Source organism: Camelus dromedarius, chromosome 34 (genome assembly GCF_036321535.1).
Source record: "Camelus dromedarius isolate mCamDro1 chromosome 34, mCamDro1.pat, whole genome shotgun sequence".
NCBI classification, from domain to species: Eukaryota; Metazoa; Chordata; class Mammalia; order Artiodactyla; family Camelidae; genus Camelus; species Camelus dromedarius.
Genome location: NC_087469.1, coordinates 7,680,509 through 7,752,411, shown reverse-complemented (window position 1 = coordinate 7,752,411; position 71,903 = coordinate 7,680,509). Strand labels below are relative to the sequence as shown.

The window sequence follows — 71,903 nt, the reverse complement described above, 5'->3', positions numbered from 1 at the left end:
CCGACCTTGGCCCCACAGTGTTTCATCGTTTACAAAGCACGCTGTGCTCCTCAGCTCGCTTGATCCCCTCCTAAACCTCGTGCAGTGAGAATTATTGCTATCACATCTCATACATTTCCATGCTGACATTTTTTTCTCACTCTAACATCTCTGACATCGGGCTGGGTCTTACAATTGATGGCATGTCATAGTTTAATTGGTAGCATTTATTTGTTTTCTTAGTGGTAAAATAAACCAATGATGGGTCTTACAATCCATGGTATCTTAGAGGTAAGAAAATACAGAATAATCCCTGTTTTGCAGATAATGAGGCTGAAGGTCAGAGAGATTTGGTGGCTTTTCAAGGTACATGGTTCTGCTGTTGTTGTCTATGCAGGCTGGAGGAGCCCTGGAAAAGTCAGGGCCATGCCCAAAGCCATGGGACCCTGGTCAGAGAGAGCATCGTCCCTGCTCTCAGGGGATTTGATTTCCAAACACATCCACAGCTTGCCGCAGTCATGTTTCTGCAGGGAAAGGAAGCTCTGCCCTGTCCCAGGATGAGCTTCAAAGGAAGCCTGTCCCCTCCTCGTGCCACGCAGCCTGGGGAGCAGCGGGAGTGTGGCTCAGACCAGAGTTAAGCGTGTCTGGGATCAAAAGAGCCCCCGTCTCTCCAGAGCACCCAGGGGGCTTGATTGAGCTCCCTCTCCAGTCGGCTGAGTGATCAGTTGACAAAATACATCTGGGCAAGAAGGAGGCCTCTGTGATCAGCTGTCATCTCCCCTAAACATCCCTGATGCATTTTCTCTCTTCATTACCCACGAGGTGTCAGCCCTTCCATGGTGATCTACAGTCTGACACACCCACTTCCCTGTGGCTGGAAGGCAGTCACGCTGCTGGGGGAGGTGGGAGAAGCAGGGCCAACATCCGATCTGGAGACCCAGAGGAAGGGAAGAGGAGGGAAAGGAGAAGGAAGTCTGACTGCTGTGGTCAACAGGGCTTTCTCCAAGCCATTCTCTTGCTTCTTAACTGATGAGCACAGGGAGCAATGCTATGTTTGTACGTACAAGTCCTGTTCCCTCAGCTTTCTTGTCCAGTCCTTGAGATCAGAGACCCTCATACCTGCAAATCCCCTGCTTCACACACAGTGGGTACAGTGGTACACGTGGCAATGTAAATGTGGAATCCTGCTGGTGCCTCGCCGAAACACTTCCTGTTACAATAATTCATTCCACGTTCTACCTTCAGTTGCCACCTTCTTCCTTTTTCCTTCTTGGGGATCCCTCTCCCCTTTCTACAGTCATTCACGATTAAATGTTAGTGGGTTAGATGAGAATCTTCCAGGGCAGGAGCTGGGTGTGTTCATGTCTGTATCTCTGTTTCTAGCATGGTACCTGTCAGAGTAGATAACCAGCTGACTAGAATTGTGAAACTGAGCTCAATAAACATGTCTCAAGTCCCTAATGTGTACAAAGCATGTGCTAAGTACCTTAGGTTCCAGAAAGAAAATAAAACCAAACAGAGTCTCTAAGCTTCAGGAAACCGGGCCAGGCGAAGGCAGTAATAGCTCCCAGTTAACTGCAAAAAAATGCTGCATGGGTTGAAGTTTCCTTCTAGATAAGGGGTTATCAACTGGCAAGTCAGAGATGGTAGTCTCGGAGGAACATGGGACTTCTTAACGGTTATTAGGACAGGAACAGAATTCCCCATGAGCATATAATTGCCATTTTTGGAACCCACAAATCCTTTGCTTCTATCCCAGTAAAGCTCAAGGTTTTCAATATTGTGACTGGCAGGTCACAGTTAGGGAAAGGCCAAGAGCCATGAAGCTTGGAGGATGCCAGCGCCTGCCCTGCTGGCCCCAACTCCTCGCCTTCCCTCAGGTGAAGAGTGAGGGGTCTGAGGGGATAAGATAGGCCTGCCCATGGCTGCTGGAGTGGCAGCAGGCAGTCTTGTCAGCCGCTACCCTGCTGGAGTAATCCTCGAACCCGCGCGCCTCTCCGTTTGATCTGCCGGAGCCTGCAGGAGACCGTCAAATGCTTTTGGCTAATCTCATATGCACGCATAATTAGATGGCAACAATTACCATCTGGGTTCCTAGCACTTGTTCCAACATCCAGGCCCTGGGCAAGGAGCTGGTGGGAGTGAGGAAGGGAGGCCTCCCCCAGCCCTACCGGGCCTCTGTCAGCCTCCCAGAGAGCAGATTGGAAGCCTGGAGCCAGGGAGCGCAGCCCCATGGAAGGCCAGCGATGCTCAATGAAGAGTGACAACAGGCAGGTGGCAGAGGGGATGGCGCCGCGGTAGTGTCTCCGCCAGCTCATGGGTTGGCACGGCCTCGCGGGCTGGGTGGGTTGCCATGGACGGGGGGAGGGATGAAGGCTCGTGGGCAGCCCTCATCTCGGAGAGGGAGCCAAGTGTAGGTTTGAGGGTTCTCAGAGCAGTGGCAGCACTGATGAGATGCCATCTGCCCCGCCCCTGGCACCGGGTTCTTCCACCTCCTGACTGTTGGAGCTCCCTGTGGTGCCAATGACACAGGCATATGCTTGGCCAGGTCTGGTTGACATTTTCCTGAGGCTGGTGCTCAGACTTCCTGGCGGGGAAGGGGAGGTGGAGATGAAGGGAGCCAAGGCCGCCTGAGGGGAGGGTCTTCGGTGCAGAAGAGGCTGAATAGCGTGGACAAGCATGGACCCAAGCCCTCAGAGGCTTTGTTATTTTGTATACTGTGACCCTGCCGGGAGGGTCCGGCGGTGGCAGGTTGGCGCAGTCCCACACAGCACTTGTTACCTGCTGTGCCCACGTTTAATCAACCAGTCGATTCAAGTGGACGTCCAGTAGCTTCTGCCCATCGGCAGTGAGGCGGCGTGCGGTGGGGAGATCGTTCATGGGCTTTGGAGCGGGCGGGGGTGGGTTTGCATCCCAGGCTGCGCTTTCCAGCTGAACGACCTCAGTTAAGTTACTTAGCCACTCTGTGGCTCTTTCTGCAAAATGAAGTTGTGAGGACTGAAGGAGATACTCGGAAAATGTTAGCTCCATGTTTCCCTTTTCTTCAATGTAGGATTGAGCCTGTTATGGAGTTTTCACTTTTTATTCTTCCCTGATTGGCAAAGGAGTAAAGTGCAAAAAAAAAAACAAAAAAACAAAAAAACAAACAAAAACCGGTGGGGAAAAAAGTCATAGCCCCTTCGGTACCTCAGGGCTCAGCTGCTTGGCATCAGGAGACTGTGTGTGGTCCATTTTGGCCAAAAAAGCCTCCGAGCATTTCCAATGCCCTGTTCTCCACTACTTGCTCCAGGGAGAACCCGGGCTCCCCATGTGCCATCCCATAGCTCCACCGCTGCTTCTCTCTCATGCCGCTCAGCCCTTGGTCATTGTTTGTGTCCTGTTTGTGTCCTATTTTTGTTTGAACCCTCAGTCTCGCAGAATTCCAAGCAAATGGTGAGATTTTGAGAAATGTTTGTTAAGTGGCCGATGACTGTGGTCTAACTTAGCTGACCTCACTGCAGACCCAAGCTGCGCTGTCAGGAGCAGACTGAAGGAAAATAGAAAGAGACCAAGATGAAGATGGGAGGGAACCAGGACACTTGTGGAGTCTAACACATTGTGGTGGAAAGAGTGCAGATTTTGGCCTCAGCTGCCCCAAAGGCTGGCTCTGATAAAACAGTTGTATGATCTTGGAGAAGGTATTTACCCACTCTGAACCTCAGTTTCCTCATCACTACAATGGGTAGAATACCAACATCACAGGGTTATTATAGGCTTAAAAAAACAAATCATGCAAAATTTGCCACATATTAGATACTCAGTAAAATGGCAGTCACAGTGATTACATTTTAAGGTATGAGCTGGGACCTCTTGACCCTGAGAGATCTATTAAAGTTGACCGGAACCTCAATCTGTGGCCTGTGACATGAGCCTGTGCTTTCTTAAGCTCCTTCACTTATTGTTTCATGCCTCAGCTGCTCCACTCCCTGGCCTGTCTGTATCCTCTCCTTTGCTGAATTTCTATAGAATTTTATTTATGTTTCCACATACCATCTAATCACTTCCAGTATTTGCTGAATTTTTATAGACTTTGTTGAAGGTTAGAGGAGGCAGGGATTGAAGAGATGGTTCAGTTCGCTTGGTGAGACCCAACCCTTGGCCACCTTGCCAGCTCTTTCTCCTTTTCTTTTTTTTTTCCTCTTCCTTATTCAGAGTATCCAGCAAATTCTTGCCTCATGTAGAACAGTTCCCATCCATTTCCAGATCTGCTGGGGGACTCATCGTCCTTTGAGAATTCTGGAGAATGAAGCACTCTCGATCTAGTGCCCTGATGGCTGTTATCTCACTCCGCAGTGTGGCTGGCTCCTGGTGAGGACCACTGGACACTCCATGCATAAGTTCTAAGAAGACCTGGGAATGACTTTAGGCTTTATTCAAGTTGGTGGCATAGGGTAGGGTCAGCAGTAGACTGAGGTCAAGGGTTGTCAGTGCTGGAAGCCACATAGGTGTTACAGATGGTCCAATGTAGGGACCCAGCCCACAAACAGGAGTTCTAGGGAACTGCACCCAGAACTCCGCATAGGGCCCGAGCTAGCGGGTGCATTAGGACTCCAGCCAAGCAGGGCGTGGCTTTACTCCCATAGAGAACTGGAGTGATGAGCAGGAAACCTAGACTGAAGACCAAGCCTTCAAGTCTCAGCCCTTTGCTTTTGAATCGTGTGTTTCTTGCTCCCGTGAGAGACTATGGGGTGCATCTCTCAGTGCTAATGATCCGGAGGCCTGCATGGTCAGCGGGCAGACGTGCTCCCCCCTGCAGATATTTGCTGGATATTATCTGCCTTGATTATCCAGGTGAGGGGTGGGTTCTGGGCCAGAATCTAGAACTCAGAAAGCAGGTCTTAGGTCAGACGGAGGGTGGATCCCGTCTCACTTACTTGGACATGGACCTCCAGGATCCTGGATGAGAGGGGGAAAGGTGACCTCTGGCAAGGGGCCAAGCCAGGGTCCAACCTGGTGGGGAGCAGCCACATGAAGGCTCCATGTGGAACAGGAACCAATTGTAGGTCCTGAACCAGATGATCTGGTTTTGTCCCTTTTGTTCCTCCTGAGCCTTTGATAACGTTTTCTGTAACATTCCAGCTCGATCTCACTATAGTGTAGAGAGGAGAGAAAATGTTCGTTCCTACACTTGGGATTGTGAGGTAAAGGAGGCAGCACACTGAGCTCCAGGCTGCCTCTTCTCCGGAGGCCTGGGTGGTCCAGGGCACTGTGACATCCAGCTTCCCTTTCACACCAGCAGTTTTCCCCATCACAAACCACAGAGGACCAGAGTTTTACTTTGCTAAGAAAGATGACTATTTCTTGATCATTGGCAGTGGTGAGGCCGTGACTCAGGGTGTACAGGCTTCTTGAGCACAATGTTTATTGAATCTGCAGAAGCTCAATCCACCCCTTTGTGTACTGAGGTCCCGAAAGCTCTCTGCACCCCGATGAGGCTCATCTTCAGAACCTGGGATGAGGGCTGGGTCTACCATGGAAGGACCCTGGGCTGCTGCCAGGCAGGGATGTAGTTGGCAGGGGGCGTGGAATCAACCTCCCATCCGCTCCCTGGCTCCCCAAGTTCGGCATGGACTGGCAGCCTGCCCTTCTCTGAGTTCTAGTCTGTGCTCTCTGCCTGCACTGAGGGGTCTCAGAAAAGTCCTCTTATCTCCCTGCCAGCAACGTGCCCCAGAGGTCTGTACCAGCCCAGCCGGGCTGGCCTTGAGTGTCAAGGCCCAGGAGATGACCTCTCAGCACGGAGCTCTTCTCGGGAGAATCCATCACAAGCCAGCATCCAATTAGGGAGAACAGGCTGGATGAGACAATGGTCCACACCCCTTGTTAAGTAACATCCCTAATTGATGACAGGGATGGTGTAGCGGCTTGGAAGCCAGCTCAGATTGTGTTTTTAAAATTCTCCTTTCTCCCGGGCTGCCTGCCAGAACTCCATGGCATGGCTCTTCAGGAGAACAAAGGAGGCTTTGAAAATCTTTCTCCCCCCTCCTTCAAATGCTTATCTGAAAGGACATCTTTTTCCCCTTAGTTGCCGCAATCATAAAAGCACAGGTGATAAACTGCTTCTTTATAATCACCAATTGTGTAGGTTTCCTCCCCCGAAAAAGCAGGAATTGCAGCAGCAGCAAGAGGAAGAGGACCATCTTGGCGCCCACACTGATGCCTATCAAGCCTCCAGAAAGGAGAGGGAGGGGGAAATGAACTTTGTACAGTGACAACTTTTATCTCCAGGTCTTGGGCTGTTGAAATGCCAAGCGAGGGCTGAGATAGGGTTTCCTGACAGCGGCTGTGCAGCTGCCCGGCTCCGGGGGTTGGAGAGCTGGCGGCGGGTGGGAGGAGGGCCTGGAAGTGAACAGAACACATCTTGAATTCTTGAAGCTAGAGTTGAGCCTTGGTAGGACTGTGTTCCCAGGGAGGAAAGCTGCAGGGACGGGACATCGGATCCCGTGTTTGCAATGACCTTGAGAAATGATCTCTAAAAGGACAGTTCCTAAGCCATTTGAGAGGAGAATCTGGTTTTTAAGCTTCCCAGAAACGTGATTGTAGAAGTGAGGGGCCGTTAGGCCTGAGGTTTGGGATGGATTCTAGACACCTGGGTCCCCAGGTCAGCCCCTGCCCTGGCTCCTCCGCTTAGTTCACGGCTCATCTGACTTTCAGTCCCTGCCCTGTGATGTGCGGGCCACCCTGGGCAGTGTGGAGGGGAGCCCCCTGCTTGGATCATTTACAGCTAAGACAGTGCCACAAGCTCAGCTTAATTCAGTAACATTTCAGATTTTTCAGATGACATCTGAGCTGGCCATTTTCTTTTTAAAAAATTCACAAAGCACCTACTAAGTGGTGGATACTGATCTAACATGCATTATGCACATTGTATCCTCATAATAATCCTGTGAAACAGAGGAGGAAATTGAAGTGCAGAGAAGTTAATTGATTTACCTAAGATCACACAGTAATTGGCAGAATCTGAATTCAAGCCCAGGAACCATGGGTCAAAAGCTTGTATCCATTGAACAACTACTTTATGCTGGCTTTCACACAGCTATGTTGGGCATTGAAGGATGAATAGGAGTTTGCGAGGTAGACAATGAGAAGGAGAGAATATTTGGTGGGAGTCAAGGCAGAAAGATGTAAACAAGGTTGGAAATAAAAGAAAAGGGGACTGATGTCTGTTGAGTACCTATCTTGTGCTGGGCACTGTGGAGAGCATTTCACACATTTTTTAACCTAAATATATTTTCAGATTAACCTTGTTGAGTAGATTTCACTCTCCTTTAACAGGTGAGGAAATTGAGGCTCAGAGAGGTTATATTAATTGCTCAAAGACACATGGCTCCTGAGTGGTCACCTTCCACATTGAATCGACCTGAGCCAATCAAGGCTCCTTTAGAGAAGACCTGGACCTTGTTATTTCCTGAATGTTCCCACATCACTTGTGCTTCCTTGTTTAGAACATGACTTGCCTTTGTAATTAATGTTCAGTATTTACAGTGGTCTGTAAACTCCTTGAGGACAGGGTTACTGTCTGTGTTAATGGCCAGTGTTTCTCCAATACCCAGCATTACGCTGAGTACACTGTAGGCTTGTAAATATCTACCAAATTAATGAATGGAAAATGCCGATTGTGTTGTAAACAGACGCCCAATTCCTTATTTTCCCCCTCACCTAACACATGCTTTGCTCAGCAGTGTCCCGGGTCTCGTCTCACTGGCTGATCTTCCCATCTTCCTGGGTGAGGCCACCAGATGAGGACACAGTGGTCACATCCAGATGGTCAGAGGTGCTCTGACTGAGAGAATAGCTATGATCAGGGTGACTCATGTCTCCATTTGCTAGGGACAGTCCAGGTTGGCACCTGCTGTCCCATTGAATAATTGACTAATTAATACTGTTCCCTTTCACTCTTAAAAGGGCCCCGATTGGCATGATAAATTCTACAGTGATCCTAGGCCAGTGACTGCCCACCAAGAAGCTTCTGTTCTTTCCAGCACTGACAGAAGTCTGCCGGGGAAGGGCAGAACCAGAGTGGAGCTTAGGGGTAGGAGCACATGGAAAATTCCAGCACTGTCCCTTTCCTCTTCCCCAAAGTCCCCACCTTCTCCTCCAAGGCTGGTCCTCCTTGGGGTGGGGATAATAACTGCCCTCTGCTGGAGGGCAGGTGTCTTAGAAGATCTGATCCCTGGCCAGCTGTGACTTTGTGATCTGGGGCTCAAGTTCTCTATCTGAATCTGAAGAGGCTTGTCACCTGTGCTCTGTGCAACCTCTGTCCCGAGAGGAGGTACTGACGGAGGATGTGAATCAGATGCCTGGACAGTGAGAAGGTGGGAGCCTGCAGGGAGCTCAGGACTGAGGCTCATGGTTGGCAGGGCCCCACAGATTTGGGAGAATGTGCCCAGGTACCCCACCTCCACACCCACAGATCTCGAATTCAGGGCCACTGGGTGGCCAGGCTGAGTAGAGGAGTGGCTCTGAGGGGTGACTACAGGGGCTGGGGAGCGGGTGAGAAGTCACTGGCTGTAAAGTCTCCAACCAGCATCAATTTATTAGCCAATGAATGCACATCTATTTATTAAGCTTTTACTAAGTGCACAGGGGGCCGAGCTCTGGACTGAAGGTCCCCGTCAGAGAGTGGTGTGTCGGGGCCTCACTCTTCATTTGCCTCCAGCCCCATCTCCCGCCTGTGCTCATGTGGGGGACCTGCGTCCTGAGGTTGGAGCTAACTGCAGGGAGGGCTTTGAAGCCCACCAAAGGTTGAGGGACATGAGTTGGGAGCTAACTCCTCCTCTGGGCACCTGGCTCTCCCTGGGCCAGGTACCTCTCCCCAGGAACAAGATACAGACTGTGGACAACTCTCTCACACCCCTCTGCCATGCTCCTCTCCTCCTCCCCATGGCCTGTCTTCTGAGGGGGCTCGGCTAGCTCCCCCTTGCCCTCTGGGCGTCCTTTCTGACATCTCAATCCCCTAAAAGCTCTGGGAAAGGCTGATTCAATTTGCCTGAGTGACACTCTTGTCTGCCATTTGACTGCTTCCTTCCTTCTGGCATTTCCAGACCTCAGGGGTGGACCACTGGGGTGCAGGAATGTCCGTGCAGGGTCTGGTTTGGGAAAGGATGAGGAAAGCAGGAGGTGTTGGTGATGGGGGTCCACAGAGCTTGGAGAAACCTTGAGAACTGCGTGGAGTCCTTGGGGAAGTGTTGGCTCACTTTCTCTGAAGCCGGCTCTGGAGTTGGGAGGAGATTCTGGCTGAAGTCCCAGGGACAAGACACAGGTGCTGTTTCTCTCAGATGCTGTCTGGCCCTCGTTCCTATGAGTGGTTTCCCACCTCGCAGGCTTCAGAAGGGAACTTCTGCTCCCGGGGCGAGATGGTGAGCTGAAGCAGGGAGCAGAGGGTCTCAGGGCCCTGAGTTCAGGCTCGGCTCTGGTCTCGGTCAGGCCCCCTCACGCGTGAAACGGGGAAAGTGAGGATACCAGGGTCCCTCCCTTCTCTGGGCTTCTGCGGTGCTGTGAATTCCAGGTCTGGGGTGTGCCTTCCTCATTTAGCTTGTGGAAACCAGAGAAAAGCAGGCTCACAGGCAGATGCTGTGTGGGGAGCACCCGGCACATGGGCAGGTGGTGCTGGGGTGGCCCTAGTGGGGCAGGGACCTGGCTTTGGGGAGCTCAGGCAGCTCCTAAATGGGATGGAATCCCCAAGAGAAGGGAGGTCACTCTGGACGTCTCTGGCGGGCTGAGAGATTAACTGCTATTCTCTTAGCCAAACTGTGATGCCTCTTTTCAAAAGTACAAGGGGCTCATTTGCATGCCATTTGCATCTCATTTAAACACCAACTCATTTATTGCTCAGAAACTACTGAGATTTCTTCCAAGCCCCTGCTTCTTGCTCTCCCCAGGTTGTTTCTCTTCCTCTGCTTCCTGCATCCTGCCACTGGTCCAGCCGGACAGGCTGGCCGGCTTGCGCGCAGCCTCATTGGGCCCAGCCTGGCCCAAGGAGCCCGCCCATTGGCTGTGGGAGGGAGGGGAGCCAACGGGGAAAGGGCAGTAGACAGGTCTCCAGCCGCAGCTGGGAAGGGTTGGCCGCCCCCTTCCCCTCCTGGCCCTGACCCTTCCCAAGCCTCTGGCTGTCCAGAGCGTCTCTCAAACGTCTCTCAGGCTGCTGGCGGTAAGAGAGAGTGGGAGTGGGGAGCAGTCCTAACATTAATTGAAAATGGGTTTGCTATTCCCCAGGGAGGAAAAAGAAAACAGCTAAAGAATTGATAGTTTTGTTTTGTTTTGCCACCTTCGGGCTCCTGGGAGGTCTGCTGGGGAAGTCCTGTGTGGGAGCTGGGTGGAGGGCTTCTCTCCCAGAGGACCCAAAGGCTGTAGGTTCAGCGTTGTATTAATGCAGGAGGGAAGCTCCCCTGCCTCTCCCTGCCTCGTTCCTCATCTGTGGCTGGGCTCGAACCCAGCTCCATGGCAGATAAGCATGCAAGGCAGGGCCTTAGAAACGGCTAGAGGAGGGGCTGAGTGGCTGGCCCAATGCCTTGCCTTGTCAGAAGCCAAACTAGAACCAGAACCTGCCTCTCCTGACTCCAACCACAAGGCTTTCAGAAAACCTCTGCGTCTCCATGAACTTAGAGACCTGATTCCAAGCCTGAGTTCTTGCATGATCACCTCGCCTCTCCTAAGTTGGGTGGGAGCTCATTATGGGGAGATGACATCAGTGACCCAGGCTGCCCTTCCCCCAGACAGAGAGGGAGCCCGCTGTCCCTTTACTCCCTTGCTGCTCTCCTGACGTCACCTAACTCCTGTCACTGTGTCCTGTCTCTCCTCCAGAGCCCAGTGTAGCTCTCATCTCTTCCCTGCAGCCTCCACCCGGGCCTGGGTCCTCTCTGACATTTTGGCCCTTTAAGGTACACTTTCTAAAATACTGTATATTGTTCATCAGGGGCTGCAAGATCAGTGAGCTTTATTATCCTCTCGCCCTGAGTGTAAGCTCATGGAGAGCAACGTTCTACAGCCTCCTCTCTTTCAGTCTGTCTGTCTGTCTGCCTGCCCCGCCCACACACACACATGTGCACACGGCTCAGGCCAGGTCCTTTACAGCCCCTGTCTGACTGGCCAAGGTGCCTTAGTTTCTACCCGTGTGAGATGCAGGGATGCGAGAACCTAAGGCTTGTGATCTGTCCGTTTCCTCAGGGAGCCGAGCCTCCACCTTGTGAATAGTTTGGTTTCCTGCCTGTTCCTGGAGCTGGGGTTGGGGGAGGGGAGGCTAAGGCCTAAGGGAGCCTGGCGGGGGGGGGGGGTGCACCCCAGACTTGCTGGGGGGCGGAGCAGCCGCCCGGTTTCCCTGGCGCGGTGGGGCGCGAGTGAGCGCTGGACCTGTGTGAGCCCTGCGAGCAGCTGTCGGGCAGAGCTCATTATGGGGGGTAATGTGAGCGGAGTGACATGGAAGATCTGTTCTCTCCCCTGTTACACTTGTCGCTCGCTCTCTTCCTCTGGCAGGTGAGCTAAGGGGTTTGATGGCCTGCCTGTCAGATCTCTCCATAACAACCAGGCAAACGAGACAATCGCTGCTCAGAGCACCTTGGCAGGAAGCCGCTTCTCAGCAGCCCGGGGATGGAGAGGGGACCAGTCCCCCGTCCCTCCCCACCGAAGCTGCACGACAGCAGGGACACTTTCCTTTATTCCAAGAAAAAGGAGGGTGTCATGACACTCGGCAGTCTTGTTGCCCGGACCCAACAGCCATTGGAAATGACTGAAAATGCTCTAGAGAGTCTGGTGGCAGGGGCCCTGGCCTCTTCCTCAAGAGGGTTCAGGTCCCACCCAGGGGCCTCACAGAGAGAGATCTGTGAGGTGTCTGGCTCCTCTGTGGCCTCGAGGCTTTCAGAAGCACAGGAAGTTAGATCCAGAAGGGCCCAGGTTCCTGAACTGGCCACCAGAATTGCCCGAAGGCGCCCTGGTACTAAGAGCCTGGGCCCCACCCCAGAGCTGGCAGTCACCTCTCCCAGAGCGCGACCCGGAAATCTGTATTTCACCAGTTCCACAGGTGATTTTGCGACAGAGCAAAGCCCCTGACTCGTGTCCCGACTTGGACTGCTGATGTAGCTTTGTCCCCGCCTCCATGTCACAGATGGGGAGAGGAAGGTGGGTGTGACAGTGCAGGTCATGTCCATGTGCCGGGGGCCTGCAGAGCTGGTTCTGGGAAGGTGACTGAGTGGTGTGCAGTGTGACACTGACCACACAGAGGGCACCCAGCCTGGGGGCCCGGGGGGAGTCAGGGCACCACCCAGAGGCCCACCTGAAGGGCTGGTCGGGGGTGGGGGCTGGGACGTGCGAGATGTGCTGGTCACACAGGGTGCAGGTGGGGCAGAAGCATACAATGGGGACAAAAGGCCCAAGAACAGTATCAACCTGCCAAAGACGGGGGGGGGGGTCTTGGCTCCACTAAGGGTTAATGCGAGGCTTACCTGGTGGGTTGGGGAAACAGGAGGGATTCTCCTGAGACAGAGCTGGGGCCTTGGCCGCAGAGGAGTCAAGAGGTTTTGAATGGGAGTTGGCGCAGGAGAGGCGGAGGGTGGCTGAATAAGCAAAGGCCTTCCCCCTCCAGGCGGGAAGGGGAGCTGACAGCCGTGGCTCAGCCTGAGCCGGGGGCTGTGGTGTTGAAAACCAAAGGAAAGGAACGAAGCCAGGAGGCAACTGAGCATCTGTCTTCAGAGTATGCAGTTCTGGGTGACATGTGCACAAATCAGCCCTGCTCCCCAAATCTCAGGAAGAACTTAGCCTGGTGCTTCCCGACCTGCTAATAGTGAGAGTGGTGATAGTGAGGGTGGCGATAAGACCTGATTGATTCGTGCTTTCCATGTGCCAGACCGTCAACTGCGTGCTTTCTCTGTATCATCTCATTTAATCCTCACACGAATCCTAGAGATGGCTTTTATCATGACTCCCATTTTGTAGATGAAGAAACTGAGGCTTAGAGAGTTAAGAGACTAGTACAACTTACTGTTATCTGTGGTTGAGCCAAGATTTGAATCTGAATGTCTGGCCTCTGAGCCTCTGTTCTTAACAGTCACGTAATCTCCTCCTCCCTCTGCACCGTGCACCCTGTATTTTAAAAGATTTTTGTCTACCAAACAAACTACATTTATCAAGTAATAATTTGTTTTCCCATTTTTTATTAATCAAAGCCATGTATGACTGCCAATCAGGGGTTCAGATCAGCGTGAGATTAGCAGTGTTATCACACTGAGTTGATATAATTCCAGCCAAAAGCAAAGAAATGATGTCTCAGTTAGCAGTCTGTGCAGCCTTATCTTTGGTAAGTGTGTCGTTTCTGCTAGACATACAGAAATATTAAAAATAGCTCCTGAGTCCCCATTACTACCTGTGGGAACCTGTGGGGGTCTGAAGACTGCAGATTGGGGCCAGTGGTCTAGATCTTCCAGACCCTTCTTATCTGCTCTGCTCAGGCCTCTGTGTCTCTGTGACCTGTTCAGGTAGCTTTCCTCCACAGAGTGGGCCGGAGACCCCCCTCTGTCCCCAAGAACCACCGCTGCCAGGGACAGAGTGAGCAGTGTGATGCCCCCTCCTGTCCTCCAGTGCACACAGACACACACACATGCACACACATGAACTCATGGACACAGTTGTGCACGCATCACGACCACTGAACCACCACCACCACCATCAGGAATGTGGTCTTGTAAATGGCCTCTTTCCCCAAATCTTTCCCTGATCCCTACTCGCTCCCTCAGACAGACACACGCACGTGCCAACACCACCCATCTTCCTTTCCAACAGAGGGAAGTTCAGTCTTAGTCTAAAATGTACAACGTTCTAATCTCGCATCACCAGAAATGTACAAAAGCATTAACACATGTAAGTGCGGAGGCTAATTCCTGACTATATGGAGTCTGAATTCTGTTTTTCACACCATAAATCTGGCACAGCGAACCCCTAAGCATCATTCATTTCCTGAAAGTATATTTAATACTTAGCATTTGTCAGGCGTTGTTAGAGCCTAAGGATTTATTGCAAACCAGGACCAGGCCAGCCAGGCAAAAAGGATGCCTCCCGACAGCTCAGATGCCAGGCTGAGTCACAGGAACCCCGGGCTGAGGGCCGGAGAGCCTGGGACCACCCAGGAATGAAGGAGGGACCACCGCGTTTCCTGGTGAGAGTCAGCAGTGTCAGAGGCAAGGGGCCTTTTAGGAAGGCCTTTCAGGTTGATGCCCGGATTTCCTACCCTTTGCTGCCCTCTGAGCCTCCCCAGTGAGCCAGAGTTCCAGTGGTCTCCTTGGCGATAGTTCTCACCTGGGATGATTACTGGTAACAAAGTGTCTCTGCATCGGGCCACGGCTGCCTGGGGCCATTGGTGGAAGGGCCATGCCAGGGATGCCAACAGGACAGTAGGGGCCAGAAGCTGTGAGCCAGCAGCCGGGTTTGGATGGAAGTCCTCCCCCTGCTCGTCACTGTGGGTGTGGGCCCGACCTGTCAGCATGAGGGACATGGGAATCACAAGTTCCCCTTCTGTGTCATCACAGGGACATACAGGCTGCAGGTATCACCTGCTTTAGAGCTAATAAAGTGTTTCATAGACAGGATCAAATGCAAATCTCTAGCAAGCCTGCAAAGCAGGCTGTACAGGCATCAATGTCCCCATTTCCCAGATGTGGCTCAGAGAGGGCAAGCAAATCACTTATGGCACACAGCTAGTGAATGCAGAGAGGAAACTGGGACCCCACTCTGTTCTCTTTCCTGTACACCCAGTGATGTCAGTTCATGACGGAGCAGTTCCTGATGGCTGAGGGGACACACATTAGCCAGGATATCAGCCAGAGTCTGGGGGCTCGTATTAGTTTCCAAAGGCTGCAGTAACAATTTACCACAGCCTTTGGACGGCTTCAAACAACAGAAGTGTATTCACTCAGTTCTGGGGGCCGGATGTTGAAATGCAGGTATTAGCATCATTGCTTCCTTCCAGAGGCTCTGAGGGAGGATCTGTTTCATGCCCGTCTCCTAGCACCTGGTGGTCACCCACAATTCTTCTTCCTGGGCTGGTGGCAGTCTCACTCCAACCTCTGTCTCTCGGCACAACATAGAGTCCTCCCTGCGTGTGCTTGTGTCCACACCTCCCTCTTCGTATAAGGACACCAGTCACTGGACTAGTGACTCCTCTAACCCAGTATGACTTCATCTTAATCTGCAAAGACCCTACTTTTAAATAAGGTCATATTCACAGAGTGGACATGAATTCTGGGGGGACGCTATTCAACCCAGTACAGGGCACTCCCTGGGGCTGATCTTGTGAGAAGGGAAATGTGGTCGTTAGGGGCAGGATGATGGTATGCCCAGGACTGGACCGAGGGCGTCCAGACTTGATTTGGCCAACTGGGGCCTCCTGCTGCTCCTCTGTCTGGACGAGAGAAGAAAATTGTCCCCGCTCCAAGCCGCCCCCCCAACGCCTGTCCATCCCCAGCTCTGTCCTCCTGCCCCATTGCTGTCTCGAGAGTCCTGACATCCATCCACAAACACAGACATGCTAGGATGGTCGACAGCGTGATTGCTACGGAACAACTACGATTCACTGAGCACTTCCTGTGTGCCAGGGGCCGTACATGGAGCTTTATGTGCATCATTTCATCTAGCCCTCTCCGTCACTGTGTGAGTATAACACATTTGACACTTGCAGAACCAGAAGCGTCGGAAGGCCGAGTCATGTGTCTGAGGTCACAGACATAATAATGGGTGGTGTGAAAAGGATTCTAGCCCAGCTCAAGCTGGAACTGGGGGCCCAGGTCACTGGGTACTCCTGACTCCTTTCCTCCATCCGTGGCTATTCCCTGGGGAGTGGACGGTGACCTGGGAGGACTGTGCGGACCCCAGAATGGAAGTGCTGGGGAGCGGGAAAGTTCTAAGGGCCATAAGAGGGGAATGGGGTTCGGTGGGGGTGGATTTTTCCATGCCAAATGGCTTTGAGCTATTTCAAGCCAACCAAGCTGGCATCTTCTTTCTCCCTTCCTCTGGGGCTGATGGGGAAAGGGGAGAGGAGGAAATGAGGCCTCTAGCTCCCTGCTGTTTCCGTGGGGCCTGGAGTGGTTCCCCACCCTATTTGCAAGGCCATAAATAATCGAGATGTATTACTCAGGGATTGCCATGGTAACATCTTCAGGTTACCAGGGATGCAAGATCCAAACAAAAGTATTCTATTAAAAATTTCCGGCCACTAGAGGAATCCAGCCATGTTACAGTGGGATGTGGGGAAGGGGAGGGGCAAGGAAGTCTTATTGCTTCTTTCTCCTTTCTGTCCTCAGCTTCCTCCTTGGAAAATTACAGCTCTGCTGGGAGGGCCCTCTCCCCCCATCTCTTGTTCCTGGGCTTTCCCCCTGAGATACAGGGTTCCCACCTGCAAGCCACATCTCTCACATACAACCAACATCCTGAAGCCAGCTCTAAAACAGATGCCCCTGGCTCTCCCTATAAACACACCCTCTTCTAATTGGTTTAGCATTGAGTTGGAGACCCAGCTAAAAACCATCCCCACATACATCATCCTTTTAAATGGAATCAGCAGGCCTACAAGTTGCTTTTCCCCAGACTCCAGGAGCATGATACAGGCATGGAATGATGGCAGAGAGAGGACACCAGCAAGTGATACGTCTGGGTTAGGGTGAGTGGCTGGGGCCTGTCCTGGGGGCTGGACAGAGCTGCTCAGCCGGGATGTCTTCCCTGGAACTGCACAACCATTCTAAATGTATTTCTAATAACCAAGTGGTGTTTGTTTAACATAAACTCGCTCTGCCCTCCAAGGTAGCCCAGGGAAGTGCTGCGTTAAGCAGAGTTCAGGCGGTGTGGTTTACGGTTGTGTTGGCGGTGCCCAGGGTGGCCTCCCTGTGGCTCCGCCCCTAAGAGGTGGGGCTGGAAGAGGCCTCAAAGACCACCTTGTTCAAGGTGTGGGCATGCATGACCGGGACACTGCGTTCTGCACCGGACGTTGCCACATTGTAACTGACTACTTCAAAAAGTAAAGAGAGATCGAGTTCAAGGCCTTCATCTCAGGAGAGGGGACTCAGCTGGGCGGTGATTTGGGGTACATCACCCAGCTAGGAGGGGCTCCACTCTTTCTCAAACCCGGTTTCCTAACCTGGTGCCCCTTCCCCTATCTAGGGCCCCCAGCCCTGGATGGGACGACTGGGGTCTGCACACAATCTGAGAATCTGTAGAAAGGGGGAAGGCAGGGGAGCAGAGGCAGACCCCCGTGTCTGTAGGTGACCTACCTCAGCCCACCTAGCCTGGGTGATACCTTGAGCCTCAACCCAGCGCTGTCAGCCTTGTAAACAAGGCCCTCCTGGGCTCAGATGCCTCTGGCGGACCAGTAGGCATTCTCGAGCAGGCTGGGCCTTGTAGACTACTGATGAGCTGTCCCGCTCAAAGAGCAAGTGTTCTTTCATCTGGGGCCATTGTCCCACCCAAGTACCAGCAGCTTTGCCCCAGGGGGCGGGGGTGGGGTCAGGGGAGCCCGGTGTAGGGCCAGATGATGGCCACCTCCTTGGGCACCTGTGTGCTCCCACCCAACCCCGAGTTAGCATGTCATGCATTGTTTATGAAGTGTTTGTCTGGACTCAAGGTGAGCCGGGGAATCAGTGAGACAAATAAATAAATAATTGCCAGCGGCACTGAGCGCAAGGGCCACGAGGGAGGGTGGCAGGGATTGTTTACCTTGGGGGCTTGCATATTTCATCACCGTGCAATCTCCTGACCCCCTCTTCCCTCCTCTACCCCCCTCTCCTGATGTTGCTGTGATGAGAGTTTCTATTATCCAGCACACCCGTTTGTAAGTCTATTTACGACCCAGGCATCATCGGTTTGTGTGTGAGAGAGATGGCCCATCCCCAGATTAGTTAAATTGGAAATAAATTGGTTGTTAAATAAAAGCCCTCTGTGGGATGTGAGAGTGATGAATGAGGGATGGCTGTGCCTGGGGAAGGGAGGGGTGGCTTTCTGGATTGAGACTGTAGAACTGAACTGCCCTGGGAAACTTGGGTGCGAGTCTGGGATGGTCCGGAGGGCTGAGGGCAGAGAAAGCCTGAGCGGGGGTGGAGCGTAAGGGGGCCGGGCGCTGGAGGACATCCTGGGAGGGAAATTGAGGGTGGAGGACTTTATCCCCCACTAGAACTGTATTTTATTTGCTTATGGCATACAGAGTACTTTTACATATGTTATGCCTTTGCTTTTATAACTTTGTGACATGTTTTTCAGACTTGACAGATAACGAAAACTCTAGTGAAATGGCTTGACTTGCCCGTGGTCATTGTCAAATGAAAACAATTCCGGACTTGGTAAGAAGGAGAGATTTGAGCCTTTCAAAAGAATGATTGCAAGGCAGAAAAAGTGACTATTATAAGGGGAGAATGATCTGTCCATAAGATCTGCAAGCACCGCAAATGTGGGGCAAACAGGGGTCCTTTTATAGAGAGCAGTAAACAAAGGGACGGGGGTGAAAGGTGATCCAATGAGATGGTAGACCAGAGAGTGGTTCTCAGGAGCGGCTGTCCCAGGAAGACGGTGGGCCAAGTTCAGGGCCTGGTGGAGAGAGCGAGGCAGAACCAAACTTGGTTAAGCAGCATTTAGTTCCAGCAGGTCAGTGGGAATGAGCAGTTCCCTGAATCATTCGTGGCATAAAGAAAGGGAATTTGGAGGGTCTTGTCATAGGGAAGCAAGGGGGCGCCTGTGAGTCTTTTCTAAGTCATACAGGGAAGGGAGGTTTTTTTTTACAGCAAGCTGTTTTCCTGAAACACAAAGGATGGGGGATTTCTTAACCTTCACTGTTTTCCAGGCTCACAGGCTCAGGCAAAACCCAACATTGTCATCACACAGTTACACGTTGCAGCATTAGGACTAGAATTCAGGACACTGGGCTCCCAGACCACTGATGTCACTCCATTTCTCCATCCTCCCACCTCTTCCGGAGCTGAGCAGTCTTATATTTTTCTCTCCATCCTCCTCCTCTTAACACCTGCTGTTAAGAATAAAGAAGCTGGTGACAGCTTAAACTGTAACCCTTCCCAGGGATGTTTGTGTCTGACTAGGGATCAGATCTTTAGTTTTGGAATCTGAGGAGAGTCCTTTCTGGGATTAAACTGTCCTGACATCTCTTTTCTTTCATCAGAATCATCGAGTCCCTTCTGCCTACACCTGAAAGGGATAATAGATCAGCACAGAAGATGGTAGATCATAAGGAGCTGGTTGATAACAGGCCATTGAATCAAAGAACCTCAGAGCTGGAAGGGATCTTAGAATATCTGGCACAACTGCCCATTTTACAGATGGGAAAGAGTGAGGACCAAGCAGAAGGGACACTAGCTAGACTTGATAATAAATAAGAATCTCCTAATTGCTCGTGTTATGGAGAGAATGAGGGGGGTGCCCAACTCTTCCTGGGCTTTTCCCCATCGGTGCCAAGTCCTGCCTCCCTCACTCCTTGGGTTAGAAATGGACCAGTGGCTATCAGACTTTAGTATGAATAACCATCACTGGGTGATGCTCAGCGTAGAAAACTGCAACTCCACTACTCTCCTGAATTATACGGGACTGGAGCCCGGGAAGCCATGTTTGATGCAGAATTTGAGACTCATGCATTTGGGAAACACTAGGAGGGGCCAAGGGAGGGATCTAGGTCTAGAAAAAAGATGGACAGAGTGATCCCCGGGTGGTTCTGCCAGCAGAGTCATCCGTGAGTCACTGGGACTGTTGGGCAAGCTTGGAGGTAGGGTGGGGGTGGGTGGTGACCTTTATTTCTCATCTCTAGGAGTTGTTGTTGATGGAAAGGGTAGCCCCCTTCCTCCCCCCTTATTTCCTCCTCAGCCATCATAAAGGCAGAGCCTGGGGGGAGGGGAGGTGTTCTTCAGGGGGATTAAAGACTCTTCCTTGAAAGGAAACAAATTCCTCACTAATTATGCAATTATTTTATTGTGCAGCCTTAATGAAAAAAAGTACACACACCACTCAAAGGCTTACAAAGAAGGCTGCAGCCAGGATGTATCCAATTTAATAAATCCTCTCCATCCTGCAATTATTTCCTGGATTCGTTTTAATACAAGTCTGCAGGAGGACGGGGGACAGTCTCTGCTTGGCTGTAGGGGTGGGGGGGCAGGTCTTCCCCTTCCCAACCCACCCCACCCCAGCTGCCCTCTCCAGGTGGGTGCCAGGGCACAGACACCACTTATTCTAGACCTACCTCATGCTCCTCCTTCATCCTGTCATATTCCCAGGAGAAGAGCTGTGAGAGGAGAGTTGGGGGGCCAGAAGAGACAAGGACAGGCTTTAGATTTAAGGACGGGGTTTTAGATCATGAATCCTTTAGTTGAGTTTTGGCTTTGGTTCCATCCCCCAGCAATGCCCCATCTTCCATCTGTGAACCTGTCCTGCTCTGATTTGTGTTCCATTTCCTCAGCCTTCCTCTCAACCGGCAGTCGTGGCCCTGTTCCCCAAACAGTTGGATGATAAAATGTGGATGTGTGACCCCATCAGTGTCACTGATTTTGAGTCAGGCAGGTGTGGGCTCACAGTTTGGCTGGGCGAAGCACGGGCTTGTGCTTAGCCTTGCTGAGCCTCAGTTTCTTCCTCTGTAAACTGGAGATATTAACACCTTTCTCATTAGGGATGTTGTGAGATCAAAGGAGCTCATGGGCCTTGAGGATATAGCCCAATGCTTGACACAACTGGTGTCCATCAATGCAAATTTCCTGCCACGGCTCCCCTACCTCTTTGAAGCCTTACAAGAAATTTCTTCAGGTGGCATTCATAATGGTGGGGCAGACACTGGGGCAGTGGAGACTTTCTTGACTCCTCTGAATGTTCCTCACTCACTTTATCCCCCTCCCCATGGTCTTGTGATGGTGCTGCTCTAAGGAGGACTTGGACTCCAGAGGGTAGGGTGGGTTGGGGATCAAGAAATGCCTGGAGAATCTTGTTTCTCTGTCCCTAAAAGAAGGGCTGGGCCAGGAGGAGTTCTCTGCTTGCTGCCAGCTCCCTCGCCATCGCCATGGAGACTGCCTACAGGCTGAATTCCTCAGCATCCTGATGGAGGCAAACCCAACCCTGCAGATGCTGCCATGCCCGGGTCCTGCTGGCCCTGTACACTGCCTGCCAGGGGGTGCTGGAGTCCCACCACAGCCCCTGCCTGCCTCTCCATGTTCCTTCACTGCATGCCGACCTGAGTCCGACCTTAACCGGCACCACCTCTAGGTGCTGCCGCCTTGCCATGGGGTCCTAGCCAGGCAGCCTGGACTTTAAAGTCAGATGGACCCCATTAGAAGGCTATTTCTAGCGTTCACTAGTGGTGTCACCTTGGGTTAGAGTAACATAAAATTCCCAGACCTCAGTTTCTTCACCTATAAAAGAGACATGCTAATAGGATACACCTCTGAGCGGGCTGTGAGGGTCCTGCCAGGTGTTGTACAGGAAAGAGCTGTGTTAAACTAAAAGCACTGAACAAACATGGGGGGTTGGTAGCACCAGGCTAGCCCTGCTTAAGCATCTGTTTCATGCCCATTTTTGTTTTAAATCCTGAACACACATTATTTCATTGGATTCAAAACACCATGAGATGGGACTTAATTTCTTCCTTGTGCCCATGAGGAAGTGGAGGCTTACAGAAGCTAAGTCAATTGCCTGAGCTTACCTCGCAGAAAGAGCCAGAACCTGAACTGTGGTCAGCCCTTCTCTATAAGAACCTGTAAGAGATCACTGTTCTTATGGACATAGATTCAAAAGGAAGTTTTTATTGAGCATGTCCTTAGAGGGGGCGATAGGGGACACTAGAGCCGTATAGGACACAGTCTTCCTTGACCTCAGGGAGCTTACATTCCATGAAAAGTGAAGGAGCCTCAAAGAGGGGGCCGGTGACAAGAGCCTTGTATGGAGACAGGCAGCATGAATTCAACAGGGGACCGTTCTTCCCGGGCCGGGGTCTTTAGAGAAGGCTCCATGGAGGGTGGGGGGCTTGGGGTAGGCTTTCAAAGAGTGGACGGGGTTTGAGGAAGCAGAGAATGTAGTCCTGCAGTCCTGGTGGGGACTTGGACCATCTGGAGAGAGCCGTAGACATGTGCTGAATGGCGGCACAGGGGAGGAGGGCTTGAATTTGGCCGTGGGTAATTTTCCACATGGACCTGCAGAGGCTGTTACTGGCTTGACTCAGCGCAGTAGCAGATGCAAACGTGTACCCCAGGGTGTACTCAGACATGCACCCCTACGGCCCCGGGTTGCCTCAGGGTGTCTTTCTTTTCTTTGGAAGCCTGCACCGAATCGCTTCCTGCTGTGTCTCTATCTTCCCTTTGGAGCAGACAGCCCAGTAGCTTCCAGCCGGGACGCCTTGCTCTTCAGACATCAGGCTCCGCTCGATCAAACTTGACGTCCTCCAACCCTGGGTCAGAGGAGGCGGCGTGTGTGCTGCTGGGTCCTGGCACGCTAAGCTGGGGTCCCCCAGGGCTCCCAGAGTAGGCTTTGAGCCTGGCCGCCTCCCCGCCCTCTGAAGCCCCGTGGTGGGGATGAAGAGAGACAGGCTTGGATTTTGCTGGTAAAACAACCATGGATTTGGATAATTTCAGGACCAGGCGGGGCGGAGGGGTGAGGGTGAAGGTAATGCGGGCAGGCTGTGGGTAGCCGGGCGTGGGGCAGCGGTGGGTGTGTGTCCTGCTCACATGTCTGCACAGGGTGCGTGTTGGAGAAGACTGGGAGGTTGGAAAGTAGATCTCCCATCCCTCTGCTCCTTCCTTTATGCCCCATATCTGTGCCAGGCCGAGGATCCTCATGGGGTGAATTCTGCCTCCTCACCCGAATACTTTGGTCTTATCTCCTAACAGGGCATCCATGCATCCGGAGCTAGGTCCATCAGTAAGGAGATCCTGGTGTAGAACATATACTGGTGGCAAGTTCCCTAATCACAACCTGGTCACTTAATTTGATGTGACTCAGGTGACCACATGAATCAGGCTGCCTGACTCACTTCTTGTGCCTTGAACTTTGGGCTTCTCAGTCCCCATGCCCTTCTGGGTTCCTGGGCAAATTCCTTTTCAGAGCACTCACCTTTCTTTGGGCATCTTCTTGAAGCCTTAGCTTTTTTTTCTTTTTAATTATAATTATTTTTATTTTTTATTGATGTATACTTGATTTACAATGTTGTGTTAATTTCTGGTATACAGCATAGTGATTCAGTTTTATATCTCTATATATGTACATATATTCTTTTTCATTATAGGTTATTACAAGCTGTTGAATATAGTGCTGTACAGTAGGACCTGTTGTTTATCTATTCTGTACATAGTAGTTTATATCTACTAATATCAAACTTTTCCTTTATATCTCCCCCACTTACCCCTTTGATAACTGTAAGTTTGTTTTCTATGTCTGTGAATCTGTTTCTGTTTTATAAATAAGTTCATTTGTGTCATTTTTAAGATTCCACATATAAGTGATATCATATGATTTTTGTTTTTCTCTGTCTGACTTACTTCACTAAGAATGATAATCTCTAGGTCCATCTATGTTGCTGCAAATGGCATTATTTCATTCTCTTTTATGGCCGAGTAGTATTCCATTGTATATTTTTAGCACACCTCCTTTATCCAGTCATCTATGGATGAACATTTTGGTTGTTTCCATGTCTTGGCTGTTGTAAATAGTGCTGCTATGAACATTGGGGTGCATGTATCTTTTTGAATTGGAGTTTTCTCTGAATGTATGCCCAGGAATGGGATTGTTCAATCATATGGTAAGTCTATTTTTTGTTTTTTTTTAAGGAATCTCCGTACTGTTTTCCATAGTGATTGCACCAGATTACATTCCCATCAACAGTGTAGGAGGGTTCCTTCTTCTCCACACCCTCTCCACCATTTATCGTTTATGGACTTTTTAATGATGGCCATTCTGACCGGTGTGAGGGGATACCTCCTTGTAGTTCTTCAGGTCCCTGATTTCCATTCTAGGTTCTCCAATCAAATGTCCTTGCCCATCCTGGCCCCTGCACGCAAATGTACTCCAGGATTACAGCCTCTGCTTCCTTTCCCACTCCTGGGCGCTTAGAGCCTCTGTCTTGGTCGAAGGCTGTTTCTCTCTTTCCCCTCCCTCCATCACCTTTTTGAACATGTCCCCTTTTCTCTTCTCCTACTGGCTTTTAGTCTTTCTCCTCCTGCATTTTGGTGGCCCGGCAAGGCCTTCCTACCTTCTCTAGACTCTGAAACAGTCTCTACATTATTTTACTCCCCAGCCGCCCCTCCTCCCATGAAGTTTTCTTTAAAACATCTGGAGTCTCCATGAGCGTGCCCCTTTTGGAGATAGCTAGATTGGTAAGCCGACCCCTTCCAGAATGTGAATATATTATGCCAGTGGTGACACACTTGTAATTTGGCATGGCCCTTCTGAAGCTGTGTCTTAACCCATGAAATGGTGAGCATTCCAGCCAAAAATTTAAAACCGTGGTTCAAGATTCTTGGGAAGGACATCTTTCTGAAACAACTTGTATTTCAGATGATCTTAATCTCAGAGAGGGTTTCAGATTAGGTCTACCATCTTGGTCGCTCTCTGTTTCTCCTTTTGTCTGCCTTTGTCCTCCAATTTGCCTCTGAACTTTGTAATTTTTTAAAAAATTTTTTTAGTGGAGGTACTGGGGGTTGAACGCAGGACCTCATGCATGCAAAGCAAGAGCTCTACACTGAGCTATTACCCTCCCTCCTGACCCTGAACTTTGGACTAGAACTAGAGTGCAGCCTATAGGAAGCACAAGGGGTGTGGCCCACATTGTTCGCACCCACCTTTCCACGGAGTAGTCAGAACTCTTGGCACATCCACTTCCTGCCTCTTTACCAATCACCTTCTCGGATACTCCTGCCAGGGAGAAGGGATGGCTCATCAGATACCTAGGGTTGGATTCATAGACCTCTCTAAACCTCCCAGGGTACACTGATCCTCAACCTTTTCTTTCTGTGCTCCCTTCCATCCAGCTTTCTGTGGGCCCCACCATGGTAGAAACCAGAGCCGCCCCTCCCTTTTCCGAGAAGGCCATTTGCGTGTTTACAGGCATTCCGTTATTACAGTTATCACTTCCAGTAAATTTTAAAGACATAAAAAACTGCAAGAGTATTGTTGGGAGCCTATTTTATTGCTATGGCTTTAAAACAAACAAAAATAGTAATTCCATTAGTAGTTGAAAATCACAGGAGCACCGTATCGTTGAGTATAAATTTACTGCTACGGTAACCGTGTGCCGCAAAGATAATAAACGCAATTGAAGAGCAGTTATTGGCAGGCGGGGTGGACGGGAGACAACACGTCACACTTGCAGGGCCACCTGGGGACTGCGGTGGGGGATTTTTTTTTAGTGTTCTGAGAACCGTGTAGGCTCCCCTGTACACGGAGAGGGCTGTGGGGGGTGGGGAAGGTAGGAAGAGCTCTGAAACCAGACCCATCCTGAGTGGAATCCCTGCTCTGCCCATTTCTAGCTGTGGAAAGCAGAGCAGTTCACGTGGCCTCATCAATAAAACCGGGATAATTCTACCAGGTTGCAAAGATGAAATGTGACACAAAATGTAAAAGTTCTCGTAAACTGCTCACCCATAAATTCCATGAAGGCAGGACCCCTGTCTGTCTGATTCTCCACTTTATCCCTCATGCTACCTCTGTGCCTCATGCCTCGCCTGTAGTAGGTTTGAATGTAACTATCATTGTAATATTTTTGTTGCTGTTATAAATTTTTTTTTGTTACATCACTGGTAGGATTTAATCAAAAGCCTTTGATCTAGTTAATCCCCATGCCTCCTCTTCTACCTCAACCAGCAACCCATCCCTCCCAGTCCAGTACCCTGGAGGGTAAGGAGAAACCAGCAGAGATCCACAGGGTAACCAGTCAGGAAATCAAAAGAAGGCTTGAATGATAAAACCTAAAGGGCTTGCCTACCAACCCATGAGATGGATGAGCTACGAGTATGTATATTTTAACCTTTTGGCAAAACGTTTCTGAAGCAAATTATAATACCTGATTTAATAGCGAGGCTCCCAGACACAAAGCATGTCTCAGAGAGGCCGGGGATTTGTTGTTTGATTTATAGGGAATAGTTTTGGTGTAAATGTTTATTACAGTCAAGTTCTCTTTAAAGGTGATATATGGCGTTATTCCACATTAGCATGGAAAGTGGCGTCTCCGGATCTCCCAGATCGCACCGGGTTGGAGCGCCACATCTTCCACGCCTGGCAGCCCTGCCCTCCACTGTCTCAGCCTGCGGCACCTCGGGCACTTTATCAACTTTATGTCTCAATTGTCACACCTGCACAGCTCCCGGCAAGCATTACACGTTCTCCATTTGCACTTTTTTTGGCATTGTAGGTGACCTCCTGCTTTTTGGATTGTTAATTCTATTTCTTGGCGAGAGCTGAGCATGTGTAGCCAACCAGGGACATCAGTTTCCCTACCTGTAAGATGAGAAGTGAAGAAAACCGTCTCTGCCACTACCTGGCCTCTTAAAAACAGGTTTCCTGCGCCATCTTCCTCCCTACCTCCAGGGCTGGGCGCAGTACCTGACATTTGGCCGTGTTCCCTCATCAGCTTTGGATGGACGGGATGAGTGGATGGGATACTGGGGGTAACAAAGACCAGCATAGCTTGTTTCCTAGACATTCGGAGAAGGGGGTTCTATTAAATCTCAATGAGACTTCTTTCTCTTTTCCTTTCCCTGGCTGGGCCCCTTTGCCTTCAGATATGCCAGCTGATTTTGCTTCTAAACCCTGATGCTGTTGTGAGCTTTGATCCCTGCCCCATACCTCCCCAGGCTGCCCCTCATTGTCTGCTTTTGAACCCCATCCCTCGTGGATGGAATTGGCAAACACTATATAATTATATTGGAAATCACAGGTTCCCAGAGACGGGGGAATAATTATGCTTAATAGGAATAAAATGAATTCCCAGTTGCCCTCTTCGGGGTGGATGACAGTCCGACCCTATATTTACCTTGTAATGATACGGCAATTACCATCTAATAATTACCCTGCTGGCTGGCACCTGCCCAGCCATTAATTGGTTAATGGCCATCATGCCATGCAGGGAATTGAGGAATACGCCTGTTCCTTAATTTCCATAACTTAAAAATCTTCAGCAGAATGGGGGAGGCTCTGAGGAGACAGTCATGTGGGGAACGGGATGGAACAGTGATGCCTGCAAAAAGGATCTGGGTTCTTAGTTGAGGGTCTTTTCCCCAGGAAGGCATATCCAGCCTTCTGGGGGTGTTGGCAAGTGGAAAATACACAGGAGGGAAATCCGCTGAGGTCAGAATGACCCCCCTCACTCCCATATTTATGGCAATGAAAGGACCAGAGATGTTGGGGCAAGTAATAATTACAGACCAAATTAAATCCCATTGGGGCCCTTCAGCCTTAATTAAATCATTTGTTCATCCAGTCTGTTTATCAAGCACACACGTACAGCAGTGCATTTCCAGGCTCCTTGGTGCCCACTGATCTTGATTTTCTCTGAACCTCTCCCTCAAGGCTTCACTGGCTAAATCTGTCTTGTGTGGTCTCCTCGTGGTTCCCAGAGTCTCCGTCTGGCCTCGGGAAGCAGATCAGGGGCTTTCTTAGGGCAAACACTCCTTTATAGTCTCTTTACAAGTGCAGAGCAGGCACTTAGAATACGTCATGAATGGCAGGTAGCAAGACAGTGGTGTAGAGGAAAAGTGCATGAGTTTTGGAGTCGGCTGGACCTGGGTTCAGTTCCCAGCTATGTTACTATTTAGTTGTAAGACCCTGGACAAATCCCTTATCTTCTCTAAGACCCCCAAAGTGGGACTAATAATGATTGGTACAGGGTGCCTGTCCTCCAATACATAGCTGACACCAAAATGGTTCCTAATATTATAATATGTGCTATATATTACATTTGCATATTAATGCCTATTATTGTATATACATATGAAAAATATTTGGAAATGTGTATATATGGATATATATGTGTATCTAGCTATAAAACAGGGTAAGCATTTTGCTCTCCTCTTTTTCTTGGGAGCAGAGGTAATGGCGGTTGGAGTAAGTAACTGTGGATTTGTTTTGTGGTTAATTTTTCTCTGACCTGAGTGGCCCAATACACTGCCTCAATCTAGAGCATCACTGGAGAAAATTCAAATCCCGCTGGGGGAAACGACACTGATGGTGCTGTGCAGTACAGCTTTCCCACGTGTTATTCCATTTAATCCTCATGCTAACTCTGCAAGGGGAAGAAATATTGCAAAAGACAGAATGCACTGGGCAATTAAGGAGATGATTTTATTAGGGCTCTTTGCAAAGGGGAGAATGCTCGTTAATGAAGAGTGTCTCAAAGAAGTGGAAGGGGGCCTGGGGTTTTATAGAGGCAGGTAAACAAGGGAGCCATCAGCAGGTCTTATGGGGTCCTGAGGAAGGCCTGAGGTGGGTCTTATCTAAGAATGTAAGAGAGCAGGGTGGACTTTTGAGGCTAGTCGTGGCTAGGAACACAAAAGGGTGGTGGGATTTCTCAACCTGAGGGAGCACAGGGCTCAGATCAAGTTCAATATTGTCAATATCATCTTGATGTTTGTAGTGGAGTAAATGAAAGATAATAGGAGAGGTTGAGTACCTTGTCCAACATCTCACCACCAGTTTGAAGTGGAGCAGTCTCAGAATCCCAGCCTGTCCGGACCCAAAGCTGCCATCTTGGTGCAGTTGTGTTGGCATTTTCTTCATTCACTGATTCCTTCAACAAGTACCGATACACTGCTAGGTGCCAGGAACTGTCCTAGGTGCTGGGAAACTTCAGTGAAGAGACACTAAGGGCCCTGACTTTCGGGAAATTACGTATGAGGGGGGAAGAGAGACATTGATGAGGATTTAATTTGAGATGGGGGTTAAGTGCTCCAGGGGAAATAAAACAGGGTGATGTTACGGAGAGTGACTCAAAGTGGGGCAGGCTTCTCTGAGAGGTGGCACGGAGGAACCGGCCATGCACACAGCTCAGGGATGTGGATGTGAGGCAAGAACGTTCTAGGAAGAGGGAACACCAAGGGCAAAGGCCCCATGGGAATGAGCTTGGCTTGTTTGAGGAACAGTCAGCAGCCACTGAGCTGATGGGAATGAGGGCGGAAGAAGGTAAACAGAGGTCAGAAGTTTCAGAGAGAACCAGATCAGAAAGGACCTGTGAGACCTGATGAAGTCTTTGGATTTTGTTTGCAGTATGATGGAGGAAGCCATTGGCAAAATGACACAAACCACTGGGCAGTGTTCGGAGAATGCTTAGAGTGCAAGCATTGGTGAAAGGCCAGAGAAGGGCATCCCCGGCCCTCCAGCAGTTGGGTTAACCTGTCAGCCATGTGCTGTCCCCACTCCTGGGCGTGAACCTGCTCACTGTGAGGATGGAAGACAGTCATCCTCTTGCCCACAAACCCGGGACCACCTGCAGCTGGGCCTTGGCCAGCTTACCTGACCATCTGACTCTGTACCTCACTGCTCAGTGTCCAAGTGTGCTTACCTTATCATTTACCCGCATTTTGCCTTCTGCAGTGAAACATGACGCCCCTCCTCCCTTAGACGTGAGGAGTCACAGGGGTTGTGTGCTGGGTCCAAGATCCCACAGCTAGTTCATGAAGGAAACCAGGTTTTATGATGACTAGGCTGAGCATCCCCGAGCATCCCCGACCACCCCACCCCCAGCTTGGGTTACAGAGACTTCAGAACAGGCTTACACAAGCATGTCCAAGTGAATCCTAAAGCCATTTAGAATAATGTATGGAACTATGCGCTGTTGGGTATTTAGTGGTCTTTCAGGCCACTGCCTATGAGCTGTCCGCTGTGATCTACAGCCAGCCGCTATTATCTGCTATTAGCACTGCCCTCTATTAGCAACTATTAGCACTTACCAACTATTAGCCACCATTAGCTACTATTATCACCCGGCTCCTATTATCCATTATTAGCTGCTCTTATCAACGATCCACTATTATCCACTATCAGCTTCTATTATCGTCAGCCATTATCCAGTATCTTCCATTTGTTATCTGCGATCCACTCTCAGCTACTCTCTATTATCAGTGCTGTGCTCCCATCTATCAGCTACTTTTCATCCTCTACCATCTATAGCTACCTACCATCTAACAGCCACTGTCTATTGTTTAGCATCCATCAGCCATCATCCGGCTATCACTTTCCACCTGTCCTTGATACTAAGCTCATACACAGTAATTAATAGCCATTAGAAATCTCACAGAGGCCCCTCTGGGGTGAGAGCTTCATGTCTGCCGTGTAAGTTTTGAGAGAGAGTATTCATGGTGGGTTCCTGTGAATTCACAGCCAGGACGACGTAGACCCTCCCTACTGCTCCCAGCATCCCTAGCTGGTGTCCCCATGAGACTCCTGGCTACCACGTCACAGATTGGCAAGGGAAGGTGGGGAGGCTTTGACAGGAAGAGTCAAAGGTCCACCCAGAGAGATGTAACTTTAAAGACACACATTTGGCTTGACCAATTAAAACCTGCATGAGGTAGAGTGTCTGGTCCCGGGGGACTAAGAATTCAGAAATAAGCCCAAGGACGAGACAGATCAAAATGGACTGCCTTACCTGTTCCTCATCCCCAAACATATGCACGACCAGGTGTACCCGAACAGACAGCAGAAACAAACATGGGAGCATGCGCTAAGAGGCAGCAAAAAGGTGAAGATGCTGGATGAGGGAGGGCAGGAAGACCTCTGCTGTCACGGAAGCAGGTGGGTGGAGGGCTTCTTCCTGGGAGGCCTGGGTGCTGCCCGACCCCAGGATGCCTGTCTCAGGAGGCGGCTGGTGGTGTGGAAAGCCCCGGACAGGTGGTCAGGTTGTACGAGTTAAAGTCCTAGCTTTAAAGTCACACTAGTGGTGCAGCCTTGAGTGAGTCGTTTTACCTTGGAGAATCCATGAAGGTGTGCACATGAAATAGGTTGCCAGGAGAGACAATCCCGGGGACACAGAGAGGGGCAGAGCCTCGGCAGGTGCCACGGGAGTTCATCTGCTCAGAAGGGCCCCCCTCTGGAGGAGGAGAAGGCTGGGTGAGGATTCCTCAAGTGTCACAGCTGGAATGGTCATCAGAGAGCATCTGGAATGGGACCTTCCAAACTGTGGGCTGTGACCCCTTTAGGGGAGTAAATTCAAACCCATTAATGGGCTGTGACCAGGACTTTTTTAAAAAAGAAAGAAGTAGAATAAAATAGAAAAATGGCAGAGTGCACATACACATGCACATGTAGTATGGGTACGCTTTGTTTTATGGAAAGAAGAAATATTTACATGTGAACTGGCTTGTCAGAGAAAATATATTTCTGACTGTGAGTTGTGGTGACATGAGTTTGAAAATCATCAGCCTCATCCAGCCTTTCAATTTGGAGATTAAGGCTCAGAGAGGTTAAGTGCTAAGCCAGGGCAAGCATATGCCACCACTGAAAAAGATGATGGCTAAGCTGTGGGCAAGAACTAGCCCCCCACCCCACCCCCACCTCTCCAGGGGAAGGAGCCATTTGAGTAGAGTTAGGGGGACTCCCTCCCTGAAACACAGGAAGAAGAGGTCAAAGGGATTTCTTTTTTCTTTTTTTTAAGCATTCTTTTTTTGCAGGGGGATGTAGGTTTATTTATTTATTTGGTTTTTCAATGTAGGTACTGGAGTTGAACCCAGGACCTTGTGCATGCTAAGCATGCACACTGCCACTTGAGCTATACCCTCCCCCTCAAAGGGATTTCTAAATGACAAGCCAGAGATACGAGGACTGCCGTGATAGTGACGTGGAGGGTGTTCGTGCATCCCGGGCAGCCCTGTGGTTTACCAGAGGCTCCAGACAACGACTCGAGCTCCAGCCATGGCCCCACGGGGGCTTTTCATCTAACAGGATCCTCAGCCAGCCTAAGGGACCAGCTTGGAGACCAGCCTGGAATCAGATAGACCTGTGGTTCAAATTCCGCACTGCCAGCTATAGACAGGGTCGGACATGCCATGTTAAACTGGTAAGTCTGTTTCTCCAAATGGAAGTGAAAATACCTACCTCATGAGTTTCTTTCTTTAAATAAGTATTTAAAAATTAACCAAAGGCAAGAGCTTGGCAGCTGAATGCATTCAATTAGTGCTTGCCCCTGCCTCCTCCCCTGCCCGGTGCTTCTCGGTTCACAAAGGCTTCCATATTCATGATCTCATTGACTGTTTCAGCAAAGATAGTTCTTACACAAATAGGTCAGTAAAGTAAATACATTTAGTATTTACACTCATGCAGGCAAAGAGGCCAATGTCCCTTGCTAAGGCAATGATAGCATATAGCGATCCCAGCAGACAGACTTAGAAGCCATACCTTTGTCCGGAAATTTCCGGTGCCCCTGAGGTCACTAGCTGCCTGTGTCCTTGGGCCACCCTCTGAGATACTTCGAAGTTGGGCAAATCGGAGGCCTGAGTTGGGGTGGCCAGGTCCCCTCCTCCCCTCCCCCCTGAACCTGGCTTGTGTTAAAACCACTGACCAGGCAGATCCACCTCCTTTCCTGTCCCATGAACCTAAGATAAATCTGGCTTGGAGGCCCATTCAGAGAAACGTGATCTACACCTGGAAGGGCTTGAATGCTCTGGGGAAAAATATTGGTTTTTTCCCCCCAATTTAAAAAAGTACTTCTATTATCTCCCTCAAGATAGATTTCAGCTATTTACTCAGAGTTTCCTCTTTGAAAAAAGCATCTGCATTCCCCAGGGGCGTCTTTCTTGCCTGATATCCTCATAAGCAGAGTGTAGACGCGTATATATCAAGATGCTTGTTATTGGACCGTCTCTCTCTCAGGTGTGGAGAGAGATGGATGAGGATGAGCTTCATGTGCTCAGAAGGCGGCAGCCCAGGCCCTGCTTTTAGAACAGGCTGGTTCCCACCTGAGTTCCCTGCCTGTTTGGATGATGCCCATTCTTTACACGGCTGCAGCCCCACGTCCTGGCCAAGGAGCCCAGCCCTGGCTTTTCCTCCCTGTGCCCTCAGGGGCCAGACTGCAGACAGGAGTTAACGTGGCTACACCCAGAGGCTGGGGATCCTCTAGACTGCCCTGGTTTTGTATAATTTATCTCGTGTCCTCTGCATATATTTGCCTGTGCCCTATTTTCTGCTTGGAAGTCGTGGGGACCGGAGCCAACCTTTCCTCTTGCCAGATTCACTCCCCAATCTCACCTCTCTCAGCAAGCGCTCCCTCCAAAAGACTCCTCTCTCTCTGGAACACTCTGACCAAACTTGTACAATGCTATAGGCTCCTGAAATAAAGCCAAATTCTGTATTTAATCAGTACAATGAGGGGCCCAGCTGGCTCTCCGTGGATGTGAATTCTCAGAGCAGTTTCCTGAGTTTGATGAGCTGCCCTTGCCTCCAGGAAGCCCTCGCTTGGCAGGGTTTGACGACTCCGCGGTGCAGAATTCTCCTCCCGTTCGCCCTCCCCCTTAGTTTTATTGAGGAATAATTCACATGCCATAAACTTCACTCATTTTGAGTGTACAATTCAGTGATTTTTAGTATATTGGCAGAGTTGTGCTACTATCACCACAATCGAATTTTAGAACATTTTTATTACCCCATAAAAGAAACCCTATACTCTTAGCCATCCTTCTCCCAACCCCCACCCACCTCCTCCCAGCTCTAGGCAACCACTAATCTACTTTCTGTTGCTACAGATTTGCCTACTCTGGACATTTTATCTAAATAGAATCGTACAATATGTGGTCCTTTGTGACCGGCTTCTTTGACTTAGTGTAATATTGCTGAAGTTCGTTCACGTTGAGGCATGTGTTAGTACCTTCTTCCTTCGTTATTTATTATTAGTATCCTTATTTGCTTTGTTTATCCATTCACCATTTGGGTTATCTCTACTTTCTGGCTATTAAGAGTAGTGGGAGGGTGTGGAGAAAAGGGAACCCTCCCACATTGTTGGTGGGAATGTAAATTGGTGCAGCCACTATGAAAAACAGCACGGAAGTTCCTTAAAAAACTAAAAATAGACTTACCATATGATCCAGCAACCCCATTCCTGGACATATATCCAGAAAATACAAAAACTCTAATTCGAAAAAAATGCAGGCACCCCAGTGTTCCTAGCGGTGCTACTTACAATAGCCAAGACAGAAGCAACCTAAGTGTCCGTCGACAGATGACTGTATAAAGAAGATGTGGGATGTGTGTATACACACACACACACACACACACACACACACACACACAATGGTATATTACTAAGCCATACGAAAGAATGAAATAATGTTTCATTTACAACAATATGGAAGGACCTAGGGATTATAATACTAAGTGAAGTAAGTCAGATTAAGACAAATGTCATATGATATCACTAATATGTGGAATCTAAAAAAAAATCTTACAAATGAACCTATTTACAAAACAGAAATAGACTCACAGACATAGAAAACAAACTTATGATTACCAAAGCGGCAAGGGAGGGGGAGGGATAAATTAGGAGTCTGGGATTAACAGATACACACTACTGTACATAAAATAGATAAGCAATAAGGACCTATTGTAGAGCACAGGGAGCTATATTCAGTATCTTGCAATAACCTATAATAGAAAAGAATCTGAAAAAGAATATATGTATATATATGTAGAACTGAATCATTTTGCTGTACACCTCAGACTAACACAATATTATAAATCAACTATACATCAATTCAAAAAAATAAAAAGAATAATGCCGTCACAAATATTCACATACAGTCTTTCTGTGAGCATATGTCTTCATTTCTCCTGGGTAGACACCTAGGAGTGGGGTTGCTTGGCCATTTATTTACATACTCTATATTTATTATATCCTCTACATTAAACATTTTAAGAAAGTGCCAAGCTATTTTACACTACTCTGCATTCCCATCAGCAATGTATGGCTTTCCAGTTTCTCCACATCCTTGCCAAAACTTGTTACTGTATGTCTTTTTAATTATAGCCATCCTAGTGGGTGTAAAGTAGCATCTCATTATGGCACAGCTGGCCCTCTGTATCTGTAGGTTCTGCATCCTTGGACACGTAGGGCCAACCGTTCTGTGCTACTTCATATAAGGGACTTGAGTGTTCTCAGATTTTGGTATCTGTAGTGGTCCTGGAACCAGTCCTCCATGGATACAGAGGGATGACAGTATTGATTTTATTTCTCTAATTGCTGATGATGTTGAGCATCTTTTCTTGTACTTACTGTCTTTGGTGAAATATCTATTTAAATCTTTTGCTCATTTTTATATTGGATTATTTGTCTTATTATTGAGTTGGAATAATTCTTTGCGTATTCTGGTGTATTGGTTTTATATTGCTGTTGTAAAGATTACCACACATTTAGTGGCTTAAAACAATACAAATTTATCATTTTATATTGTAGGCCAGAAGTTTGACACAGGTTTCATGGAGCTAAAATCAATGTGTTGGCAAGCTCTGGAGGATAACCTATTTCCTTGCCTTTTCCAGCTTCTAGGTTAGCTACATTTCTTGGTTTGTGGCCTCCTTTGTCTGTCTTCAAAGCCAGCAATGTGTCATCACTGGTCATTCTTCCATTATTACATCTTTTTCTGACCACAACCTAGAAATAGTCTCCAATTTTAAGGAATCACATGATTAGGTTGAGGTCACCTGCATAATCCAGGATAATCTCACTATGGCAGGTCCATAACCTTAATCACATCTGCAAAGTCTCTTTTGTCGTGTACGGTAATGTTCACACACGTTCTAGGGTTCAGGATGTGGGCATCTTTGGATGGTCATAATTCTGCCTACCACATAGGGACACAGGTCCCTTGTCAGATACATGGTTTATAAATATATTTACATACTTTCTCCCAATCTGTGACTTGTCTTTTTATTTTCTTATCTTTTGAAGAAAAAGTTTTAATTTTGGTCAAGTCCAACTTAGCGATTTTTCTATTTATCATTTGTGCTTTTGATGTTGTATCTAAGAAATCATTGCCTAACTCAAGGTCAGAAAGATTAACTCCTGTGGTTTCTTCTAAGAGTTTTACAGTTTTAGTTCTCACATTTATATCTATGAGAGATTTTGATTTAATTTTTTGTGTTACAGTGTGAGTAAAGGGTACAGATTTATCCTTTTATAGCTGGATATCCAATTGTCCCAACACCATTTGTTGAAGAAACTGTTCTTTTCCCCATTGAATTATCTTGGCACCTTTGCCAAAATCAATTGACCACAACTGCAGAGGTTTATTTCTGGACTCTCAGTTCTGGTCCAAAGATCTGTATGTCTGTCTTCATGCCTTTACCACACTGTCTTGATTACTGTAGTCATGGGGTAAGTTTTGAAACTGGTAAGTGTAAATCCTCTAACTTTGTTCTTCTTTTTCAAGATTGGCTTGGTGATTCTGCGGGAAGGTTTTTGTTTGTTTGTTTGTTTTTAGGAGGAGCTAATTAGGTTTATTTACATATTTTAAAATTTATTTTATTTTTTAGTGGAGGTACTGGGAATTGAACCCAGGACCTTGTGCATGCTAAGCAAGGACTCCACCACTAAGCTATACCCTCTCCCTTGGCTTGGTGATTCTGGGTCCTTCGGATTTTCATGAGTTCAATACATTGTGTCCCCGGTTTCTTTGTCTGTTACCCATAGGGAGTGACTTTGGATGTATCCATCTTGTCCATCACCCAACGTATGAAGGGTTCCCAGGAAACCAGACTCTATTCTGGTCTTCAGTGTAAAATCCAGGGAAAACCCTACATATCCCCAGCAGTGGTGTTTGTTGCCTGGCAAAGTGGAGGTTCAACTGAGAGATGAAGAGACCAGCTCAGGCCTATGGAATTAAGGCTTAAATCTTTCATTCTAGATCCCTTTTTCACAACCTAAAATGAGGAACTGTATTCTCACTGTCTATCCCTTTGCTTCATTTTTGAGCTATGTATGTTGTATACATGCTGTACACCAGCTTGGGGCTGGATTCATTCACTCATTCACTCATCATATGTCAGACATTTGCTCAATGCCTAGGATGCACCTTTTATTTCAAGGGATGATTGGAGAAGGAAACACAAATTTTGGTGAAGCCAATAGCCAGCCTTTTGTGGAGGCAACTAAACTCAATCCTAATAGGCTCTGTTGCTTTGGACCATGGACTCTTAAACAAAGCTAGAGAAACTGTCTTTGAGCCTAGAACAGGGTCTGTAAACTTCTATCCCCAGTCAACCAGCCCTGGCTTCATTGCTCTACTTTTCTCTGTACTTTGGGGCAATTGGAAACCTCAGACTGGGGTGAGAAAGGCCCTTTAAGTCTTCTGGCTTACAGCTGCATTTTAGCCAGGGACATGGTAAATCCCTTTCTTGGGCAGACAATACTTAACAGGTGTATTTGAGAGACACCTGGGGGATTAGGTTTCTCGTGGGTGCTAATCTGTCTTCTGCTGAATGATTCCTTACTTCCTGACTCCACTTGCGGGAAATTGAGCTTGAAGTAGAGAATGTGGCTTTTGCAACTCAGCAAGGTTAATTATTAATTGCCAGACCCCTGGGGAATGTATGTTGCAGACCACCCGCTAAAAAGGGCCTCTTTTAGCAAATCCATATTTTCTTCTCTGTAGCTGTTTTCAGGTGAGCCAGTTTTAAGCCTCCGTGAAGGCTTCTCAAATTAGCCTTCACTCTAAATCATCTTGAATTTTTGCTAAATTCTGGGATGCCGAAAACTTGGCAAACAGATGATATGAGTCTTAAGATTAAAAAGGTCATCATTTAATCAGCTGTTTGCAACCTCAGAACAAGGATTACTGACCTCTGGCCCAGGATGGTAGAACCCTCCTTGACCAGCCCTTTACTTCATTAGCCCAGTCAGTTGCATACAACACACCACTGCTGGTACCTCATTTTCTGTGTGTTTCAAGAAACTGAAAACTCAGGTTGAACCAGCTTAACCAATTCAGAAGACGTATTGCTTATAAAACTGTGGAGTCTAGAGGTGATGGAAGACTTCGGGTATGGCTCAACCCAGGAGCTCAACACTATTTATTCCTGAAATAAATAGGAATATTTATAATCTTCCATTTCTCTGTCAATCAGCCATGGTGCTGGCTTCCCCACAGGCCTGGATTCCAAGAGTGTTGTAGTTATCTTTAGGTGTCATAAGACTTGTGCCTGGAGAGCTTTAAAAAGTAATAATGCCTGAATTCTATTCCCAGAGACTTTGATTTAATTGGTCTGGGGTGTGCATTCAAAATTGAGAATTAAGACTTATCTGTAAAGTGAAAAGAAAAAAAAAGTGTAATTGTAAAGCAACTGGTACTGAAAGGTGAAATCTAAACAGTTTTGGATGCTGTTTCATCGAATCCAAGATGCCATCCATAGAAGATGCACCATTATGTTGTGTACCGCTGAGAGAGAAAAAAGTACTGCCTTTTAAACTCTGACCCTCCACCAATTGTCATCTGTCCCCTGATGTCAAAGGTAAAATTGAGAATAAAACTGTCTCAGAATCCATGAAATAAGGTATGTATCTAAAGGAGAAGTGCCTTTTAAAGTAGTCATCTTGGGGGGTAACAATGTCATACAGATTCCTTTGAAGTTACTTCATTGAAAAACCCGTGGAATGTTTTTCCTTTGCCTTCAGAATCCATTGTCTATTTATAAAAGAAAATCTTAGTGTGTTGGAGCTGGAGGAGACATTAGAGGCCACCCAGACCAACCCCCTGGATCGATTTAATTATAGTTACACCTTGTTTTAGACTAAAAATGGTATTTCCCAGCCTTAATCTCTCACTCTATTCACCATTCTTGGCTCTAGAGAGCATTGGGCTGTTTCCAAGGAGCAAATCCAGCCTCCTAGGAGGGAGGTTTGCCACCAATGAGGCTGTTTAAAGTAACCTGCAATAGGCTCCCTTGGAAGTTCCCAGAATGGGAACTGAGTAATGGAGTAAGTAATGGAACCATGTTTGGAATAAGGTCTTATTCTCTCTTTGATGTTTATGCTGTATTATGTCAAGATCAGTCACATGGCCAAACTTCATTCCACAGAGTGAAGATGCCAGGGATGGGACATCGGGGCACCCCAGATGATGTGCACCCCATACTTATCAGTTCTTTCTCGAATACAGGAAACCCAACAGTGCCTGGAGGGGAAACCCTCAAATAAAGGGCAATCTGGTGTATACGAGATAGTTTGCAACTCCATCAGAGGGAAGCTAGCAAGGATGCCTTTTTCTGTTTTGCTGAGAGTGAAGTTAAGATCCAGAGAGAGTAGGCTGGGCCAGGGTCACTGTAGATTAGAGTTAAGCCCAAGGTAGCCTGAGGGCTCTTGCCTCCCCGGCCAGGGCACTCCCAATCCGCATGTGCTATCTCTTCTCCTCTTAACATCTTGCAGCTTTTCTGCAGCTCAGGGTTTGGAGGAGGAGGGGCTGTAGATAGAAATCAAGCAGGAGACCAAGGAAGGGGATTGGTCATGGCACACTCAGCCTGCCAGTTGGTCCACGCTGATCGGGAGTACCTGCAGCTCCAGCACAGAGCACCGACCCAGGATAAAGGTGAATCCAAGCCTTGCCCTGGGGTCTCCAGACAGCTATTCAGATCACGTGTTTTTTTCTCATTTGTAATGCAGGCAAGGTGATGAACTTGGATATAGTGGTTGATGTTGGGGGGTGCGGGCTGCAAATCTAACACTGGAGGAAAATGGACTAGGGTAGCGCTCATGGTAACTTTTCACAGCAGTGTGGAAAGGCGAGGGGAGAGAAGAGCTCTGAGCTGGGCAGCAGTGCTTGGGCAGGACAGCCTTTCCACCCGACGCCAGCACAGTCCTGACTCCAGCCTGCTGCTCCCTCTACTCATCAGGCTCCCTCCTCCTTGACCTCTCTGCAGCTCCTTTATCAACGTCATCACCATCCTTTTCTTCATCATAGAAGGACCTTGTATTATCTTAATGTTTGCAAACAGGCACCTTAATTTGCTTTCCTGATAAGCTTCAAGGTAATGATGTTGCTGCCTCTGGGGACTGTGCTTTGAGTGGTTGGTCCAGGACAGTGGTTCTCAAAGACCAGCATCATCTGGGAACTTGATAGAAATGCAAATTCTCAGGGCAAGGCCCAGGCATCTGTGTTTTAATAAACGATCCAATTGGTTCAATGCAAGGTAAGTGGTGCTTTAGTGTTTTTCAGGCCTGGCTAAGCTTTAAAAACTACTGGTGCTTCCCCACCCCCAACAATGAACCCCAGATCTCCGGGCTTGCTTTCTAAGGAATGCTGGTGCACCGTGAAGTTTGAAACTCAGGGAAATGAGTCTGACAGCTTACAAATGGGAAACTCATTCAGAGAAGGAAGGAGGCTTGTCAGGGTCACACAGCTGACGCAAACCTTTCCAGAGGCCCTAGTTCCCTCCACCTGAAGTTGCTAGTGTTTGTGGACACATGTGGGGCTCAGAGGCTATGAGCATGCACCCCCAACATGTGTTCACCCCAGTGAGCACTTGCCTGCCTTTAACTAATTCCTTAGGGCAGCGAGCCACCCCTGTGTGTCCCGCCAGGCAGTGCCCACCCTTGCTGTCAACACAAGGACCTGTTTTTCTAGACTATGTGGTCTTCAGCCCTGCCTACCCACGTGTGGATAAAACACCCCGTAAAGGGGGTTGTACCTGCTGGGATATCACTCTGCTTCCTGGCTTCCCCGAGTACACAAGTGAGGTCCTGGGAAGTGGGGGCTGGCAGGGGATATTCATTGGCAATTCATCCTTAAGTTCCCCAAAGTCAGTTCATCATCTTAGGGTCAGGCTGGGATATCCTCCCTGTTTCTCTGATGGAGGCTCTGAGGCTGGGAGCAGCCCACTCCCTTGGCTGTCACTGCCCTCCCCTGCCCGCATGATGCTCTAGGAGGTCATGGCTTCACTCTTGCCCAACATCGTACCCGTCTGAGCAGACATCCCCCAGGGACTGAAGCAGAGGGAAAGGAGGCAGAATTGGGAGTCGGGGCATGTGAGTTCCTGGAAAGGCAGCTCTCAATGGACTGAAGTTAATCCCCAAAGCCAAAGTGCTCCCAAATTTTTTCTGTTCATATTTAAAATGAGTCATACTGTTGTTGGATCTTTTCTCCCAAACAATAACTGTTTAGGCTTCTTAATGATGTTGAATTTAGTCTCATATTCAAATGAGTTCCCTGAGCTTGCACAGGGAGCAGGGCCGGTGGCTCGTGGGCATTTTAAAGGACAGGAAGTAGCCAAGGCAGGTCTCAAGATTTGCCATGAGTTGTGCAGCAAATGAGTTGCCCATGGCTTACCCAGTCAGTTCTGGGCTGAAGCATGTGTGTGTGTGTGTGTGTGTGTGTGTGTGTGTGTGTAGCAGTTACTCAGTCTGTCCACCTGCCCCTCACTCGTGTTTGGTGCCTGTGCCACGAAGGCAGCTGGTTTCCTGGCACCCGCTGCCTGGCAGAAGGGCCTTGACCTTGTAGCAACTAGCACGATGTTAGGTAAACAAGACCCCCTGCCCCTTCCATACTCCTGCTGCCAGTGAATTCTACTTTTGACAGGCTTGGGCCAGGGAGATGGGGAGTGTTGATGGTGGGGGCAGAAAAGAGGGCACCTGCTGAACTGGGGGTGGGAGACAGGTGGTGGCTAGAAGCAGGGCCTCTCACCCCAGCCAGATTTGGTCTGCCTGCAGGAAGCCAGGAGCCACCTCCCCAGCCCCGACCAAGCAGCTCTGAGCACGCAGTCAGGTGGCCGAGGCCGGCAGGAGAAAGGGGCAAGACCAGCAGATCCGTTCCACAGCCACATCTTTGGTCTTGTGACTATGGGAAGTAGGAGCCAGATGTCTCCTGATGGCAGGGCCCAGCTGCTTGCAGGAGGGCCAGGCCCAGTCCCAGGCCCCCTATTAGTCTGATGGATGGCTCTAGTGCTGCTGATATGGTTAGGGCAGGCAGGGGCCTGGGGGGCCAGGAGCTCAGAGACTGGCCAATGCAGGCCCTGCTTTAATCACATTTGCCTGTACACAGAAGGGGCCCTGATTACCCACCCAGAAGCCCAGAGGACATTAGTTAAAGTCATTTAGAAATATTTTTTTGTATCCAGCTTTTCTTACTTTATTATTATTTTAAACAATCAGTTACTGCCCAGGGCACACACAGAAAGGAGCAGCTCTAAGAATGGATTATGGAAGAATGGCCAAGGCAGGGTAACCTCCTGGAAGCCTTGTCTCCGGGGTGGGCTCAGTTCTGCCGGTGGGATGGGAGCACCTCGTGCTTCTTGGCTGATAAACCACTGAGCCTCTTTCTTCCATTTCCCAGGCCTGAATGGCCATCTTTTTTTCTTTTCTTTAATAAGCTTTCATTTTAGATAGCTTTAGTTTTATAAAAAAAAAAAAAAAAAGAAAAAATTGAAGATAGTACAGAGAACTCCCATGAACCCCCGCATCTAGTTTCTCCTATTATTACCTTCTACATTACTATGGTACACTTGTCACAGTTAATGAACCAATATTGATGTTGTTATTAACCAAAATCTATACCTTATTCACATTTCCTTAGTTTTCACCTATTGTTCTCTTTCTGTCTAGGAACCCCTAGCCCGAGTCCACCGCTAATCTACTTTCTGTCTTTATGAGTTTGTCTGTTCTGGGCATTTCAGGGAAATGGAATCATATAGGATGTAGTCTCTTGTGTCTGGCTGGACTGGCTACTCTTACACATGCCTAGTAGCTTTAATTTTTATCTTTGGATGGCAGACAGGAGTCTAGAGATGACAATTCAAGGGACATAGGCAAGACTTAACTGGAATTCTGAGCCCAAATCCAGTTGTTTTGACTCCAAAACCAGAGCATTTTCTCTCTCTCATCTACCCATTCATTCATTCATTCATCATTCAGTGTCCTTTAGATGCTAGGTGCTGGGATACAGAGAATAAACCCCACCCTGGGCCAGACTGTCATTATGTGATCAGATTACTGCTGTATCCTTCTAAATGACTTGCTTCTGCCCTTGCTTGTCTACAGTCTAGACCCACCTATGAGCCAGGTGGATCAAGTCATGCCTGCTTGAAACCACTAAGTAGTTTATTTTCCACAGAGTGAGAACCAAGGTCCTTACAATGGCTACAAGTCTCCCTAAGACCATGACTTCATCTCACACAACTGCTCTCTCCCTTGCTGCGCTGGCTTCCACACCTTCTTCATATCCCCTGTTAGACATGCTCCCAACTCGGGACCTTTCCCACTGGCTGTTTATTTCTGCCTGGAGCCTTCTCTTTCTGCATGGCTCACTCCCCTGCCAACTTCAGATCTATTGTGCAAATAGCTTCTCGAAAAGGCCTTCCCTGACCATCTCATGTGAAATAGCAATCTTACCTTCGGTTTCTTGGTCTCCTTCTCTGTTTTAGTTTCCTCCACTGCCCTTGTCACCATCTGGTATGCAATATACATGTTTTACTTTTTTATCTGCTTATTGTCTCTCTCCTCCCATTAGAACATAAACTTATGAGAGAAGGGATTTTGTTTTTGGTCTGTTATATGTACAGCTGTATCCCCAGTACCCATAAATATGTTTGGCATAACATATAATATATGCTCAATAAATATTTGTTATATGAATTATAAATCCTTCACTCTCAACCCTGTATCTCTTCTAATCAGAACTCTCCCAGAATTCAGCTCTCTACTACCATGGAATATGAGGGGATGATACAAGGCAGATGTTGAAAGATAGAATTTATACTGTTTGGGAGGGAGGAAGCTCAGGAAGATACTGTCTTCTGTTCATTCATTCATTATTGAGTTAATCCTTGTTGAGTAAGTTCTCTATAAGATGAAAAACAACTTGTTCATATACCTACTCAATAAATACTTATTGAATGACTATTAATTTACTGTTATCACTGATCATTAAACAAAGAAGATGCAGCCTCTCTCTGCCCTTTTAAAAATCACCATGCCATGTAGGAAATGGACATTGAACAAATAATTACACAAGTAACTCTTAAGTTCATCTTTTAATATATTAAAGGCTTAGAATGAATAGAATGCTAAGAGCTTATACTAGGGGAACTGGCCTAGTCTGAGGGTCAGGGAAGATAAAGAAGAGTTTTCTTATAACCAGAGCTGTCCAGAGTTGAAATGGGCTGCTTTGCAGCTGAGTTTCCTTGAGCTGAAGCATATGAGTGGAGGCTGGAAGACTCTGGATGGGGGTATTGCAAAGTGCATTAAGCACTGGGTAAGGTAGAATGGGAGGTTCCTACTCCAAAAGTCTAGGAGTTCAGCTGAACTTCCTGCTTGAGCTTGGAAGAGGGAGTCTCAAGTTCCCTCCTGGAAGAGAATGAATTTTACCAATACTTTTGTGGACTCAAACACTCATCTTTAGCTGTCTGGTGTCCCATTTCAGTTGAGTATAAAGGATCCAGGACTGGAGACTATGGGTGCACCAGGATGCTGAAGAGACTTATGAATACCAGCCCATAATAATAACACTCCTTTATCTCTGTTCTGTTAGTTAATTCACTGCTGTGCCCTCCTACCCTTGTATCATTTGAAACTAACCATGACCAAGCTTGGCTGGTCAGAAATTGTTATCCAAACTTTATAGAAGAATAATTAAGGCTCAGAGAAGGTGAGATGAACCTCATAAACCATAATCTTCTGGTTTTTTTTTTTTTTCCTTTAAAGTCATTGTGTGTTTTCTCTTTGTATTGTTAGCTATTGCCCAAATATTGCTATGTAACAAATCAACCCTGAGACTTAGTGGTTTAAAAGTATAATCATTATCACTTGTGCTTCCGCAGGTCAGCTGAGACGTGGCTCAGCTAGAATGGGCTTGGCTAGGTGGTTTCCCTGCAGACCTTCAGACTGATAAGTAGATGAGGCAGCTCTGTTTCGGGTTGTGGCATCTCCCGCAGCTCTGCTCCACATGGCTTTTCCCCTCCTTCTGGCACCATGGGCTATCCAGGACATGGCTTTTTAAAATAATGACGTCAGAGGCGCAAGGCCTCTTAAAACTTAGGCTTAGAATTGGCCCACTGTTACATCTGCTTCATCATATACCCAAAGAAACTCACATATGTAAACCCAAAGTTAAGGGGGGGGGGAATATACTTCACTCGTCCAGTGGGAAGAATAGCAAAGACACATGGAAAAGGATGTGTGGATACAGAGAGAGGTGAAAGATTGGGGCAAGGATGCAGCCCATCGCATTCCCTTTGTTCTTTTATTTATTTCAGGAACCAAAAAAAAAAAAAAAAAAAAAAGCACTTTTGAGTGTGGGGTCTTATCAAGGGAGGAGCCAAGAGATGAATCAATGGAAGAAAAAATTGTGGAATTAGCTGTGAAACCAGTTTGTTGTTTTGTTAACTTCTGTTTCTCTTTCACTGTTAAAGCAAAAAACCTTGGAAAACCTGTATTCATTACAAAGAAAAGTGTGGGGAGAAAAATGAAGGTGGAATCTCTTATCCAAATACTATTTAGCTTGGATTTTGGAGGAAAGAATATGTCTGGAAAGTGGCAGTGAATAAATAGAAGATATGGGAGAGTTCCAGGGGGTCTGTAGAATAATAGCATAATAATCACAATGATAAATACTGTCATCTGTTGAGCCCTTTGTGTCAGGGAGAATGCTAAACGCTTTGCATGTGGGAAGTGCTGTTAATAATCCCATTTCAGAGATAAGTGGAGTGAGGCTCAGAGCAGAGAGCAAGACATTCAATTCCCTAGCCGAACAACGAGTAGAAAAAGGATTATCTTTAGCCTCCTGGGTCAGCACCACGGACAGCAGACTCGCTTTCAGGCCAAACCCTGGATAAGACTCTGCACGGTGAAAATTCCACAGGCAGAATATTAGAAATGTTTTGAGTGTGATATTTGTAACACACCCACCTGTCCCCCTAGAATGTGTTCTGGTAACTAGAAGATACTTGGTAGCTAAAGACCTGATAGTATGCAGGTGTTGGGAGAGGGAGGCATCTTGGAATGTGAAAGTTTGAAATAGGATCTGGGAAAGGGTCACACTCTTTTGCATAATAAAGTAGCAGTGAGAGATTTGGAAACTAAGTTGCATTAAGGAGTGAGAAAGCATGTGGATAGTCAGAAAGGAGGGGTCCCAAGTGTGGGCATGTAAGAGAGGGGACTTGGGGTAAAGAGAGAGAACTACGGGAAACAAATGTTTCAGTGGGGCATGTGAAGTAAATCTTCCTCTTTCCTCTCAAACAGTCAGTAAATCCCATACTATAGACTTCTTGCAGCTGGATTTATTTCAGAATTTCAAGAGAAGGCTGAAAGGGACAGAGGTCAGTGTTCTACATGTGAACACATGCAAATTAACATTAACTGGCTGTTGAGTTTTTCCCCTGGCTGTGGTAGTGGAGAGTTTCTAGAGTTTATCTCCTGTGTGTCAGCTTGGTTTCCCCCATCAGCTTATGATCCTTTGGAAGGCAGGAGTGGTCCCTCCTCTGCCGTCCTCCCTCCTTCCCTCCCATGGACTGACACATTGGTGGGCGCACATCACACACTCAGGATGTAATGCAGAGCTGATTTGTTCCCTCTAGCTGAGCCCCATTCAGAAAAGAAACATGAGTTTTCCTCTGCCTACAGCAATCAGAGTTCTCAGGGGCTCAAGATCACTTACAATTTAAAACATTCCTTCCCTTTGTAAGTGTACCTCAGCTGGTCAGACCAAGCATGGATGTCAGGCTAAGACAAAAATGGTTCTAGGACCCATGCTTCTAGGAATCAATATAGGAATATACTAAGAATTAGACCTGACGTGCTTGTCTTAGGTCATAAGCAAACTCCTGATAGCCCAACAATTTGATCCAGCAAGGGTTACGTGGAATGCACAGGAGAAGTTTGAGTGTGGGCCCCTCATTCCCGCGGAAACAACTGCTCTGCTTTATTCTGATTCAGAGTCTGTAGGGAAAACTGACTGAGAAGCTCCCACATCTACAGAAGCATCTTATTTCGCTCAGGCCTGGAAGTGTGCATCTGCCTCCCATTGTCACATGGCTGGAAGTGTGGTCCAGCACTGCCAGAGGTCAGGTGGTGGTGAGGAGATTGCTCTCAGGGTCAGGTTTGGAACCTCAGTCGTTGTCCCACAGAAACTTGCTATGGGCAGTGGCTAAGGGTAGTTGAAACATACACTGGGGATATTGTTGGTTAAATAGACTTTTGTAACTGGCCTAGGAACCTAGCCACCAACTGTGGCAGGCAGCATGGAAAATTACTGGCTTTGGCGTCTGACACAGCTGCGTTTTAATCTTGGCTCTGTGGATTACTTGTGGTGTAGCCTTGGGCATGTCCCCCTACCTCTCTGAGCCTCTGTTTCATTTGTAAAATGGAGGCTGTTGATACAGTATGATGCTTGCTGAATTAATTAGCATGGGTGTGCTTCAGTAACAAAACGCACCAGAACTCAGTGGCTTAACACAATAAGGTTTTATTTCTCATTCATGTCATGGTCCAACACAGGTCAGTAGTGGACTTGGCTCCATGCAGTCATTTAGGGACCCCCAGTCCTCCCATTTAGTGGATTCCATCATTTCCTAGAGCTTGGGAGCCTTTCCCTGGGTCTGTGCATCCGGTGATAGAGGAAGGAGGACAGCATCACACAAAGGATTGGGCAGGAGGCATTTTTATGAGCTGGATTAGGAGATGGTACACAGGATTTCCATCTGCATCCCATTGTCACATGGCTGCCCCTAACATAAGGGAGGCTGAGGAAGGACGAACTGTGTGCCTAAGAAGAAAGGGGTACTGATAGGGTGAACAACAAGCCAGTACCTGCCTCTCCTAACTTGGAAGGTTGTGATGAGGTGAGGATGTAATGAAAAAAAAAAAAAAAAAAAGCAGATGCAAGGGCTTGATCCCATGTAGCCCATATACGGAATAACTCAATAAATGTTACTTCTAATAACACTGTTTACATGGGAAAGTGAATTTCGAATTCCTAACAACTTAGAAAGGACTTTCAAGGCTGCTATTCATTTGTGAGATGTGGACTGCCTTGCTTGTCCCTGGCTCCCCAGGAGTGCTGATTGCCTGGCCACCAGGGGTTAAACTCCCCCGGCCTCCACTGATGCTCAGTAGCTGGGTATCTTTCCAGGGGCCTTCAGCGCTCTCTTTCAGTGCAGTAAATACATCTGGCATTCCCTATTCTGGAAATACAAGTGACTAGTCAATTGGAAAAGGCATCTGCTGATGGTAGCATGACAAGCAATATCCATAACTGCTTGTAATCTCCTCCAGACATCCGCTTGCTCCCATCCAGCCCCACGGAGCACAAAGGGGCTCCTATTATCTCAGCAGCCTTCCATTGCCAAAAATGCAGATGCACCCTGACCCAATACTCCACTCAACATGCCCTCTGAGCAAAAGGGCCTCCTTCAAGTGCTTACCCTGCCAGAATAGCAGATGAGCGGGCCCCGGGGAGCAGCTTTTGGGAGGCAGGCAGCTGCGCAGTGGCAGAGAGGGCAGGTTTTTGCATTTGGGAATTAGAAGTCTCCGATGGGCAACTTGCTAGCTCCGGGGAAAAGGCACCTCGCCTCTCTTGCCTGTTTCCCCATCGGTGGAAGGATAAGCACAGGGCTTTCTTTATGTCACAGGATGTGTTGGGGCTCGAGTGATGCACACCTATATTCCTGATCAAAAATTAGTTGGTGGGAACATATTCCCAGGCAGGTGGGATTGGGACTCGGAGGTAAAAAAGACTATGATTACGTCTTAATAGGGTGTAGTTGCCTCTCGTCTGTGGACAAGTGGTGACAGGAAGGCTTTCGTCTCTAAGTTCTTTCGCTCCAGTCATCTATCCTGGACCAACCTGGAGGGGAGAAGGCAAGAACGCGTAGGGTCATGGCCTGACGGGGACTTGGGAGTCCTCCTCTCCCAGAACAGGCTCCATGAGGGGAGAAATGGGAAGATTATTCACCCAGGGCCAAGAGAACACTGGTCTCATACCACTGCCATGAGCACGGTAGTCCCTTACGTTTGTACCTCATGTCATCACTTACAAAGTCTTCTTCCAGGCTTTGTCACTTTCACACCTCAGAGTAACCTTCCAAGCCAGGCATTAGGATCTCCATGCAGCGCAGGCTTGGAGACACTGAGTCATCTGTCCACGGTTCCGTAACAAGATCTGATGCCAAAGTCGTTTCTCCTCCCGCTACACGGAGCTCTTCTACCTCTCTGTTCACAACCAAGACAAAAGCTTTCTCTTCTGCGGACCAGATGTGGACAGGGGCATGCTCTTTGATCCTCTTTGGATTAGCAAATGGGAACTCCTCTGGTTCTCTGTATCCCTAACTTGGGACATGATAAAGTGCCCTCTGAATGGTTAATAAGATGGACGGTTGACAGAGTGAATGGGCAGGAGGCACAGAAAGCCTTAGGTGTGGACCAGAGCTCAGAACTGGATGGTTGACCACTGGTGTGGTGCTGTTGTGCCAAATGAGGAGAAATTATAAAAGGGGTAGACAAAAAGAGGGCAGAAGGGACAGGGCTTTCTCACATTCTATTTAACATTAAGGAAAATCCAGTGTCCAGCCATGGATTTCCCAGGAGGGGAGGACCATAACAGACCATAGAAAAACTTGGAGGGGCTCCCAGCAAAGGGGTCTCTCTGGGGGCCTCAAGGTAGGATTAAAAGCTCTGCTCAAATGGACTTGGGGCAGCTGGGTGCAGAAAAGAGGCTGCATGGAATCCCATCCTTTCTAGAAGGACTGATCTGGGTCTGGCCCCAGCCAGGGAGTCTTCTGTTGCAGCAAGTGGAAAACGGGTTAGAAGTGCCATGTGGGGCAGGTAGGGCGTAAGCAAGGCCGTTTGTTGGGAGAGCAAGCTGAAACCCACCTCTCCTGAGAAGGGGAAGGAGTCTGGCTCTGTGAGGACAATTTAGAGGGCAGAGCTGGAGGAACCGCATATCGCTGGCAAATGTGGGGCAGCAGCTACAGAGCCCACCCCCACCCTGGCAATAGACGGATGGTGGAGTCGCAGGGTGAGGGCCCAGCCTGTGAGCGGCAGCAGCACTGAGGGTGAAGGGGAGGAGGGAGCCTTGAAGGATGAAGAGGGCAGAGGCTTTTTCTGAGGATGGCTAGATGGGAAGACACTTTTGCAGGCTGTGTGTGTGTGTGTGTGTGTGTGTGTGTGTGTGTGTGTGTGTGTGTGTGAGATGGGGAGACCTCACCCCTGAGTCCATGGCAGGGTTGGTATTTTGATGGTACCCCAACCAGTGGGGAGTGATCCATCCACTGAGGAAATGGAATAGCAGCCTCAAGATTCCGCCAAGAAAGAGACATGGGACCAGGCTCTGTGCGGTGGTCTTCCTGTCTCTCCTTTTGCCTTGGACACCCTCCTGGTTGGGGTGGGGTGTGGATGCTGCAGGCAGCGGCCCCTGCACAGCCATTTTTTTGCCCTGCGGGATTCACAGCCCAGCCCGTCCTCTCTGATGAATGTGACCCACCACTGAAACCCCATCAGCCGCCAGGCAGAGGAGGTCAGGCCCAGCGGCTGCAGACAATGGCCTTATCGGCTGCTACTAGTGAGGGTATAAGCAGGGGATTGGATGGTATCATTCTAATTTACACGGGATTTTGTTTCTTTCCAGGTACTTAGCATGTGGATCTAGGTGATATCAAAGGCAGAGCATTATACAATAAGTAGGCTTAACCTCCATCTCACCCCCTCTCATCCTTCTGTCTCTTCATTGAGGCCACGAGGAGCTGCAGCTGGGGTTGCCATAGTGACCAATTAGGATTACTGAGATGTTCTTGCAGAGAAAAAAGGGAGTATTGATTTAGCCCTGACAGTGGGGCTCCAGGGAACGAGGGGAGCCCAAGGGTGCTCAGCATTAATGGGGCAGAATGTGTCACCCTCTCAGCCGTCTGGGGTTGTGTCGTTTTGGGCTGGACTTCATGCGTGGTAGAGACCGCTGATGGGTCCCTGCTTGCTCAGAGCTCAGTGTCTGCCTTACAGTGCAGAGGGGCGTGCGAGGGTTTCAGCTGAGGTGGCAGTCATGCCAAACTCAGTGGGATGACTCTCAAGAGAAGTGGAATTGTTCGGCTCAGTTAGGGGGAGGCTCAGTTGCCCAGATACCTTCACCCTAGCCGTGAGCTTCCTGTCAAATACCAAGTCTTTCCCGGGGGGCCGACAGACCGCCCTGCGCAGGCGCACACAGTGTGGACCCGGACCCTTAGGAGCTTTGAATGGGCAAAGCATTTGGTATTGTTATATGCAAACTCAGCCCCCTCTGACTTAGGAACTTGGAAACCAAGGGCAAACGTGGGGGTCAGGAAGCCTTCCAGGTAGGGTGGGGCTCAAGGCTGGCCTAATGCTGCCGTGTGGCTATGGACAAACCACGTAACATAATGAGCCTCAGTTTATCCCTCTGAAAACAAAGGGTAGTAATGCTTGGCTGAATAGGAGGGTTATAGAGATAAGAATGTGTGTTGGTGATGAGCTCAGTGCATTGCTAAGAGTCAGAGGCTGAACTGAGAGGAATTCGGGGAAGAGATCAGGATGAACAGAAGAGAGCAGGGTGGAAGATGGGGGTCTGGAGACACAGGGGAGAAACTCAGGTGGCTTCTGGATGGGGGAAGGGAAAGGACTAAGAGCCCACAGGCAGAGTGAGCAGAGAGGAAAAGGAGAAGGGGCGTCGGGGCCCATGGGAGGGGGGCAGTCGGTGTCGGTGGCAGGTTGTAGAGAGGCAGGAAGTCAGTTTGCAGCTTGGGGGGAAGATGAGCTCCTGGTTTCACTGGAGATGCTTTTTCCTTTTCCTTATCCCTAGATTCAGAGAAGTAGATTCTTCTAAAGTTCCTTGGAAGCACAAAGGGTGCGAGTGAGAAGGAATCTGGGAGAAAGATGGCCCTGTCCTGGGCCTGAGCACATGTGTCTGCTTCTGCAGTTAACGGTGGCCAGGCCTTAGGGGAACACGTAGGACATGCCTGCCCTGCACCCCACCTTGACCTTGGGTTGCGAGAAAACAGGGCTTAGCGAGCCAACTTCCTTCTCCTCAGGGGCCATTTCAGACACATCCTGCCTCTGATCCCCACCCTGCCCCACCCCACAGGGCCCCAGGGCTCATGCTTAGAGCACACACAGCAGGAGAGGGGACCCAGGAAAAGTGGCGTCTTCTTCCCCCTGGTCCTCATCCCTTGCCTCTGCAAGATTTAATAACTGCCCTCCTTAAAGATCAGGAGACATGATTAATTCTGACTTGAGGATTATTAAAATGCTTCCACCAAGCGTCTGGCATTAAAAGTTTTAAATCAATTAATCTGTTGTTTGGGGAAGAGTGTTCTTGTTAGCACCACTGCAGAGGCCGTTCAAGTTGCCGCGGGGTTGGGGGAGTGAGGGACAGCCTCCCTCGGGAACTGAGGGGACACCCACCAGGCTCCAGGAACTTATCTTGGTTCCTGGGCCCAGCATCTCTTGCCATCTCTTACCCAAGTGCCCTTGCATCCAACTTCTAGGTGCTTCTCTCTCCCATCATCACAGGGTTACCAGATAAAATACAGGCTGCCCAGTGGAATTTGAATTGTAGATCACAATGAATACTTTTAGTATAACTGTCTCATGGAGTATTTGGGACACACTCATACTACAAAATGACTTCATCCATTGTTTATCTGAAATGCAAATTTAATTTGGCCTTATGTATTTTTATTTGCTAGATCTGGCAACCCTGCCTTCACCCCACCCCCACACTCTGTTTGAGTAGCCTGACATCATAGCTGAAGCAGGACTCCTGGGTTTGAACTCTGGGCTTGAACTCTGGGCTTGCTGTCTACATGCCAAAGATCCTAGGGAGCATTGCTTCTTCTTTCCAGTTCAAGCAAGAAATAAGCAGCCTTGAACTCTGGGACCCTGAGGCATTTATGGGACTCTCACACAGTGGTTTGCAAAATCTGCATTTGACTGATGAAGCATATGGAAAAATTATATTCTCAACCAAGAGCACACACCTGGCATTGTTTTTAGCTTTTAACCCTGTGGGGGTTATCTAACCGTGGGCTCCTTCATGGCACAGCTGTGTCTGGTCCACATTTGCATCCCCAACACCCAGCCCAGGGCCAACACATGGCAGATCCTCAATAAAAGTTGATAAAGTGAATTCATGAGTAAATGAACCTTCCCAGTATTCTCACCCAGGCTCCTGAGTAACTAGAGTTGTCATTTATAAATTACAGGGGGTTAAGTGTACAGAAATGGCCAGGGTCAGAGCCAATCTTAAGTCCATTGGACCAAGCATTGGACCAAGAGTCACGATCCTCAGGCTCAAACCTTGGATGCAAGTCCTGGTGTTGGCTGACGTCTTGTACCCTTGGCTAAGCCCTTGCCCCTCTCTGGACTCTGGTTTTATCATCTATAAATGGAGGGAGCTGTGCTTGGGGTCTTTACACTCCAGACATTCTGAGACAGCTCCACTGGTGCTGAACCCTGCCGCCCCGCTTTAAGTGGATCAAGTTGAATGCTGAATCTTGGGTCTAATCAGAGTCCCAGAGCATCATAAAGTCATAGTAATGCCCCGTCTTAGAAGTCCAGGGAATGACTGGCCCCTGTTACTAGTGTCTGTTTTGGGTTTCAGTTGCTTCTCTGCAAAGAGGGACCTGGCTTTGGCTCTCCTACCCCCTAAGCAAGAGTGGAGAGGGAGGAGACCCTGCCCTTCCCGACTCTGCATCCCATTCAAGGCTCCTTTGACCCTTGTCCGCACCTCAGATATTTCTTTTCAGCCTCTGCAGTCGGGCCGGATTTATCCTGCCTCGTGTCTCTCATGTAAAATGCATACTCCGACACTTTGCTAGGTTAAATGATTTAACAGCCGAGGCAGAGAGAATTAGGGGTCCGGGAGCAGGAGGCAATGCCTGCTTTTCAGATGAGATTGGAAAGGAGATGGAGATCGGTGGTGATGATAATCTCTTATTTTAATAATATAAAATAACTGTCCCACTGAATCAGAGTGAGCGATGAATTCTGTGGCCTGGGGTTAGAGACAGCCGAGCCTGGAGAAGAGAGCGAGGGGGTGCAGGGGTACCCCTCTTCTGTTTCTCCCTCTCTCGTCTTTCTCTTTTGAAGACTTGTGCTGGCACCACCCTGTGACCTCCAGCGGTGTCACTAAGAATGTGGGTAGCCAGGGAAACTGGAAAGAGAATGGTGAATTTGGGGAGGGGGTGTGTGTGAGAAAGAGAGAGAGAGAAAGAGAAAAAGAAAATGACTGAATGAATGAATAAATGAAAACAAATCTGGGGGAACTGATGACTTTTTCCTTTGTGATTGTTGACAGGAGATACCCTGATCTGTGACCTTGGAAAAAGGGAACAGACTGGCCAAAGGCAGGGCCTGGACCGGATGACCTCTAGGAGATATGGGGACCACTAACTGGAGCACAGAATCATAGGATGCTGGTACCTGGCCCCAGTGAACCAGAGGGAAGGACTCACTCTTCAATCAGTTCCTTAATCGGCAGATAGACATCAAACACCTATCATGGGCTGGTGTCCCTGAGGTTGCGCCTAGCCCAGGGAGGTTCCAAACGGAGCCAGGTGGTGGGGAACAATCTCTGTGGCACATGTCAGCTCAGCAGGGCTCCCCTTCGCAGCGGGCTGCTAATAGCCGAGGAGCCGCAGACCTGTCTCCTTCCCTGGGATTAATTCATTACTCCAGCCCTACTCGGATTCCGTCAGGTTCGAACGTCAGAACTGAATATGCAGCTAATGAGTCTGATGCTCTCTCTATCTCTCCGGGTCCTGGGCTCCCGCTTCCCCATCGTCTCGCTGTCTGCAGACAATTGCAGGTGTTGTGGGGGGTGGCATGGGGTAGATGGAGGGCTTTCCTCTGCTCTCTCAGTGAATGCAAAGTCTGCTGTATTTACCGTGCTTGTTTATTGTGGGGAGCACATCCATGCCCACCAGTGCCCGCGCAGCAGTGGGGAGAGGTGATCACGGGGAAGGACCTCACTCCCTGCCTCGTGATCTCCGCTCCTTCTTAGTCAACAGCCATTTATGAGAACTCAACTGTGTTGGGCCCATGCTTGGCGCTAAGGATATAAAGCTGAACTGATTGGTTCAGTTTTAAAAATAAATGTTTAGCGAGCATCTCAAGAGCCAGTGGGGTATAGACCTGAGGGTTGAAAGCTCTGGAGCCAGACTTCCTGGGTTTGGATCTGCCACTGGCTGGGTGCATTTGCTTAGGCAAGTGAGTTAGTCTCTTGGCTTCTGTTTCTTCATTTGCAAAATGAGGATGACAAACATACCACCTTAATAGAGTTGTTACGAGCATTACATGGGCTGGTACAAGGAAAGCTAGCAAATGCTAAATAAATGTAGCTACTGTTCCTTTGTGCTAAGAACTGAGGGTCTGAGTCTAAACAGACTGAATCAGCATTGAATGACTGCTAACTGCAGATCAGGCAATGTGATTGAGATCCTTCAGTCCTCACCACAACCTTATAAGGTAGGTCTCATGATCATCGCTACCATTTTATATAGGAGGAAACTGAGATTAAGGTCTGTTCTTGCATGAGGGCACCTCGCTAGTCAGTGATGGAGCTGGAATTTGATCTCTGCTCTGTTAGACTCCAAGTCTGAGCTCTTGTCCACAATTTCTGTCTTGGAGAGACAGAACATACATAATTATAGAAATGGCATCCTCTTGTATTACGGGTCCAAATACAGACTCTGGGATCCACAGACAATAATGGGGCTGCCTCTGTCAAGGGAGGTCCAGGAGGGCCCTTGGAGGAGGTAACATTTGAGCTGGAGGTTGAATAGGCATTTTCTAGATGTATTAGGTGGGTTAGGCAGGAAGCAGAGGGACAGGTGAATAGCAGGGCACGTTAGGTAACCTTCAGCGCAAGTGGCTAGAGGGAAAGGTGTGCTGTGGGGTGTGCCCAAAACAGGCAGGTGATAAATGCACCATCCAGGGCAAGGTCAGCTGTGCCAAGGAAGCAGGTTCTAAGGAGGACAATGGAAGTCACTGTGAGTCTGAAGCCAGGGAGTAGCATGAATGTGCACTGAAGAAAGCTCTTTTTTTCCTACTGCACCGTGGAATACAGACCAGGGAGGGGAAGGCTTGAGGCAGGGAGGGCACTGAGGCTGCTGTTGCCAATCGTCAACTAGTTGCTGGAGACGGGGCAGACTCTGCTGTCCATCCAGTGAGACTGGAGAGTAGGGGTGAAAGGAGGCGGGGCCTTTACAGGCAGAAAGGGATGTGGTGTCTGTTTCTGATCCTTGGATGCTGGCAGCATGATTCAGCCAAGGAAGGATGGTGTCAGCTCCGAAGCTGCCTGGATGTAGATGAGAGTGAGGGCTGGATGAACAAGGCTGCAGAACTTATCCTGGGAACAAATAGTGCACTAACTTGCACTTAGTGACCAGCAAACCAAGCACACGTAGTGAAGAGGGTAGGCGGGCAAGGCTAGTCCAGGCCACATCAGAAGATTTTTGTTTTTAAACTGAATTATAGTTGATTTACAATGTTGTGTTAATTTCTGGTGTACAGCATAGTGATTCAGTTATACATATATTCACACACATACATATATATATGTATATATATATACATATATATATACACATATACATTCCTTTTCATAATCTTTTTCATTATAGGTTACTGCAAGATACTGAATATAGTTCCCTATGCTATACAGTATGAACTTATTGTTTATCCATTTTATATATGGTAGTTAGAATCTGCAAATTTGGAACTCCCAATTTATCCCTTCCTACCCCCTTTACCCTTGTAACCATAAGTTTGTTCTATATGTCTGAGTCTGCTTGTTTTGTAGATAAGTTCATTTGTGTCCTTTTTAAAAGATTCCACATATGAGTGATATCATATGGTATTTTTCTTTCTCTTTCTGGCTTAAAGCACTTAGAATGACATTCTCCAGGTCCATCCATGTTGCTGCAAATGTTGTTCTTTTTTATGGCTGAGTAGTAGTCCATTGTGTGTGTGTGCATCCCTCCCATCTTCTTTATCCAATCATCCATTGACAGACATTTATGTTGCTTCCATGTCTTTCCTGGCTATTGTAAATAGTGCTGCTATGAACTTTTCAAATTACAGTTTCCTCTGGATATGTGCCCAGGACTGGGATTGCTGGATGATATGGTAAGTCTATTTTTAGTTTTCTAAGGAATCTCCACACTGTTTTCCATAGTGGCTGCACCAAACTGCATTCCCACCAAGAGTGGAGGAGGGTTCCGTTTTCTCCACACCCTCTCCGGCATTTATCATTTGTGGACTTTTTAATGATGGCCATTCTGACTGCTGTGAGGTGATACCTCAATGCAGTTTCGATTTGTATTTCTCTGATAATTAGCGATAGTAAGCACTTTTTCATATGCCTCTTGGCCATTTGTATGTCTTCAATGGAGAAAAGTTTGTTTAGGTCTCAAGTCAGAAGATTCTTGAGTGGGAGCAAAGAATGACATGCTGGCTGAGTGTAGGCGTGCCCCAGGCTGGGGCAGGGCAGCGACCAGCATCCCGGTCAAAGTGGGCCATGCTGAGAGGACCAGGCTGTCAGCAGCAGCTCTGGCCCGCTGGGAATAAGTAGGACTAATTCAGAGACAAGGCAGGTTCCGGAAGTCACTGAGGATCCCACAGGACCTGGGAGCAGGGCCAGCCCTAATCTGCTTGGGGAGAGAGATCCAAGCATCTCTGAAGCATTTAGCCAAAAAAAGGGGTGAAATGACCAGAAGAGACCAGGGCCTGGGGGGGCGGTCCTCATGGGCTGTGGTCGCCAAGTCAATATTTGGCTAAATGTTCAATTTGCAATGAGAAAAAAGCACTCTGTACACGTTTCTTTTTATAGTCCTTGGCATTTTTCTTTTGTTTTCCTTGAAAGGTTCCCCTAACCCCAATCCCACTGTGCGTGTGTTTGCAGACCTAAGAGGGGGAGACAGGTTTCAAAGGCTGGGGGGAGGATCAGCCATAACCTCCCGGTCCAGAAGCACCAAAGCGGGTATCTGGGGCGTGCGGAGAGATGGAAGCGGAGGCACAGAGCAGGTCAGGAAGGATGCCGACCATCTCCCGTGGCAGCTGTTCCTTCCCAGATGGGAGGCTGAAAGCGCTGATGGGAATCTTCATGTTGGCCAAACAAATGAGACCTATGATGGCTTTCGGGGTCGTTGTTTTCAGAGTAGCCATAGCTGTTTAGCCAGCTGCTCTAAAAAGCTCTCTGAGTCATACTTGACCTCAAGTCATAGTTGTTGTTATCCATGGCTTACCCTCTGTACTGGATTGCAGGCTTCCCGAGGTCTGTGAACTTGTTGCACCTGCCACAGCACGGGGTACAGTCCCTTGTCTATGGCAGGTGATGGGTTGAACATCCCTGAGAGTGAATTTGAGACCACAGGAAGGCCGCCGTCACAGTGCTGTTTTCGACATGGTGAGTTCTAGCAGGGATGGGTGGGTCCCAAGGACACGGCAGCGGGTCCAGTTCCCAGGAAGGCAACAGTTTAAGAACTATCCCAGATTAAGGTTAGAACTGTTACGAATCAGGCTATTGGAATGGGAATCCTGGAATGGGCCCCACTGCAGAGGCCCAACAATTCTACCTGGGCACTCAGGGTGAGGATGGGAGGGGGCCCTGGAGGTTGGGAACAAGGCAGAGCAGCTTGCTAGGGTCTAACGAGGTGGAAGAAATGGGTTCACATCTTATCACCTGGGCCACTGCAATAACCTCCCAAGTCATCTATTTTTTTTTTTCACTTTTTTAATTGAAGTATAGGCAGTTTACAATGTTGTATGAATTTCTGGGGTACAGAATAATGTTTCAATCATACATATACATACATATATTTGTTTTCATATTCTTTTTCATTATAGGTTACTACAAGACATTGAATATAGTTCCCTGTGCTCTACAGAAGAAGTCTGTTTATTTTATATATAGTAGTTAATTTCTGCAAATCTCAAACTCCCAATTTATCCCTTCCCACCCGCTTTCCCCCCGGTAACCATAAGTTTGTTTTCTGTGTCGGTGTGTCTGTTTCTGTTTTGTAAATAAGTTCATTTGGGTCTTTTTCTCTTTTTTGATTCCACACCAGGTCACTTGTTCCTTAGACTCCTCCTGCTTCCAGCCATCAGTCAATTGATCAAGCGTCATCCTTTATGACTCTAGTTCAAAACCTTCAGTGACACTCCTTGGCCTCAAAAAGAAGTCCAAACTCCAAAGCCCCAATGAACCTAATTTCCCACTCTCTGCTCTTTCCACCCTTGCAACATTTACTGCCCAAAATTCGAGTTTATTTATAACACTCCCCTCGCCACCCCAATGCACTCTGCAATTTCCTCCCAGGCATCCCTTCATAGGCCTCGTTCTGTCTTCCTACAGCTACACAACCCACTTCCTGGGCCCAATTTAGACCTTACCTCTCCCAGGAAGAACTTTTTGGCTTCCCTAGCCCACATCCCCTTTTAGTTTAACATCTGTTGAGTGTGTACCATGTGCCAAGCACTCTCTGTGTGCCATCTCATTTAGTAGCTCTGTGGCTACGGCTTTGCTGTGAATTCCAAAGGTGAAGTACCTTGCTCAGAGTTACACAGTTAGTTGCAAGTTCAAGACTGGTACTGAACCTGACATTTTTAAATCCAAAGCATTGTTCTGAACCCTGTCATATACAAAACGATCTGGTCTTTGTACTCATTATGCAAAGAATAAATAGCCTCCCCTCCCCTCGGTGACACCAAGGGCTATGAGTACTATAAGAAAATGTGGGGTTTAGGGTTTATAATTTTGAGGCAACGTGATGGTTTATAAGATACTGAACTAGGACTCAGGGAACCTGTCTCGTCGCTCTGTTAGTGGGTGCATCACTCAACCTTTCTGGGCCTGTTTTTCCTTTTGTTAAAAGCCAAAGCATAACTCCTGTGACTCAGGCTTTGGTGAAGGTCAAATTAAATTATGCCACCACTCTGTAGCCTGTGAAAGCAAGATGGAATTATTATTATTGTCATCATTTTCATTGTTTCCCTCCATAGATGAATGACGTCCTGAATTGAGTAATAGGCAGTGGGTAGCAAGGGTGGTGTCCTGCATAGTAAAGGACACAAAACAAAGGCACACAGTGGACATTTGAAAAATTCCCGACAGGCTAGGGAATCGTTAGATTTTGCCAACAACCTCAATCAGATCAAGATGCCTCTACTAGGAAGCCCCAGGCAGGGCTGACGCACGCGCTTCAAGGCATCTGCAAAGCTTCCGATACTGGACAGTTCTGGGAAGGAGGAGCCATTGGTTTCATTAGATTCTCAGGGGAGTCCGTGTTCCCCAGAAGGGTGAGGAGGCAGTGGCTTAAGAAACAGGGCTTGGCTGTGGAACCAGGCACAGGCTCGAAGCTGGAAAGAAGGTCCCTTTGACTCAGAAATGGAGGTCAGGTATGGGGTGGTCCTGGGGGTTACCTGAAGTACAGCTAATTTGGAGCTCACCTGGCAGGGTCCTAGACAAGTTCACCTCCAGGCCAGTGAGGGGTCTCCCAGGGAGGTGGCCTTAGGTCTCACATGAAGTCACATCTGTTCAGAGACAAGGGGGACTTCCTGGAAATGGGGAGTCTCCTGTCCTGAGAAGCGTTTAGCTCGGCATGAACCAGACACAGATTTTGCAGACAGGATTCTAGCACTAGGTGGGGTGCTGGGCTAAAAGGTCCCTACGCGTGCTTCCACCTTTGAATTGTTTCTCTGATTAAAGTGTTAAGCAGTGTGGAGTAGACACGATCACTTAGCTGGATACCGGGGTATCTACCTTGCGCCCCTAAATTCCTCAGCCTGTTGCTAATTCAATTTTGTATTTCTTAGATGGCTGTGCATGTGACTGTTTCAGAGCATCCACTGGAGAGATTTATGTGGAAGAGAACAGATGGTTCTGGGCTGGGTCCCCAAGGCCGTGTCTAAGGAGGGGAAAGCTGTTCTAGTGAAGCTGCCAGAGCCCAGAGCAAACTGTGTTCTGTGGAGCAGTGGAGAGTCCCTGATATTTGGTGTTTATGCTAGAGCAGGCAGATAGCTAGAGATGAGCAGAGAAAGGGGGACATAGGCCGAATGGCAGGAAGTGGGCAAAAAGAAGGGGTACAGGCCAAAATGCAGGAAACCTTACATCATGTAAGCAACAGGGGTCCCTGGGCAGAGAAAGAAAAGCAGAAACTTCTGGGCTGATAAGTGGTCACATCTTTTGGGGTGACAAGCGGCCTGGAGGCCAACAAAGAAAGGTGGGAAAAGGCAGGAATCTCCAGTGTCTGAATGTAACCTTTTGCTCATTATGCCCTCATTTCAATAAAATTAGCCTTGCAGATTAGAAGTTCCCATCATGCACCGAGGCCATAACACTTCCAATCCAGGCCAAATAAGAACAAAAACCCCTCCTCCCCTCGGGAAGGTGGAGTTGGGATGAAAATCAGAATACGACCCCAAACTCTTCCCTCCCCAATGAATATCTCAACCATTCGTTTTTACACTCTGTGTAACCAACTTGCCAAAGAAACTCAGGGCAGCTGCTCACCTGAGCCTGCCCGCTCTCCCCTTGAGAGCGTACTATCCATCCCTTAATAAATCCTCACTTTAACCTTCACGTCTTATCTATGAATTCTTTCTGGGACGGAATGAGAACCTGGACACGGGCTACATCTACCAGCAACATTTTGACAAAAATGGCTTTGCTGTCACATATGTGTGGGGATTCTGGATGAAATAAAATCAAATCGCTTTTTGTTTATTTGCTCGTTTGTTTTGCTTCCTCAAATCTTGTCACTTTCCAAGAAGGGAGCACAATATGCGGCATCTCCCTAATTTTTTCAAGCATGGACACTTCTTTCCCCCAAGGAACAATTCTCAAGGCCAGTGTTACAAAGAATACACTAACATTGCCCAAGACAACTTTGTCAGATACCCTCTGTCTTTCTCACCTCCGTCTGTACCTCCTTTCATTTTTACAACCCTTCTCTGCAGCCAGGATTCTGTAGGGAGACATCTGGAGCCTCCAGAAGACCCTTCCTCAGCCCAGCAGGATTTCTGCAAGTGGTATAGGTTTAGGAGTGTAATGAATTTAGATTTAATTTGCAAGTGAAAAAGCTTGCATTCTTTTGTAGCTTACACCAAAGCTCAAACGTCTAAGCTTCCTGGGTTTAAGTCTAATTAACTGTATTTCACAGCTTATTTAAAGAAAAGAATGGAGGCATTAAAATTGTAAAATCTAATTTTTGAGTAAATCTTTCAGTGCAAAATTAATGTCGCAGTATTAGAGCCGCCTTGGCAATATATCTCTTGTCTTCAAATTTCAAAATGAGCTTTTGCAAACATGAAATTATTCATTAGACTGTCTGGTAAAGAGATAAATAAGTGTCTCTTCAAATCCTTGATCTCCTCTTCTCTATTTAGCCAAAGACGGAGTTATTTGGTTTGAGGGCAAGTGGGTTGATCAAATTTGTGAATTTTGACAGGTTAGGAAGGAGAGCATCCTGAGAAGCAGAAGCTGTGCGTGTGCAGGGAGTTGGGGCAGATTTTCAGTCTCTTCTCCGTTCGTGAGGCATTGGTCCTGGGGGACAATAAAATGTCTCAGCAATTACACAGGGGCTGGGGAGCAGGGATATGCTGGTGGCTGCTCTGGCTGAAATACCCAGATTCTTGGTACCTCCAGGTGGGAGGTTGCCATTCATTCTCCTAACTAAGCATCACCAACCTGTCTGGCCCATCACTGAAGCATCTTGGATTTCTATCTCCTTCTCTTGGTTCATTGTTCTTGCCCTAATTCAGGTGCTTGTCCACTAACTTTCCATTCTCATCTGCCATCGCTTTCCCTCATGGGCCCCACACCCCAGTCTCAACATATTCACCTCTCTAAGCCTTCACATATGCTCTCACAAAATCCAAGTTACTCAGTTATTCCGTACTCACTCTCCCTCCCCATCAGATAATGGATGATTTCCTCCAGGACAGGGAATAAATTCAATTCTCCTTCGTATCCATATTGTCTAGCGTGGTAGCTGGTATAGAGTTGGTGCTCCCCTAAGTGTTTGCTGGTGATGATGAAGATGACCAGTGATGAGACAGGAGGGAAGGGGGCAGGGCACTGCCATTAAAAGAATGACACAGCAATTAGCACCAAGATGGTGGAAGATTCAACTCCCAGTAGACCTTGAGCTTCAATATACTTTCACTGAAATACAACAGCATGCTAAATGGTACTCCCACAGGTGCCTGGACAGTTTCAAGAGGGTAAAAAGAAATGAGGATAGTTTAAGAAAGCTCTGGGACAACATGAAACGCACTAATATTTGTATTATAGGGGTCCCAGAAAGATAAGAGAAAGGATCTGAGAAAACACTAAAAGAGATAATAGCCAAAAACTTCCCTAACTTGGAAAAGGAAACAGTCACCCAACTCCAGGAAGCACAGAGAGTTCCACACAGGATCAACCCAAACAGGAACACACCAAGGCACATAGTCATCAAATAGACAAAAATTAAAGATAAGGAGAAAATATTAAAATCAGTAAGAGAAAAGCAACAAATAACACACAAGGCAACTCCCATAAGGTTTTCAGTTGATTTTTCAGCAGAAACTCTACAGGGCAGAAGGGAGTGACACAATATATTTTAAGTGATGAAAGCGAAAACCTTATAATCAAGAATACTCTATCCAGCAAGGCTGTCTTTCAGATTTGATGGAAAAATCAAAAGATTCACAGATAAACAAAAGCTAAAAGAATTCAGCACCACAAAACCAGCTTTACAACAAATGTTAAAGGAACTTCTCTAGTCATCAAACCACAAGAGAACAAAAAGAAAGAGAAAACAAAAAGACCTACAAAACCCAAAACAATTAACAAAATGTCAGTAAGAACATACATGTTGATAATTACCTTAAACGTAAATGGATTAAATGCTCCAACCAAAAGACATAGATTGGTTGAATGTATACAAAACTAAGACCCATATATATGCTGTCTACCAGAGACCCCACTCCAGAGCTAGAGACACATGTAAGCTGAAAGTGACGGGACGGAACAACATATTTCATGCAAACAGAAACCAAAAGAAAGCTGGAGTAGCAATACTTAGACCAAATAGATCTTAAAATACTGTTACAAGAGACAAAGAAAGACACTACATAATGCTCAAGGAAGCAATCCAAAAAGGTAGAACAATTGTAAACATATAGCAACCAAAACAGGAGCACCTCAGTATGTAAGGCAACTGTTAACAAGCATAAAAGGAGAGATTGACAATAACACAATAATAGTGGGGGACCTTAACACCCCACTTACATCAATGGACAGATCGTCCAGACAGAAAACCAATAAGGAAATACAGGCCCTAAATGACACATTAGACCAGACGGACCTAACTAACATCCACAGAGCATGCCATCCGAAAGCAACAAAACACACATTCTTCTCAAGTGCAGGTGGAACATTCTCCAGAATCAATCACATATTGGCCCATGAAGCAAGCCTCAGTAAATTTAACAAAATTGAAATCATACCAAGTATCTTTTCCAACCACAATGCTATGAGGTTAGAAATCAATAAGAAAAAAAAAACTGCAAAAACTGCAAACATGTGGAGGCTAAACAATATGCTACTAAAGCAATGGACCACTGAAGAAATCGAAGAGGAAATAAAAAAAATACTCTGTCTAAACAAATGAAAATGAAAACACAGTGATCCAAAACCTCTGGGATGCAGCAAAAGCAGTTCTAAGAGAGAAGTTTATAAGGATACAAGCCTACCTCAGGAAACAAGAAAAACCTCAAATAAACAATCTAACTTTATACCTAAAGCAGCTAGAGAAAGAAGAACAAACGAAGCCCAAAGTTAGCAGAAGAAAAGCAATCACAAAGATCAGAGCAGAAATAAATGAAAGAGACCAAAAAAAAAAAAAAAAAAAAAAGAAAGAAAAGATCAATGAAACTAAAAGTTGGTTTTGTTTATCTTTGAAAAGATAAACAAAATTGATAAACCTTTAGTCAGACTCAAGGGCCCAAATTAATACAATCAGAAATGAAAAAGACACATGCACCCTAATGTTCATGTAGCTCTATTTACAATAGCTGAGACATGGATGCAACTCAAATGTCCATTGACAGATGACTGGATAAAGAAGATGTGGTATATTTATATAATGGAATACTACTCAGCCAGAAAAAATAAAATAATGCCATTTGCAGCAACATGGATGGACTTGGAGATGATCATACTAAATGAAGTCAGAAAGAGAAAGAAAAATACTATATGATACCATTTATATGTGGAATTTAAAATAAGGGACACAAAGGAACTTATCTACGAAACAGCAACAGACTCACAGACGTATAGAACAAACTTATGTAAAGAGGGTGGGAAGGGATAAATTGGGAATTGGAAAGCTGCCTCTCTTGGGGAGTGATGGAAATGTTAAGCTATTTTGATTGTGGTGGTGGTTTCATTGGTGAATACATCTATCAAAATTCACCAAAATGTACATCTGAAATATGTGTAGTTTACTGCACAGGAATCATACCACAATAAGGGTGTTAAAAAAAAATAATGGGGCTACCTACTCTGTACTGATTTCCCTGGATCCTTGTCCTTCCGACCCTGTGTAATAATGGGGACCAATAGAAGGCCCAAACCAAGCACTTGCTAGAAAATTTAAATTTTACACATCAGTTTTGGGTCGTGCCTGAGTGCCCCATCCTCTCATTGGGAAGGGACTTGCTCACTAAATTCCAGGCAATAATCCAATTTAGAGACCCTTACATGGAAGACGCTCACCAGGAAAAACAACTGCTCTTGGCCGTGGGAGCCGGCCTAAGTCCCAAAGCAGAGGAAGTCTCCCTTCCACCCCATACTGTTTATCAAATGAACCCTGCTGCCTGGGAAACTGAGGTCCCTGACAGGGCCACCATTGTCAGGCTGCCTTTAAAAATGGGGCCCCCTGAGGCTGTAGGCAAGCCTCTTCAGATCAAAGGCCACAACTAAGAGCCATAATTACAAAATTTCTTAAACCCAGGGAGTTCCTCAAAAGTGTCTGTAAATAGATTTCCAAGAGGGGAGGCCCCTAGTCTGACTAATCTGACCATAGTTGATATTCAGTTTGTTATGAATTTTTTAGGGGAAGGCTTCTCCCCTAAACTAAATAGGGGGAAAAATAAACTGTCTTTGTCTTACAAATCTAGTCTTTATAAAATGAGAGGTGTGGCTCCAAAAATAATACAAAGCCCACCAACCTTTTACCACTCCCCAAACCTCCCCTACTTAATCTTAAAAGACTCGTCAGTATCCTTTGTAATCCTCGTAAGTAACTTTTTTTTCTGGCCTTAAGGGAACAAAGACTTTCTAGGAGAAACTTGCCTTCCTGTGCCTTTGAGATGCAAATATTCTACCAGGCCATCTCCTCTAAACCCTGATCTTGCCATCTTTTTAAGATGCAAATTTCAAAAAAAGGGGGTAAGTCATTTGGAACTTGACTTGTTAAAGGCAAATAAAAGTCCTGCCTCTTTTTCATAAATATTTGTAAAAAGATTTAGCCATCTAGACCCGTAACTTTGATTTATTTGTTCCATCTGCCAAAAACCCAATTTGAATCCAACCTCTTTGGTAACTGATGGGTTTTACATTGTTGTGCCCAAATCATGGCTAAATTTTGGAATGAAAACCATGAGGTCTCTGTGTTTTGTATGTTTGTGCTTCACAGATATACAATATTGCCAAAATTAATTTGTAAAACAGCTCTATTTAATTGACTTAAAGGAAATTAAGTGCTTACATAAATACTCAAAAATATAAAGGAAACTGGCCAAAATAAATTTCAGGTCACATTACTTAAACAGTACTCAGTGCTGGCAATGGTATTAAAGCTAGCTTAGGCTTATTGGTTTAATTAATATAGACATGTCTTTAGAGTCTTCAATGTTAAGTATAATACTTCTGTTTAACCTAGGCTTACCAGAGGTCAAATAAGACCTTATTATATCTGTTACAAGTTTGTCAGCAAGGAAAGTTACTCAATGTGAAAAGTAAATGTAATCAAAATAAGAGCTTTGGGGTGAACTCTATAGGAGTAATTATGTTTTGGAAATGTCTTCCTGTTGTCTCTCCAGATTTTGGTCCTTGAAATTAAGTTAAATGAACATTAATTGCTGGGCAGGTCTAAGTTTACCTACCTTTGCCTTCTTAGGAGAGGAAACTAAAGCATAAATTTTCCAATCAAGAGACGCTGGTTATGACAACCAATTTACAATCGCTAGCTTCTTGGTTTCAGCCCGAGATTAAGGTTTTTAAGGGTTAAAATTATAATGTATGTAATTAAAGCTACTAAGATAATAAGGGATACATCTTGGTATACAGGAGGAAAATAGGATGTGTGTTTTCAGTAAAAGAAGGTATAATGAATAGAGTTACATTTTGAGGGAGAGGAAGGTTGGTTTGTTCTATAGCTGGTTGTTTCTAAATGGGGAAAAAAATAAGGGACAAACTAATATGGATACAGAAAGTGATGGAAGGTTTGTGGAAAAGGATCCCTGAGAAGAGAGCTTTGTGCGTGATCAGGATTGATTAAATTTAGATTGATTTGAATAAGTAAATGGATTTGGTTGTTAAAGTAAGCTAGTGCAAACTGGAATTTGATCCTCTCTCTATTAAAAGGACAAAGTTTTCTTAAAATGTTAACCTACCTTTGGTAACAGATTGTAAAGTTTCTTTACCTCTTAAGTGATTTATTCTATATTTGCCTTTGAAATATTTTATTGTTAATTTTGGTTTAATAAGTAAATACTGTTTCACAGTGACCTATGACCTTATCTGACCAAGTGTTTGTTTAAAAACTTTTTAACAAGCTTCTGAGATAGAAAATTTTAAACTTATTTTGAACTCCAGCTAACTTTGAGATGTTTCAGAGGGCCCCTGAAACAACCCAAAGAGAGATATTAAACTAATTAAGTTCATTTGCTATCTTAAATTGCATGGAAAGTGTTATCACATAAGTAATAAATCTTTTTAGGTTACATTGCATGGGTAAATGTTATTGATACAGACATTCTAGGAGTTGTAAGAAATTCCTAAAGACCTAGTATGTCTTGGCAGAATGTTATCAGTTGCAATTCTAGTTATTATGTTAAAATGCTGTCTGCCACAGCAGTAACAAAGTTTCTTGTCAACTGCTTCGTAATCAGATGCTTAACTGTACCTTTAAGTCTTTTGTCATTTGTGAATAGCATTGTACTCTGATGCTGTTTCAGAGGTGCTTCATCTTCAAGAAGATTCATAAGAACGTTACAGAAGTGGTTACAACAGTTCCACATTAAGATGATGGTTATGCAAGGATTCCAGCCCACACCACCCTCTGACTCAAAAGCAAGAAGCTATCCTTCCCTTGGGGCCCCTAGACTAGGCAGTCAGAGATTTTTACTCCCTGACAGGCAGAGTCTATACCCCTACTCAGCCCTGAAGGAGCTGCAGAAGACAGACTGCTGCCCCTCTACACCCCCATAAGGTTATGGGAGTAAAATCTCTGAGGGGGGAAAGAAACAGGAAAGAAGGGGGCAGGGCACAGCAATTAACACCAAGATGGTGGCAGACTCAAACCCCAGTAAACCTTGAGTTTCAAAATCTGCTCATTGAAATGCAACAGCATGCTAAATGGTACTCCCACGGGTGCCATGACAGTTTTAAGGCTGACCATAAGAGGTCAAAGTGTGTGTGATGGCCCAATTCCTGGGGATCTCCAAAGTAACTGGAATAATCCTCCCACTTTTCAGCATATGAAGTTTCTGAGCCCATAAAAACCAGCAACACCCAGCCTCGTGGCCGCTCTCCCTTCTGCAGTGAGGGAGTCTTACACACTCTGTCTGTGGAGTGTGTTAACTACTTTTACTTTGAACTGAGCACCTAACCCCCACACCTCTTGGCCTTTCTCTTGCCTCTAAAACAGCCCACACTCTGTCTATGCAGTGTGTATCTCTCTGAATAAATCTACCTTTACTCAACTGTGGCTCGCTCTTGAATTCTTTCCTGCGTGAAGCCAAGGACCCACACTTGGTGGGGCACGTCCCAGGAGGAACTCAACCAAGACCTGGGACACGGCCATCCTCTCGCCCCACATTTTTGATGTATCAGTGGAAGATGAGACCTAAACATTCAGGAAGTTGGGGTTCATGTTTTCCAATCTTCCATTTCACTAGAGAGCTATTCTTTTTTACTTATAAGATGAAGTTTGGGGGAAGAGGAGTGGGGGTGCTGGGTATCAGATGCCTCAGCCTGGAAGGGGCCATTCTAAGAACCTGAAAGGATGTCCCCAGGGGGGATTTCAGCTCTGTTTCCTATTCCCTGGGTGGATATGAGCAAGCCACTAACTCTTCTCTTTCCTGACCTATAAGTTGGGAATAATAGCACCTAAATGCAGCAGTTTTGTGAGCCTTAGAGATCATGCAGCGTGCAGAGATGATGTGTATGGAGGACCTAACACTGTCACCTGGAACGCAATAGGCCTTCAGAAATTGGTAGCTGCTTTTTTTTTTTGAACATCATGCAATGGAGGACGAAGTCTAAGCAAGCTCACATTCGCCTGCCAGTATTTGCTTATTGATTGGGTTTTGGTTCATTTATCCATTCATTCAATACATATTCACTTCATTTGTACTGAGTGTCAGGAAGTGTGCTGGGTACTAGGGATGTGGCCCCGAACTAGACGATCACTCTGTTCTCCATCTCCTACATGTCATTAGAACCAAGCACTGCTTCCCGTTTTCTCCACCAGTAACCCAGCCCAAGCTGCCACTGTGTCTTGCCTGATTTATTCCAATAGCCTCCTGCCTACCTCTGTTTTGCATCTTTGCAAACCATTTCCCACAGAATGGGCAGAGGAGGATCTTGAAGTACAAACTGACCGCATTACCACCTTGCTTAAAGCCCAGTGGCTCCTGACTGCCCGCTAAACATGGTCCATGAGCTGTCATGTAGCTCAGAAAAGTCTGGCAGAATCCCCGCCCACCCTTTCCGCCCCATCTCTACCTGAGGCAACTGCCCTCCCATCTAGACTCACACACAGATCCTAGAGTCTGTCCTGAGCCTTCCCAGAGCTGTTCCCACTGCCTGGAAGATTCCTTGCTGTTCCTTCTCTCATTACCTTCTTGTGTCACCCTAACATGGACTCACCCACAGTTTAAAGAATTTCTCCCTGGGAATCTTTCTCCACTCCCAGATCAGGAGGGGCGCTCCTGTCTGCAGAGCCCCCCACTTCCCTATCACACACTCACTCTGCTTTATTGATTTTTCTCCGCACACCGCCCCCCACCCCGCAGTTATGTTCAAAAGAAGCACAAGACAGACGTCCAAAAAGCATTGAAAAATAATGTAAATTTTTTATGAAGCTGCTTGAAAAATGCCAAAGGGATATTCATTCTTAACACAGCAAACCTTAAAAAAAAAAAACAAAATCAAAAACAAAAAACCCCTTCCTCCATCTCTTTCGGTCTCTCATATTCCCACCCAGTGGGGCAGGAGGGGGCCCTCCCCTACCCTGCCACCAACTTTCCCAAAGACACCCCAAGCACAGCCCTTGCTGGTTTTAATTTCTTTCACCTTTTCCTTTGCTTTTCCAGATTTTCACTCACAAGTGACTGTCTTCACTTTCATTCTTGTTTTTAACTTATAAAAAAAAAGTACAAATATTCGTACAAACACAGAATATAGTATGACAAACACTCCTGCACCTGCCGCAGATTAAAGAGAGCTTAGCACGTGGTCATGTTTGTTTCAGCTTTCTGCCCTCTCTCACAGGCCGGTCTGGTGAGGAGGGCATGAACTCAGCGGCCAGGCCAAGATCACAAATGGGAGGAGTGGTCCAAGGGATGGTGGAGACCACGGTGAACTAGTATGGACAACACCTAGCCAAGGGGGCTAGCGCCAGCTGACCATGGACCCTGGAAGAGATTCTTCTCAAGAGCAGCAACTTTGGGTTAGGGAGTATAGCTCAGTGGTGAAGCGTGTGCTTGGCATGCACGAGATGCTGGGTTCAATCCCCAGTGCCTCTAAGAGGGACAAAAAAAGAGAGCAGCCATTTTTATGGCCCTATTGACTTCAGTCTTCCCAGCACTTGTGAGACAGGAGGGAAGAGGGCAGGGCACAGCCATTAGAAGAACGATACAGCAATTAGCACCAAGATGGTGGAGGATCCAACACCAAGTAGACCTTGAGCTTCAATATACGCTCACTGTAATACAACAGCATGCTAAATGGCTCTGCCACAGGTGCCAGGATGGTTTAAAGGCTGACCATAAAAGGTCAAAGGTTGGGTGATGGCCCAATTCCTGGGAATCCCAGCCCCTTCCTCAAAGTAGTTGGAATAATCCTCCCACTTGTTAGCATATGAAGTTAGCAAGACCATAAAAACTAGCAACGTTGGGACCTCGTGGCCACTCTCCCTTCTGAGTGAGACGGGACCGCACTCAGTCTCTGGAGCGTGCATCTACTTTTCCTTTAACCTGAGCACAACCCCCACACCTCTTGGCCTTTCTCTGGCCTCTGAAACAGCCTGCACTCTATGGAGTATGTATCTCTCTGAGTAACTCTACCTTTACTCAACTGTGGCTCGCTCTTGAATTCTTTCCCGCACAAAGTCAAGGACCCACACTTGGCAAGGCACATCCCTAGGACTCAGCCGAGATCATGGCCATCCTCTCACCCCACATTTTTTTCCTGTATCACTCGGAATGCGACCAGGCCCGTGGCTGAATGAAAGAATGAAGGAAGGAGTGTCGGCCAGGTGTTATCAGATTTCTTGAGTTTATCAAGAGAAGCCTGGAGTCTGAAAGTTTGTGAGAAATCTGAGTTATAACTGTCGATACTATTTCAAAATTAAAACAAAAAAATTCACTATGGCCACGTTGAGTCAAGACCCGCTGATCTAAGCCTGCGTGCTACAGTGCTGGTTTCAACAGCACAGCCGGGCAAGGCCAGAGGCTGCTCAGACGCGCACAGCTCCGTCCTCGTGGTGGGCACCGAGAG

The 71,903-nt window shown here is 47.4% G+C and overlaps 1 long non-coding RNA gene across 1 annotated transcript; it reads left to right on the top strand.

The window, feature by feature from the left end:
- The first annotated feature begins 17,514 nt into the window (after nt 1-17,514).
- LOC116150206 (uncharacterized) lies at nt 17,515-61,818 on the top strand. The gene is made up of 6 exons (XR_010378916.1): nt 17,515-18,323; nt 31,655-31,999; nt 54,207-54,716; nt 56,993-57,037; nt 58,175-58,316; nt 58,757-61,818. It is a non-coding gene; the product is annotated as an uncharacterized LOC116150206 (long non-coding RNA).
- Nucleotides 61,819-71,903: the final 10,085 nt, after the last annotated feature.